The sequence below is a fragment of the Anomaloglossus baeobatrachus genome, chromosome 9 (assembly GCF_048569485.1).
Source record: "Anomaloglossus baeobatrachus isolate aAnoBae1 chromosome 9, aAnoBae1.hap1, whole genome shotgun sequence".
Classification (NCBI taxonomy): domain Eukaryota; kingdom Metazoa; phylum Chordata; class Amphibia; order Anura; family Aromobatidae; genus Anomaloglossus; species Anomaloglossus baeobatrachus.
Window position 1 is genome coordinate 6,489,241 of NC_134361.1, and position 72,089 is coordinate 6,561,329.

Consider the following 72,089-nt stretch of genomic DNA (forward strand, 5'->3'; position numbering starts at 1 on the left):
CATCCCTACGCACGGGTCATGTGACGGGTCATGTGACAGGTCATGTGACGGGTCCATCATCATACACCTGAAACATAATTTCTGAAAAATAGTTGTTGAAACTAGAACCTAAAAAACATCCACTAATCTAATAAATATTCCCTTCAGATTTAAAAAAAAACATACTAAGGCCTAGTAAGGAACAGTCCAACTGTAAACAAGACTATGCCAAAAAAAAAATGAAAAAAACTGAGCAAAAACATCCTTTGTGAACATAGTGTAACAAATACTAAAGTAAAATACTCAAATTCTCAGCGTGTGCACGAGGCCTTACATATACTGAGGTAAAAACTCACCAATACTGACCATGTGCACGAGGCCTTACACATACTGAGGTAATAACTCACCAATACTGACCATGTGCACGAGACCTTACACATACTGAGGTAATAACTCCCCAATACTGACCATGTGCACGAGGCCTTACACATACTGAGGTAATAACTCACCAATACTGACCATGTGCACGAGACCTTACACATACTGAGGTAAAACCTCACCAATACTGAACATGTGCACGAGGCCTTACATATACTGAGGTAATAACTCCCCAATACTGACCGTGTGCACGAGGCCTTACATATACTGAGGTAATAACTCACCAATACTGACCGTGTACACGAGGCCTTACACATACTGAGGTAATAACTCACCAATACTGATCATGTGCACGAGACCTTACATATACTGAGGTAAAAACTCACCAAATACTGACCATGTGCACGAGGCCTTACATATACTGAGGTAATAACTCACCAAATACTGACCATGGGCACGAGGCCTTACACATACTGAGGTAAATACTCACCAATACTGATCATGTGCACGAGGCCTTACATATACTGAGGTAAAAACTCACCAAATACTGATCATGTGCACGAGGCCTTACATATACTGAGGTAAAAACTCACCAAATACTGACCATGTGCACGAGGCCTTACATATACTGAGGTAAAAACTCACCAAATACTGACCATGTGCACGAGGCCTTACACATACTGAGGTAATAACTCACCAATACTGACCATGTGCACGAGGCCTTACACATACTGAGGTAATAACTCACCAATACTGATCATGTGCACGAGACCTTACATATACTGAGGTAAAAACTCACCAAATACTGACCATGTGCACGAGGCCTTACATATACTGAGGTAATAACTCACCAAATACTGACCATGGGCACGAGGCCTTACACATACTGAGGTAAATACTCACCAATACTGACCATGTGCACGAGACCTTACACATACTGAGGTAATAACTCCCCAATACTGACCATGTGCACGAGGCCTTACACATACTGAGGTAAAAACTCACCAATACTGACCATGTGCACGAGGCCTTACACATACTGAGGTAATAACTCACCAATACTGATCATGTGCACGAGACCTTACACATACTGAGGTAATAACTCCCCAATACTGACCATGTGCACGAGGCCTTACACATATTGAGGTAATAACTCACCAATACTGACCATGTGCACGAGGCCTTACACATATTGAGGTAATAACTCACGAATACTGACCATGTGCACGAGGCCTTACATATACTGAGGTAATAACTCACCAATACTGACCATGTGCACGAGGCCTTACACATACTGAGGTAATAACTCACCAATACTGAACATGTGCACGAGGTCTTACACATACTGAGGTAATAACTCCCCAATACTGAACATGTGCACGAGGCCTTACACATACTGAGGTAAAAACTCACCAATACTGACCATGTGCACGAGGCCTTACACATACTGAGGTAAATACTCACCAATACTGACCATGTGCACGAGGCCTTACACATACTGAGGTAAACACTCACCAATACTGACCATGTGCACGAGGCCTTACACATACTGAGGTAAATACTCACCAATACTGACCATGTGCACGAGGCCTTACACATACTGAGGTAAATACTCACCAATACTGATCATGTGCACGAGGCCTTACACATACTGAGGTAAATACTCACCAATACTGATCATGTGCACGAGGCCTTACACATACTGAGGTAATAACTCCCCAATACTGACCATGTGCACGAGACCTTACACATACTGAGGTAAAAACTCACCAATACTGACCATGTGCACGAGGCCTTACATATACTGAGGTAATAACTCACCAAATACTGAACATGTGCACGAGGCCTTACACATACTGAGGTAAAAACTCACCAATACTGACCATGTGCACGAGGCCTTACACATACTGAGGTAAATACTCACCAATACTGACCATGTGCACGAGGCCTTACACATACTGAGGTAATAACTCCCCAATACTGACCATGTGCACGAGGCCTTACACATATTGAGGTAATAACTCACCAATACTGACCATGTGCACGAGGCCTTACATATACTGAGGTAAAAACTCACCAATACTGACCATGTGCACGAGGCCTTACACATATTGACGTAATAACTCCCCAATACTGACCATGTGCACGAGGCCTTACACATATTGAGGTAATAACTCACCAAATACTGACCATGTGCACGAGGCCTTACACATACTGAGGTAATAACTCACCAAATACTGACCATGTGCACGAGGCCTTACATATACTGAGGTAATAACTCACCAAATACTGAACATGTGCACGAGGCCTTACACATACTGAGGTAAATACTCACCAATACTGACCATGTGCACGAGGCCTTACACATATTGAGGTAATAACTCACCAATACTGACCATGGGCACGAGGCCTTACACATACTGAGGTAAAAACTCACCAAATACTGACCATGTGCACGAGGCCTTACACATACTGAGGTAATAACTCCCCAATACTGACCATGTGCACGAGGCCTTACACATACTGAGGTAAATACTCACCAAATACTGACCATGTGCACGAGGCCTTACACATACTGAGGTAAATACTCACCAATACTGACCATGTGCACGAGGCCTTACACATACTGAGGTAAATACTCACCAATACTGACCATGTGTACGAGGCCTTACACATACTGAGGTAAAAACTCACCAAATACTGACCATGTGCACGAGGCCTTACACATACTGAGGTAAAAACTCACCAAATACTGACCATGTGCACGAGGCCTTACACATACTGAGGTAAATACTCACCAATACTGACCGTGTGCACGAGGCCTTACACATACTGAGGTAAAAACTCACCAAATACTGACCATGTGTACGAGGCCTTACACATACTGAGGTAAATACTCACCAATACTGACCATGTGCACGAGGCCTTACACATACTGAGGTAAAACCTCACCAATACTGACCATGTGCACGAGGCCTTACACATACTGAGGTAAAACCTCACCAATACTGACCATGTGCACGAGGCCTTACACATACTGAGGTAAAAACTCACCAAATACTGAACATGTGCACGAGGCCTTACACATACTGAGGTAAAAACTCACCAAATACTGAACATGTATGTGGCGCCACTGGGGCTCTGGTACTGCACCTCAATTAAGGTGAGATATCTATCTCAGGTAAGGGGGGTTAATCACCGGTGTTCCACATTTACACACTACATACAGCTTAGAGCCTTCACACAGGGTGGGATGACTCGGGGTAGGCAGGGGGTGGCCATCACGATCATGGAACTCCCCCGGTCACAGAAGTCAGCCACCTGGGGGTAGAAACAAGCGCAACACATTCACATCAAAAACAGATCCGTTTGGACGATAGTTCTGGCAAGACATCTCTAGAAAACTTGGACTTTAGTAGGCCCAGGGCATGGAGCGGGAGCTCAGCCAGAATACCTAACTATTGAGGGGGACACCCTAGAAATAGGACGCTCTCTCTCTTTCTTTCTTCTATCACCGGTGGTGGCCCCTTTACTTGCCTGGGATTGACAGGAGCCCATCACGGCAGTGACCAGTACTACTGGGCTGGAGTAAACTACCCCTTGAACCCGCAGAGACTGTGTTGGCTTGTCCTTACCGGCGTTGTCGGCCAGCGCTTAGGCACCAACTGCCATAACCTCCCCTCTTCGTCCACCCGGGGCCCGCTCCGCCTGTGGGGAGCGACACCATCCCAGCTGCCTTAACACCTACCCCGGTGAGGAATTTTGCAGCGGTGGCTACTCCTTGGCCACACACCACAGATGGTGTCACAACAAACTTTCCCAAATGCCCCGCTTCCCTCCACCATTTACAGTGCTGGCCAAAAGTATTGGCACCCCTGCAATTCTGTCAGAGAATACTCAGTTTCTTCCTGAAAATGATTGCAATCACAAATTCTTTGGTATTATCTTCATTTAATTTGTCTTCAATGAAAAACAATTTTAAAAAATGTCAAAAAGCCAAATTGGATATAATTCCACACCAAACATAAAAAAGGGGGTGGACAAAAGTATTGGCACTGTTTGAAAAATCATGTGATGCTTCTGTAATTTGTGTAATAACAGCGCCTGTAACTTACCTGTGGCACCTAACAGGTGCTGGCAATAATAAATCACACTTGCAGCAGGTGACATGGATTAAAGTTGACTCAACCTCTGTCCTGTGTCCTTGTGTGCACCACATTGTGCATGGAGAAAAGAAAGAAGACCAAAGAACTGTCTGAGGACTTGAGACTCCAAATTGTGAGGAAGCATGAGCAATCTCAAGGCTACAAGTCCATCTCCAAAGACCTGAAAGCTCCTGTGTCTATGGTGCGCAGTGTCATCAAGAAGTGTAAAGCCCATGGCACTGTGGTAACCTCCCTAGATGTGGAAGGAAAAGAAAAATTGACGAGAGATTTCAACGCAAGATTGCGCGGATGGTGGATAAAGAACCTCGACTAACATCCAAACAAGCTCAAGCTGCCCTGCAGTCCGAGGGTACAACAGTGTCCACCCGTACTATCCGTCTGCATCTGAATGAAAAGGGACTGTATGGTAGGATACCCAGGAAGACCCCACTTCTTACCCCAAGACATAAAAAAGCCAGGCTGGAGTTTGCCAAAACTTACCTGAGAAAGCCTAAAACGTTTTGGAAGAATGTTCTCTGGTCAGATGAGACAAAAGTAGAGCTTTTTGGGAAAAGCCATCAACATAGAGTTTACAGGGAAAAAAAGAGGCATTCAAAGAAAAGAACACGGTCCTTACAGTCAAACATGGTGGAGGTTCCCTGATGTTTTGGGATTGCTTTGCTGCCTCTGGCACTGGACTGCTTGACCGTGTGCATGGCATTATGAAGTCTGAAGACTACCAACAAATTTTGCAGCATAATGTAGGGCCCAGTGTGAGAAAGCTGGGTCTCCCTCAGAGGTCATGGGTCTTCCAGCAGGACAATGACCCAAAACACACTTCAAAAAGCACTAGAAAATGGTTTGAGGGAAAGCACTGCAGACTACTAAAGTGACCAGCAATGAGTCCAGACCTGAACCCCATAGCAGACCTGTGGAGAGATCTCAAAATGGCAGTTTGGAGAAGGCCCCTTCACATCTCAGGGACCTTGAGCAGTTTGCCAAAGAAGAATGGTCTAAAATTCCAGCAGAGCATTGTAAGAAACTCATTGATGGTTACCGGAAGTGGTTGTTCGCAGTTATTTTGGCTAAAGGTTGTGCAACCAAGTATTAGGCTATGGGTGCCAATACTTTTGTCTGACCCATTTTTGGAGTTTTGTGTGAAATGATCAATGATTTGATTTTTGTTTCATTCTCTTTTGTGTTTTTTCATTGCAAGCAAAATAAATGAAGATAATAATAACAAAGAATTTGTGATTGCAATCATTTTCCAGAAGAAACTGAAAAATTATCTGAGAGAATTGCAGGGGTGCCAATACTTTTGGCCAGCACTGTACTGTATGCCTCGGGGCAACAGAACCGGCCAAGACCACCCATGACATCGCCTGACCCGACCCGAAACGGCCCGGCAACGAGTAGGTTAACCAGCTGCCGCATGGGGCGCTACATGTACACAAGGCCTTACAAATACTGAGGTAAAAACTCATCAAATACTGAACGTGTACATTTAGTCTATTGAGCCTTCAGTTTTCGTAGGGCAACAATCAAAAAACTCGCCTCCCATGATGTCATCCTACTTTTTATGAGTGCTCTCCGTGTAAGGTATACAGTTTCAGGATTTCTTAACATATTGACATTTCCATATGTTTTTCCAGATTTGCCTCGTTCTTACATTATGAAGGGCATAATTTTTGTTATGTATGCGGAGAAGTCACTTTTGCATCACAAAGGTGAAACAACCTGCATTTTGGCAGCAGAATAAGAGATCAGAAGCAAAGTTGGCTCCGCACATCCGCTGCGATAGACGCGTCACAACATCACATCTTCCCCCGTGGTTACATGGGAAGAGGCAATCTATGGCTACAGTCCCAGTGATCTGGAGAGAGACGACCAGCAAAAAAGAGACAAGCAAAAAAAAGAAAACAGCAGAAAAGAGAGCAGCAAAAAAGAGAGCAGCAAAAAAGAGAGCAGCAAAAAAAGAGACCAGCAAAAAAAGAGATGAGCAAAAAAGAGACCAGCAAAAAAGAGACCAGCAAAAAAAGAGACCAGTAAAAAATGAGACCAGCAAAAAAAGAGACTAGCAAAAAAGAGATCAATGAAAAATTGATCAAGCAGAAAAGAGACCAGCAAAAGAGAGATCAATGAAAAAGAGACTAGCAAAAAAGAGACCAGTAAAAAAAAGAGACCAGCAAAAAAAGAGACTAGCAAAAAAGAGACTAGCAAAAAGGAAACCAGCAAAAAAAAAAAAAAAAGATCAACGAAAAAGAGACCAGCAAACAAAGAGACTAACAAAAAAAGAGATCAGCCAAAAAAGAGCAGTCACTGAATGAGGAGCCGTTCTGTGGAGCCATTGCTGTCTGGTTTATTATTCGCAGCGCTGATTATACAGGTTTTAGTTATGTGAATTGTTTCTAAGTTATCTCTAAATAAATAGAAAATTGGCAGAAAAATATTCTGCAGCTTTATATTATCAAAACTAATAATGTATCAAAGTACAGAAACTTTTATACATTAATTATATGTAACAGAAAAGGGAAACCTCTGACATCAGAGACGACGAAGGATGGAATCAGGAAATCATGAAGAAGCGGCGGATTCCATCCCCGACCCCGAGAGCGCCTGAGAATACGATGAACAGGGACATGAGATGTTTAAAGTGAACCTGTCAGGTGCAATATGCAGGACCACGAGCAGTTCTCTGCATATCTATAATCCCTGCCTAACCGTCCCTGTATACACCAGCATAAAGAAATCTGTATATAAAGAGTTTCTAAAGATCCTTTATGATATGCTAATGAGCGAGGGGACTAGTCACAAGGTTCCTGTGCTCTTCCTGCCGTCTTAGCCCACAGGGGCGTGCTAACATGCTATTCAATGCCAGTGTCATCAGCGGTGATGCGCGTACCTGTGTCCGTCTTTCCCGGGTATTTGGAGGATTTGCCATACTGGAGATTTGCAGAGAATCAATTTGCTACAAAATTAAGTTTGGGAGAAAATGACACAAAACTGGAGAATTTAATTTCCCAAGATTTGCTCTGTAGCATCAATCGAAGGCTTTGCCCCGGAGACCCCTGGACTGGAGGTCCGGCGCGATCACATGGCACTGTCCTGGCGCTAGTGACCTCCACTGATCTTCCTTCCAATCATTGCATATACCATCTCTTCTGGACTCGCAGACATCATCGGTGTATTAGGAGACGGAGCGCGGATCTCTGCTTCACTGTAACGACTTATAAGATCATTTCCATTAAGAACAACGCAGAGGAGAATATTCCGCAGATTGTCCCGCGGGAAAAGACTATTCTGCTAGAAAATGATGTAGAAATGGATAATAAGATGGCAGCTGCGCGGTGTCCTGGGCTCTGCACCGCCACGTTCATTGCTCGGAGCTGCAGGTGAGCGTCGCACCCGCGTACAGATATATTCCTGGTGACAGCTCCATAAGTGGCGCAAATAGCAGCGTCCATAAAATAGAAGCGCATTGTAGCAGCCGGCACGGAGGAAATCATGGGAGGCAACAGGTGCTGCATCATAAGATCGGCTCAATGTCAATCGATTCCCACACAACATGCAATTTACTTTCCGGGACAAGCCGGGTGTTTTATAGTCTGTCAGGCAGGATTTAATTGTATGGATATTGTACGGCCGGAGAAGTAAATGGCTTACAAGCCAGAAGAGAAGGCGCGGTAATAGCCAGCTGCATTTAATTAATTTTATTTCTAATTGAGCGGCTGAACTCCGGACCTCGCTGGATCCATTTTACCAAGTTTAAGACAGGAAAGAAAAAGGTTTTGTAATTGCTGGCGATCCTTCCTGGAACGTGAGGCCGGGTGTAAATCATGTGTAAAGTGGAGGGTGATGCAGCAACGCTGGGCTCCGCACCCCCCCCCTGCACAGTGCACAGGGAGAAGGGCGCTCGCCTGCACGGAGACGTAGGGCACTCGCCTGCACGGGGACAAGGGGTGCTCGCCTGCACGGGGTGGGGGGCGCTCGCCTAAACGGTAATGGGGGGTGCTTGCCTAAACGAGGATGGGGGGCGCTCGCCTAAACGGGGATGGGGGCAATTGCCTGCACGAAGAAAGGGGGCGCTTGCCTGCATGGGGATGGGGGGCGCTTGCCTGCACGGGGATGGGGGGCGCAAGCCTAAACGGGGATGGGGGGGCGCTTGCCTGCACAGGGACAGGGGGCGCTTGTGTGACGCCCTGAACTAGCCAGGTAGTCACATACATAACACCACCCCCACCCCCTAGACAGTTACATTAGTCAGACAAAAACCCTTGTTGACTCCCTCCAGGGTCTGATGTCCACACCAGGTGGGGCGGAGCCAGGCAGTTGGCCCCACCCACCGAGGAGTTCAAAGGCCTGGAGGCGGGAAAGCAGACAGTTGAGTCTAGGAGGTGAAAGTGACAGGAGTAAACACTTGAGGTGTCTGGGTCGGAGCCCAGGCACTGACAGCAAGGTTGGCCGACGGTGGTGGCCGTCTGCAGGAGTTGATGGAACTCCGCAGAGCCGTAAGGACCGGGGTCGGGCGTTGGCCCGCCGGTACCGGACCGAGGAACGGAGTGAAGCTAAGCACACAGGCAGGGCCATCGGACCCCGACCAGGCTTGGAGCCGCCGACAATAGTCAAATCCGAGTGTGACAGGAACCCCAGGGGTTTCCCAACTACCCAAGTCCCGTCAGAAGGCAACTGTCCGCACCGTGAGGATATACAGCCACCGCCACAGGCTAGAGATCCAAGGGCCAGCGCCTGTGGGCAAACAGGCTCCTATGGCACCTATACGCCGGGGAGCGGACTACCGTTGGGAAGCCATCGGAGTCAACACAGAGTACACAAAGGTGCAGGGAAAGAGAGCCGCCTTCACCTGTCCGGGGAGAGACACTGCAGCCGGCTGCGGGACCCGTCCATCCAGCCGTTTGGTTTACCGGAGCCTTTGTGCATCTGTTGCTGAGTGAGTACACCAGTGCCATTCGGCACCGTGCCGCGCTGTCCCTGCACCTCACCAACCCTGCCTCCCCGTCACACCACCGGGCCCCGGGACCACCAACCCCTACCCACGGAGGGGTAAAACAACATCCCAGCTGCTCCCTACCATCGCTCCCGGGATCCCCGTCACCAGCAGCGGTGGTGCCCATCTTCACCACAACCCGTGGGTGGCGTCACGGACTAAATCCCCAAACAAACCGCCCCTTTCACTCACGGGCGAGGAGCGCCGCTCGAGTCCCCGGATCCGGCCCACCGCTCGAGCCAAAGAGCAGCAGCAGCAGCAGCGCCGGATCCGAGCGTGGTGAGCGCAGCGGCCCGCCGCCTGCGACACTTGCCTGCACGGGGATGGGGGGCGCTTGCCTGCACGGGGACAGGGGGCACTTGCCTAAATGGGGATGGGGGCGCTCGCCTGCTCGGGGACTTGGGGTGCTCACCTGCATGGGCTGAGGGGTGCTCATGTGCATAGGGACTAGGGGTGCTATCCTGCACAGGGATGGGGGGGGCACTCTCCTGTCTCCTGCACAGGGACTGGAGGTGCTCGCCTGTATTGGGTGGGGGGCACTCTAGTGCACGGGGAGAGACAGGGGCGCTATCCTGCATGGGGACAAGGAGCCGCTTGCCTGCACAGGGATGGGGGGTGCTCGCTTACACGGGGATAGGGGGTGCTCGCCTACACGGGGACGAGGGCGCTCTCCTGCCTCACACGGTCAGGACATTTCACTCCATTATTAGAGGTTACGGGTCATTACATTGTTACAGAAAAGTATCATTTACATAGAAGGCTCTGGAGCCTCGTCAAAGACTTGAATTCTTTATTTCTCCATTGTGAATAATATTAATTGACATTTTAGTTGATTTTCATTATGTGCAACCTGTGAACAATTCCTACACAGATTCTCTGCCGGGATTAGGCAGCAGTTTGGCAGAGGCGGCTGCGGTGTAAAGAAATAATAATCTGATTATTTATCTAAGTCTCTGCGTCTCCAGCGCCACCTTCATGCTTCGCCCCTATGGATTACAGTGATGTCATCCACCACATCACGTGACCATTCCAGCCAATCCTTCACCGCAGCTAGCATGTGCCTCAATGCTGAGGACAGTGATTGGTTGGAGGAGTCATGTGTGATGCTGCGGTTGCGGCTCAATAATCTTGAATATATCCTTTCTCCATTGTGGCCACTGGTGAGATCTCTTCATGGCCCGAGCTCGGCTGTATACTTCATGGATATAGGTGGCTGAGAATTATCTGGGTTGGGTTCATCTCCGGCACAGAGCGCAGATTAGTGACCAGAAAATACGCTGAAGTTCACATTCCCCGGATCACTCAGTTATGTTTTGAAGGAAATTTAGTTTAGATCAAAGTAATTTGAAGCAAAAAGAAATGTTCCCCGATATTCTGACTCCAGAGCATAAAAATGTAGGGTGAAAAATAAAATATTTTTCTGGAGGCTGCATCCTGGCCCCCACACATCCCATGCACAGCCTCCTCTGGCCCCCATCCATCTGGCATGCAGCCTCCTCTGGCCTCCACCTGTATCTCCCGAGCAGCCTCCTCTAACACCGCACCCACCCATCCCCTGCGCAGCCTCCTCTTTCCCTGTCCTCAACCATCCCCCGAATAACCTTCTGCAGCCCCCACCCATCCCTCGTGCAGCCTCCTCCAGCCCCCACCCATCCCTCGTGCAGCCTCCTCCAGCCCCCACCCATCTCTTAAGCAGCCTTCTCCAGCCCCCACCCATCCCCGTGCAGCCTCCTCCATCACCACACCCGCGATGGCATCTTCAGCTCATCTGGTGCCAAGAAGGCTTTTGGCAGAACAATGAGTGTCACCCGAGGCCTTGTAGGCTCCATGTACAAGTCATGGTGTCAGAAGCCAGAAGAGCCAAAAAGTACAATGTGTGGGGGCAGAGAAGCTGACGGGGGCTACGGACACCATTTTACTAAATTTGCTTAAAGAAAATCTTAAGACTTTGGTTCTCTTGGGTCCTCAGATGATCGGGTGCAGCCATATTACCACTGCACCTAATGCAGATCGGTAACAGTTGGTCTGGTACCAATGTGATCTGTATTGGGCCACGGAACAGAGATTGCTGCAGATCCCAGTGCAATTAGTAGAATCTGCCTCCTTGGATACACTGCGGTGATATAAGGAGGTAAATTTGCAGATGAATGTTCCTCCGTCAGCCTGGCATTATGGGGGAGGAATGCGATAAACCTGTCATCGGGATGCAGTGATGTCACCTCTGTGCGGAGCAGCATTCCTGCACCCCCTCTTCATACAGGAGGAGCGCTAATTTGACAGCTCAGCTGTTCCCAATCTGATCTGTCAGAACGATTCAAGCCTCGTCCCGGCCATCTTCATCTTCTTCTTCATTATGTCCTCACTTCATATGGAGGAAGGCGTCCTGCCGAGATCTTAGACACAGGATAAATTGCTCTCGGAGTCATTGTTTGCTTTCTAGATAGTGAATTGCGACTTATGAGAAAGGTAATTTCCTATAAAAAGTCGTCCTGAAATTTGCAGGATATGGACCCGTTCAGGACAATGTTTAGTTTTTTCTTAGTTGCATAAATTATTGGCTAAATATCAATTTTACAGTTGGGTTTAATTGGACATTTTGCTTTCTACATCCCGTGAACGCTCCTCCTGACGGCAGAGTTTATATCTTATATCGTCCGTCTTCTGAGCTGATCTACCTGAGAAGTCGCACAGTTTGGCGCCCCCTAACGCTGACCCTGACTGGAACTAGGGCTAATTTTTGGAGTAGGGCTTATATTTCAAGCATACTCAAACTCCTGTACAAGGGCTTATTTTCAGGGTAGGGCTTATTTTTTGAAACATATGGTAATACCACGGGAAAGTACAGTTAAACTTTGATGTGGTCATAAATCTGCTGAGATGAGCAAACCATTCATTAGCCTAAAAATGAGAGGCCTGATTAAACTTTACCAAAACTCATCTAAAGAAGCCGCCGAGTACTGGAAAAGCCGCAGATGACGGAGGAGACTATGATCAAGCTGTACTACAATAATGGATGAAGAAAGTCTGGAAGAGGCTTGGAGCGGCTCCGGAGCACAGCACGTCCCCTGTAACGCACGGCTTTCAGGTGTATTGAAAGTAATTTTCCACTCGTCGCCCTACTGAGCACATGTGAGGTTGTATGCTTCACTCAAGTCATGTTTAGAAAACCATTTAGCTCCAGCCAGTTAATTAAACAGGTCAGGTATAAGGGGTGAAGGATAGCAATTACGGATTGTGATCTTTTTTATTTCCCTAAAATTTAAGCATGGACACAACCCTCCTTTTTTTTGACTACAAAGCATCCTACGGCGACTGGGGAAATGGAAGGTCGTATATGACCCTTTGTTAAGTGTACTCTTTTAAAACCTTCTCAGGAAAGGAGAGGTGAATCCAGGTATGAATTCAACAGCGCAATCTCATGTCCTATGCGGTGGAAGAATATCACACTCAGTCTTCGAAAAACCATCATCGAAGTCCTGAATGAATTCTGAAAGGTGAAACCTCGCAGAAGCCAAAGATCCTGATAGACATCCAGAAAAACATGAGCCACCCCAGGACCTAATCTCATGGATCTCCCAATTAATGGTAGGATTGTGATTACCTAACCAGGGTATACCCAACACTACTTCAGCAGGAAAAGGAGAAACCATTAATGAAATAGATTCCGAGGGTAATGTCATGCATACATTCTCAACCTTAGAAGTAACAGGACTTTGTGAAAGGGGAGAAATATAAATTGCTAAAACTTGAATGTGAAGACGGAGAGTAGAGACATTGTATCCACAGTCTATAGCGGAGTCACCATCAATAAGATCCAAGGCGGAGCCTGAACCTACAAATGCAGAAGTATCAATAAAACCAGGCGTAGTCCCCAGGGACACCTGTAAAAAAAAAAACAGATGTGTGTATGAGACGCAATCTCCAACTATTAGAACATGCATCCTTACACCTAAGGCGGGCTTTGCACGTTGCGACATCGCAAGCCGATGCTGCGATGTCGCACGCGATAGTCCCCGCCCCCGTCGCAGGTACGATATCGTGTGATAGCTGGCGTAGCGAAAATTATCGCTACGCCAGCTTCACATGCACTCACCTGCCCTGCGACTGTCGCTCTGGCCGGCGACCCGCCTCCTTCCTAAGGGGGCAGGTCGTGCGACGTCACACGGCAGGCGGCCAATAGCGGCGGAGGGGCGGAGATGAGTAGGATGTAAACATCCCGCCCACCTCCTTCCTTCCGCATTGTGGCCGGCGGCAGGTAAGATGTTCCTCGCTCCTGCAGCTTCACACACAGCGATGTGTGCTGCCGCAGGAGCGAGGAACAACATCGTACCTGTCGCGGCACTGGCATTATGGAAATGTCGGAGGCTGTAACGATGATACGATAACGGCGCTTTTGCGCTCGTTCATCGTATCATCTAGAATTTACACACTACGACATCGCAAGTGACGCCGGATGTGCGTCACTTTCGATTTGACCCCACCGACATCGCACCTGCGATGTCGTAGTGTGCAAAGCCGCCCTTAGAGTCTCTTTTTTTTTATTCTTAAGAAATTCCTTATATTTGAAATATTGAACCATGACGCGGTCACAACGACACAAGCATAACCAAAAATGAGCAGATGCTCCGACTGCAGCTCCCGCTCTAGACTCTACTCTGCAAGCACCAATGGCTGCAAATCCTAAATGTTTTACTGGAGATTTTTGTCCAATTTCTTTAATTAAACCTGAAAGTCTCCACTATTACATCTCAGTTGTTTCATTTTAAATAAAAAATAGGGACCTGCGGAGCTGAAATCATGATTCTGTTACTTTGAATCCTGGTGCATGGTTCCAGGAAGCAGTATAACATATGATAAGCTTAGATACACAGCTCAGCCGACAGTATCACACAGGAGAGGATTAGATACACAGCTCAGCAGACAGAATCAAACAGAATAGGATTAGATACACTGCTCAGCAGACAGTATCACACAGGATAGGTTTAGATACAGGGGCGTAACGACCGCGGTCGCAGAGGTTGCCACTGCAACCGGGCCCGGGGTGCAGGGGGTCCGCAGGTATCAGCCACTGATTCAGATGGATTACATCGCACCACAGAAACCTGTCTGGTCCCTACACTGAGATGTGCCGGCCGCTGACTAAGGTCATGCATATTCACTATCCTGGGCATGGGAGCAGAGAATATGCTGACAGCTGCCACTGCTGTAAGTGGCCGCACATAACACTGACATCATGCACTACGCTGCTTACACCCTGGCCAGTTGCCGGAATGCCAGAATCACAGGAGGACACCGGGGAGCGCAGGGTTGGTGAGTTTATTATTATTTTTTTTTTTTACTGTGTGCAGCGAGGTGGGGAGCTGTATACCAGTATAGAGGGCTATATACCAGGATGGGGAGCTATAGAGCATGATGGGGGATTTATACCAGGATGGAGGGCTTTATACCAGGATGAGGTGGCTATATACCAGGATGAGGTGGCTATATACCAGGATAAGGGGGCTTTATTCAAGAATGGGGTGCTATATACCAGGATGAGGTGGCTATATACTAGGATGAGGTAACTGTATACCAAGAAAAGGTGACTATATACCAGAATGAGGTGGCTATATAAAAGGATGAGGTGACTATATACCAGGAAGAGGGGGCTATATTCAAGGATGGGGCGCTATGTACCAGGATGGGGGCTATACAGTTAGGTCCAGAAATATTTGGACAGTGACACAAGTTTTGTTATTTTAGCTGTTTGCAAAAACATGTTCAGAAATACAATTATCTATATAATATGGGCTGAAAGTGCACACTCCCAGCTGCAATATGAGAGTTTTTACATCCAAATTGGAGAAAGGGTTTAGGAATCATAGCTCTGTAATGCATAGCCTCCTCTTTTTCAAGGGACCAAAAGTAATTGGACAAGGGACTCTAAGGGCTGCAATTAACTCTGAAGGCGTCTCCCTCGTTAACCTGTAATCAATGAAGTAGTTAAAAGGTCTGGGGTTGATTGCAGGTGTGTGGTTTTGCATTTGGAAGTTGTTGCTGTGACCAGACAACATGCGGTCTAAGGAACTCTCAATTGAGGTGAAGCAGAACATCCTGAGGCTGAAAAAAAAGAAAAAATCCATCAGAGAGATAGCAGACATGCTTGGAGTAGCAAAATCAACAGTCGGGTACATTCTGAGAAAAAAGGAATTGACTGGTGAGCTTGGGAACTCAAAAAGGCCTGGGCGTCCACGGATGACAACAGTGGTGGATGATCGCCGCATACTTTCTTTGGTGAAGAACAACCCGTTCACAACATCAACTGAAGTCCAGAACACTCTCAGTGAAGTAGGTGTATCTGTCTCTAAGTCAACAGTAAAGAGAAGACTCCATGAAAGTAAATACAAAGGGTTCACATCTAGATGCAAACCATTCATCAATTCCAAAAATAGACAGGCCAGAGTTACATTTGCTGAAAAACACCTCATGAAGCCAGCTCAGTTCTGGAAAAGTATTCTATGGACAGATGAGACCAAGATCAACCTGTACCAGAATGATGGGAAGAAAAAAGTTTGGAGAAGAAAGGGAACGGCACATGATCCAAAGCACACCACATCCTCTGTAAAACATGGTGGAGGCAACGTGATGGCATGGGCATGCATGGCTTTCAATGGCACTGGGTCACTTGTGTTTATTGATGACATAACAGCAGACAAGAGTAGCCGGATGAATTCTGAAGTGTACCGGGATATACTTTCAGCCCAGATTCAGCCAAATGCCGCAAAGTTGATCGGACGGCGCTTCATAGTACAGATGGACAATGACCCCAAGCATACAGCCAAAGCTACCCAGGAGTTCATGAGTGCAAAAAAGTGGAACATTCTGCAATGGCCAAGTCAATCACCAGATCTTAACCCAATTGAGCATGCATTTCACTTGCTCAAATCCAGACTTAAGACGGAAAGACCCACAAACAAGCAAGACCTGAAGGCTGCAGCTGTAAAGGCCTGGCAAAGCATTAAGAAGGAGGAAACCCAGCGTTTGGTGATGTCCATGGGTTCCAGACTTAAGGCAGTGATTGCCTCCAAAGGATTCGCAACAAAATATTGAAAATAAAAATATTTTGTTTGGGTTTGGTTTATTTGTCCAATTACTTTTGACCTCCTAAAATGTGGAGTGTTTGTAAAGAAATGTGACAATTCCTACAATTTCTATCAGATATTTTTGTTCAAACCTTCAAATTAAACGTTACAATCTGCACTTGAATTCTGTTGTAGAGATTTCATTTCAAATCCAATGTGGTGGCATGCAGAGCCCAACTCGCGAAAATTGTGTCACTGTCCAAATATTTCTGGACCTAACTGTATATCAGGATGGGGACATGCTTGGTACATATACCAGGATGGGGCCATGATGGGGCTATATGAACCATGATGGGAGCATATATACCAGGATGGGGCCATGATGGGAACATATATACTAGGATGAGGCCATGATGGGGCCATATATACCAGGATGGGGCCATATATACTAGACTATATCCATGATAAGGGTTATACACCAGAATGGGGCTATATGTGGACATATACCAGGATGGGACCATATATACGAGGATACAGCCATGATGGGGTCATAAACCAGGATGGTGCCATGATGTAGACATTTTTACCATGATGGAGGACATATTTACCAGGAAGTGGCCCAGGATGGGGTACATTACTACACAATGAAGGGGGAAAGGTGGGTCAACTTGTATGTTTTTATAGGATTTAGAATGCTACAATGGCCCATACATCTGACAAACATATGGGGGGGATCCAGGCTCAAACTCTGCACCGGTGCCCATCAGATTCCAGTTACACCACTGATTAGATACACGGCTCAGCAGACAGTTTCACAGGATAGTAGCAATTCACAGAAGGAAAAACAGGGCACTGCTCCAACAAGATGACTTTCCAGCTTAAACAAAAACCACTGATCGCAATTAGCGCTCTATGCGCTTCCAATATCTGCGATTATGTGAAGACTTCCAGGGAGGACTAATTCAGGTAACAGCTACGGGGTGCTTATTCATAAAGATCATCAGACAGAACTTCAGGTAATGTGAAAAAAACTGAAACAGCACTCACCGATATTTGCTGTGTAACTCTCTGGTGTTTTATTTCAAAATCCGAGGATACATGCTGCGCCATTACAGGGAGGGAAGGAAAGCGGTCAGCACACACAGACGACGGCCGTTTCGCCCATAGGGGTGGGGCTTCGACGGACCCATCGAAGCCCCACCCCTAGGGGCGAAACGGCCGTCGTCTTTGTGTGCTGACAGCTTTCCTTCCCTCCCTGTAACGCCACAGCATGTATCCTCGGATTTTGAAATAAAACACCAGAGAGTTACACAGCAAATATCGGTGAGCGCTGTTTCAGTTTTTTTCACATTACCTGAAGTTTCACAGGATAGGATTAGATACACAGCTGAGCAGACAGTATCACACAGGAGAGGATTAGATACATCATATATCGGCTCCACTAGTGCCGTGCTACAATACTTACTGATATCCATTGTAATTGTTTTCATGTTGGAGGATAATGTACAATGTATCAGAATACAGGACACAAATATTCAGAAAACAATGAAAGAGGAAAGAGCGAGGGGGAGACTTGTCCCCGCTACATAATCCTGGAGGCAGAGTTTTTTTCTTCTCTTTGATGTATGGAACCAAAATCCAACATAAAGTGTCAGGAAATACAAGGTGGTATGGAAATAAGTTACTTTATTTATGACTCCTTCACAGAGAGAAAACTTCAAAGAATCTAATATCAATAAAGAAAAGTCTCTGCATCATATTGTCTGTGCATACTGTATGAATAGTATATACAGTATATATGCACTATAGGGAGAAAATAGGTGCCCCCCCACACGTCTCCAGGGGCTTCTCTGTCCTCTATCTACATCCATAGACATTGATATGGAAAAAATATGTGACCCCCCCCCCCCCCCCCGAACTTATCCACCTCCGGGGGCTTCTCTACCCTCTATCTACATCCATAGACATTAATATGGAGAAAAGTATGGTGATGTACGGCTCGGCATTGTGCTTGGTGATATCTTGTTGCTGCACACAGGACATCCTCCAGGGTCCAGTCGTGGCGACTTTTCACTGTTCGATCTGACTCTCGGCAATGTGCTTGGTGATGTACGGCTCAGCATTGTGCTTGGTGATGTACGGCTCAGCATTGTGCTTGGTGATGTATGGCTCGGCATTGTGCTTGGTGATGTATGGCTCAGCATTGTGCTTAGTGATGTACGGCTCGGCATTGTGCTTGGTGATGTACGGCTCGGCATTGTGCTTGGTGATGTATAGCTCAGCATTGTGCTTGGTGATGTACGGCCGGCATTGTGCTTAGTGATGTACGGCTCGGCATTGTGCTTGGTGATGTATAGCTCAGCATTGTGCTTGGTGATGTACGGCTCGGCATTATGCTTGGTGATGTAGGGCTCGGCATTGTGCTTAGTGATGTAGGGCTCGGCATTGTGCTTAGTGATGTACGGCTCGGCATTGTGCTTAGTGATGTATGGCTCGGCATTGTGCTTGGTGATGTATGGCTCGGCATTGTGCTTGGCGATGTACGGCTTGGCATTGTGCTTTGTAATGTACGGCTCGGCGTTGTGTTGTGCTCGGTGGTGTACGGCTCAGCATTGTGCTTGGTGATGTACAGCTCAGCGTTGTGCTTGGTGGTGTACGGCTCGGCGTTGTGTTGTGCTCGGTGGTGTACGGCTCGGCATTGTGCTTGGTGATGTACAGCTCGGCGTTGTGCTTGGTGGTGTACGGCTCGGCATTGTGCTTGGTGATGTATGGCTCGGCATTGTGCTTGGTGATGTACGACTCGGCATTGTGCTTGGTGATGTACGGCTCGGCATTGTGCTTGGTGATGTATGGCTCGGCATTGTGCTTGGCGATGTACGGCTCGGCGTTGTGTTGTGCTCGGTGGTGTACGGCTCAGCATTGTGCTTGGTGATGTACAGCTCGGCGTTGTGCTTGGTGGTGTACGGCTCGGCGTTGTGTTGTGCTCGGTGGTGTACGGCTCGGCATTGTGCTTGGTGATGTACAGCTCGGCGTTGTGCTTGGTGGTGTACGGCTCGGCATTGTGCTTGGTGATGTATGGCTCGGCATTGTGCTTGGTGATGTACGGCTCGGCATTGTGCTTGGTGATGTACGGCTCGGCATTGTGCTTGGTGATGTATGGCTCGGCATTGTGCTTGGCGATGTACGGCTCGGCGTTGTGTTGTGCTCGATGGTGTACGGCTCAGCATTGTGCTTGGTGATGTACAGCTCGGTGTTGTGCTTGGTGGTGTACGGCTCGGTGTTGTGTTGTGCTCGGTGGTGTACGGCTCGGCATTGTGCTTGGTGATGTACAGCTCGGCGTTGTGCTTGGTGGTGTACGGCTCGGCGTTGTGTTGTGCTCGGTGGTGTACGGCTCGGCATTGTGCTTGGTGATGTACAGCTCGGCGTTGTGCTTGGTGGTGTACGGCTCGGCGTTGTGTTGTGCTCGGTGGTGTACGGCTCGGCATTGTGCTTGGTGATGTACAGCTCGGCGTTGTGCTTGGTGGTGTACGGCTCGGCGTTGTGTTGTGCTCGGTGGTGTACGGCTCGGCATTGTGCTTGGTGATGTACAGCTCGGCGTTGTGCTTGGTGGTGTACGGCTCGGCGTTGTGTTGTGCTCGGTGGTGTACGGCTCGGCATTGTGCTTGGTGATGTACAGCTCGGTGTTGTGCTCGGTGGTGTACGGCTCGGCGTTGTGTTGTGCTCGGTGGTGTACGGCTCGGCATTGTGCTTGGTGATGTACAGCTCGGTGTTGTGCTCGGTGGTGTACGGCTCGGCATTGTGCTTGGTGATGTACAGCTCGGCGTTGTGCTTGGTGGTGTACGGCTTGGCGTTGTGTTGTGCTCGGTGGTGTACGGCTCGGCATTGTGCTTGGTGATGTACAGCTCGGTGTTGTGCTCGGTGGTGTACGGCTCGGCATTGTGCTTGGTGTTGTACAGCTCAGCATTGTGCTTGTGATGTACGGCTCGGCATTGTGCTCGGTGGTGTACGGCTGCCGCAGCTGTTCGGTGACAGGCACAGTGTTTGGGCTGATGTTTGGAGGTGAGGGGCTGGATGTTATACACTGAGGCAATATGGCTGAATGAAGAACTGGAATTCCGGGAGTAGATAGACGAGTGTAGATGAAGCCAAGAGTCAGTCCTCCTTTTCTAATATTCGTCCAGTGTTTCTTTCTTTTGTTTTATCTGTAGTATAATTTTGTTAGTAATAAAATGGCAAAATAAAATTAGTGACAATAAAGTCAGACATTTAAATACAGAAAAGTCCGGCTGCAACTGCTACAGATAGGTGCTATCGGGTAATAAATTAGTAACAAGTAATGGGGAACCCGAGCACTCAATAAGAGAGGAGAGGAAAATTTGAATGCAAGTGTTTTTATTCACAACCGACAAAAATTGCAAAATGTGAACCCTGACACAAAAGCAACAAACCAACGTTTCGGTTTATCAGACCTTTCTCAAGGTAGTTGCTTATAATAGAGACGCAGAGGTATACGGGTCACAGGGACAGCCGTCAGGGTAGAGGGTAAGTGGAGGGCGTCACATTCAGCATTAAGCGGTATCAGAATGGTGGTGATGTGAGGATTAAACACAGAGGCAGAGGAGGAGAGGAGAAGACGCCTGCTCATAGAGGACCATATAGTGCTGGAACAGCGGTGGCAGTGGTGCCATATATATTATATATATATTTATATATTATAAGCAACTACCTTGAGAAAGGTCTGATAAACCGAAACGTTGGTTTGTTGCTTTTGTGTCAGGGTTCACATTTTGCAATTTTTGTCGGTTGTGAATAAAAACACTTGCATTCAAATTTTCCTCTCCTCTCTAATAAAGTCAGACATAACCTTGTCTATAATAATAATAATAATAATAATAATAATAACATCAGTCTGGTTGTTGCTGTTCTTCAGTCTCTATTTAATGTGACAAGTTCTCCCGGTTTTCATATATTTTAATGTTTAGTTGTTCTCCCCTTTATTATAATGTTATGTGCTGCTGCCCCTGAACAGGTCCTGATCTGATACAATTGTATCCAGCGCAGTAATGACCTGGACTCAGACTGATACATTGTTGCAGACGCGTGGAGCTGTGTGCTGTGGATGCTCGGCTCTCGGAGGATTGTCTGGACACGATGATCTATGGACAGGATCCTGCCTCTGAATGTAGACAAATCTGCTCTCATATATTGTATAGATCTTCAAAATGGAAAGAAATTGAAAACTAAGGTAGAAGTGATAGAGGGCGGCTGTCTGCAATTGTGACATGGAAAATTGCTTATTTTTGCATGACATATTTGTGACTTTTTGTACTTTTTTAATAAAGTGGATGGGGTTTGGTGATGGGGGTTGAGGCCATGGATTGCCCGGTGAATTTACTATGACATTAGATACATTTTCATAAATTATAGCACGTGTTGACACCTACACTCCCTGACAGAAGTTCTGCCGCTTATCCATGTTATATAAATAAAAGCTTATAACCTGACTTTAAATTCATCCATTGGTTTCATAAATTACTCTTTTGAAAGTTGAAATCCTCCCAAATTTGGTTTAGGTTATGAAAATAAAGTTGCCTAAAAGCTGAAATATTGATCATTTAATGAACACAGAAAAGTCAGATTTTGGCAAGACAAAAGTTTTGTCGCCTTGTCATATAATGCACCAAATCCTAGTTTACATCCTCACCTGTGCTCACTAAATGATCGGTTAATTAGTGGGTGTATATACAAAGAAGCCCAGCACCCCAGACCTTCACTTGAACTTCAACTTGACCTCTGCCAACATGCCAAAAATCCACCCTGTGACCAAAGCCTTGATTATCAAGAGGCTGAAGACCAGATCCACTGCAGAGGTGGCTGCACCTTTAATGTGTCTCAGTGTCAAGTACAAAGAATTAAATAAAGATTTGAAGAGACTGAAGATGTTTTTGACAAGCCCAGGTCCGACAGTCCCCGCAAGACAACTGCTCAGGAGGAACATTTCAAAGCCAGCCCCTCTTCCACTGCAGCAGAGCTCCAAAAGGCCTGGTCACCTCAAGTCCCTGTGTCAACTAGAACAGTTTGTAGGATTCTGTCTCGAAATGGCCTTCATGGTTGAATCAGCGCCCAGAAGCCAGCACTAAACAAAAGGCAATTAAAAAAACGTGTAGCATTTGCCAAGTCCCACAGCCTGCTAAACAGATGGACGCTGGAAAAGTGGAAGAAGGTGGATTTTTCTGATGAATCTTCAGTTGAATTACACCACAGCCGCTGAAAATCCTGCAGGAGACCTACTGGAGTCCGAAAAGATCCATAAAACAGTTAAGATTGGTGGTGGAAAGATCATGCTCTGGGGTTACATTCAGTATGGGGGTGTGCAAAACATTTGGAAGGTGGAAGGCAATATCAATAGCCTAAAATATCAAGAAGTATTAGCTACTTCTTACATTACCAATCATAAAAGGGGTGAAATTTTGCAGCAGGATGGTCTCCATCTCATACATCCATCTCTACAACAAAGGTCCTCCTGGCAAAGAAGATCAAGGTGCTCAAGGACTGTCCAGCCCAGGCACCAGACATGAACATCATTGAACATGTTTGGGGTAGGATGAAAGAGGAAGCTTGGAAGACAAAACCAAAGAATCTAGATGAACTCTGGGAGGCATGTAATATGCATTCTCTGCTATTCCTGATAACTTCATCAATAAATTGTATGAATCATTGTTGAACCGCATGGATGCAGCCCTTCAAGCTCATGGAAGTCACACATAATATTACATATGGCTCTAATAGCACCACAGCTTCATTCTTCAATGTTATGTAACATATCTTTGTATTAGAAGTTAATTATTTGTTTGAATTTCACATTACTTTCTGTGGGCGACAAAACTTTTGTCTTGCGAAAATCTGAGCTTTCTGTGTTCATTAAATGATCAATATTTCAGCTTTGCAGCAATTTTATATTTATAACCTAAACCAAATTTGGGAAGGTTTCAGCTTTCAAAAGAGTAATTTATAAAACCAATGGATGAATGTAAAGTCAGGTTATAAGCTTTTATTTACATAACATGGATAAGCAACAGAACTTCTGTCAGGGAGTGTAGATATACTGTGTGCCATAGAGAAAGTACATGGATCTAGAGAGTGAAAAGAAAATGCAGCGGTGCTGATCCATACTGAAGAGCTCAAGTATACAGAGGCCCCGGTGGAGGCACCTTCACCATCTCTAGGACAGAGATCTGTGTCTCTATAAAGAGGTTGTCAATTTAAACAAACGTTTTTCCCATATTGTCAGGTACCTGTAAATACAATCAAACTAAGCCTTACCTACCCTCCCGGGGTTCAGCACTGTGCCTCTGACACTACCCTGGTACCTGTAGCGGTGACATCAATTCGACAGCGCCTCAGCCAATCACTGAGCTTAGAGGCTGGCACCATCTACAGGGTCAGAGGCAGGCTGAGGTCACATGTCCTGTAATCATCCATTAGAATGGATCCTGCAGAGATTCGTTGGCAAAATGATTTCTACTGAATCCGTTTTTTCAACATTCTATGGAGAACAAATCCGCTAATGAATCGCTCTTTATCTTCCATTTGAAAAGGATCCTGTAAGAAAAAAATGGATCCGTTACAAATGCAAGAATAATGGATGACTAAATATCAGTGAACGGATCTGTTCTCAATACACTTCAATGTAAAAAGAAACGGATCCGGAAGATCAGTTATGTAACAGCGGACAAAAAAGTTGTGTTTGTAGAACTTATTTCTAAATGAATCTCTGCAGGATCCGCTCTAACGGCTGATTACTGGACATATGACCTCTGCAGGATCCGCTCTAATGGATTATTACTAGACATATGACCTCTGCAGGATCTGCTCTAACGGATGATTACTGGATGTGTGACCTCTGCAGGATCTGCTCTAATGGATGATTACTGGACATGTGACCTCTGCAGGATCCGCTCTAACAGATGATTACTGGACATGTGACCTCTGCAGGATCCAATGAAATGGCTGATTACTGGACATGTGACCTACCTTTACAGGATCCGCTCTAACAGATGATTACTGGATATGTGACCTCTGCAGGATCCGCTCTAATGGATGATTACTGGACATTTGACCTTTGCAGGATCCGCTCTAACAGATGATTACTGGATATGTTACTGCTGCATGATCTGCTCTAATGGATGATTACTGGATATGTGACCGCTGCATGATCTGCTCTAATTGATGATTACTGGACATGTGACCTTTGCAGGATCCTCTCAAACAGATGATTACTGGACATGTGACCTCTGCAGGATCTGCTCTAATGGATGATTACTGGACATGTGACCTCTTCAGGATCCGTTCTAACACATGATTACTGGACATGTGACCTTTGCAAGATCTGTTCTAACGGATGATTACTGGACATGTGACCTCTGCAGGATCCGCTCTAACAGATGATTACTGGACATGTGACCTCTGCAGGATCCAATGAAATGGCTGATTACTGGACATGTGACCTACCTTTACAGGATCCGCTCTAACAGATGATTACTGGATATGTGACCTCTGCAGGATCCGCTCTAATGGATGATTACTGGACATTTGACCTTTGCAGGATCCGCTCTAACAGATGATTACTGGATATGTTACTGCTGCATGATCTGCTCTAATGGATGATTACTGGATATGTGACCGCTGCATGATCTGCTCTAATTGATGATTACTGGACATGTGACCTTTGCAGGATCCTCTCAAACAGATGATTACTGGACATGTGACCTCTGCAGGATCTGCTCTAATGGATGATTACTGGACATGTGACCTCTTCAGGATCCGTTCTAACACATGATTACTGGACATGTGACCTTTGCAAGATCTGTTCTAACGGATGATTACTGGACATGTGACCTCTGCAGGATCTGTTCTAACGGATGATTACTGGACATGTGACCTCTGCAGGATCCCCTCTATCGGATGATTACTGGACATGTGACCTTTGCAGGATCTGCTCTAACGGATGATTACTGGACATGTGACCTCTGCAGGATCCATTCTAACAGATGATTACTGGATATGTGACCTCTGCAGGATCCGATGTAATGGCTGATTACTGGACATGTGACCTTTGCAGGATCCACTCTAACAGATGATTACTGGATATATGCCCTCTGCAGGATCCCCTCTATCGGATGATTACTGGACATGTGACCTCAGTAATTGTCTGCAGTGCTGTCTTCACCACTGCAGACAAGCAATAGAGACCCTGGCAGTGATGAAGAGAAACACTGGAAGTGCGGAGGGAAAGTAAAGCTACATTTGTTTGTTATTTTACAATGTAACTTATGGGCAAATATTTTTGGAACAAGGACAAGATGCTATAGCAAAATAAGAGCAGGAGGACCCCGACCAAAGGTTACACCGTCCTTCTCTACTACTACAAAAGGGGGTGAAGGGGTGAGAGGAAGGACCCTGGCATGGGGAACGGCGGGTACACAGCTCTGGGAGGGGCGCAGTCTGATCGGTCATCATCGGACGCTCTTTGTCGCCGTTTGAGCTCAGTCAACAAAAGGAAAGAAAATAAGAAGATTGAGTCAATGTCTCCTAAATGGAACCGATGATTTCCTGACGAGCGCTGATCTATATTATATTATTCATCTCTTGATTTTATTATAACTCAATTACAATTAACATTCATTCTGCTCCATTCTACTAAAAAAAGAGCTGAAATTCACCCTTGGAGCCGAGATCCGCGCGACATTCAATCCATTGTGTCGTGATCTTTCTTTCAGGTCAACAAAATGCATTTGTATCATTCTTCTGAACTTAATTGTCCTTGTGACAGTCTGCCATAACCAATTACTTCCCGGCGTAAACTTGCCTGTGAAATATGTCTTTTCAGTTTTCTATCTCATAAGAGAAAAGAAAGCGAAAACTCAGCGGCGTCTCCAAGTGAGCGGAGTTTAAAATTCAATTACAGAAGCATTTCTGCACCGAGGATGACCACTGGCTACATCGCCCCGGACTCGTGCACCCGCCGCATAACCTTCCGGGCCCCGGGGGTTTCTTCTCTTCTTCTTTCCTTTATAACAGAAGATCCAATATTTTCCAAATTTGTCTGAAGTGATTGATTTCTTCTCAGTTGTACAAGATAAGATGAGCGAGGCGCGGAATTAAATTCTGCTGCACGGACTGTACAAGCGCAAACAAGGGACGAAGAACACTCAGAAGGGACAGGAGAAAAATCAGCTTCCAAACAAGAAAAATTGGATCCATTTAATAGGTTATTTATTCTTCGTGCTGCTGTCACTGAATAGAAACTTTCACAGTTTGCTCCTAATACATGAAAATTGCTTGTCCAGGTCCTGCTCAGCTGCACCGGCCCCATCACATAGAGGTTATCCAATGGAAGCAGCAATGGAAGCAGCAATTATCCAATGGAAGCTCCTGTACCATCGTCCCGCTCTGCCTCTTCTCCTGTACCATCGTCCCGCTCTGCCTCTTCTCCTGTACCATCGTCCCGCTCTGCTTCTTCTCCTGTGCCATCGTCCCGCTCTGCCTCTTCTCCTGTACCATCGTCCCGCTCTGCCTCTTCTCCTGTACCATCGTCCCGCTCTGCCTCTTCTCCTGTGCCATCGTCCCGCTCTGCCTCTTCTCCTGTACCATCGTCCCGCTCTGCCTCTTCTCCTGTACCATCGTCCCGCTCTGCTTCTTCTCCTGTGCCATCGTCCCGCTCTGCCTCTTCTCCTGTACCATCGTCCCGCTCTGCCTCTTCTCCTGTACCATCGTCCCGCTCTGCCTCTTCTCCTGTACCATCGTCCCGCTCTGCCTCTTCTCCTGTGCCATCGTCCCGCTCTGCCTCTTCTCCTGTACCATCGTCCCGCTCTGCCTCTTCTCCTGTACCATCGTCCCGCCCTGCCTCTTCTCCTGTACCATCGTCCCGCTCTGCCTCTTCTCCTGTACCATCGTCCCGCTCTGCCTCTTCTCCTGTACCATCGTCCCGCTCTGCCTCTTCTCCTGTACCATCGTCCCGCTCTGCCTCTTCTCCTGTACCATCGTCCCGCTCTGCCTCTTCTCCTGTACCATCGTCCCGCTCTGCCTCTTCTCCTGTACCATCGTCCCGCTCTGCCTCTTCTCCTGTACCATCGTCCCGCTCTGCCTATTCTCCTGTACCATCGTCCCGCTCTGCCTCTTCTCCTGTACCATCGTCCCGCTCTGCCTCTTCTCCTGTACCATCGTCCCGCTCTGCCTCTTCTCCTGTACCATCGTCCCGCTCTGCCTCTTCTCCTGTACCATCGTCCCGCTCTGCCTCTTCTCCTGTACCATCGTCCCGCTCTGCCTCTTCTCCTGTACCATCGTCCCGCTCTGCCTCTTCTCCTGTACCATCGTCCCGCTCTTCCTCTTCTCCTGTACCATCGTCCCGCTCTGCCTCTTCTCCTGTACCATCGTCCCGCTCTGCCTCTTCTCCTGTCCCATCGTCCCGCTCTGCCTCTTCTCCTGTACAAGCCGTCTTCTGTTGGATGTTACACATCTCTAGGTGCATTTCAATAAATTAGAATATCATCACAATGTTAATTTATTTCAGTAACAGTGCAAAAAGGTAAACACATGTTATATAGAGAACATCGTGTTACCCCTATACAAGTCACTGGTGCGACCGCACGTAAAATCCTGAGCCTCTGTGATAAAGAGGACAGAGCTGAACTAGAGCGGGTGCCGAGAAGACCAGCCACGGTTATTAATGGAATTGGTGGAATGCACAAGACAGGTTATTAAACTGGGGGCAATTTAGATTGGAAAAATTAAGGTTTAGGGGCGATCTTATTATAATGTACAAATATATGATGGACAGTACAGAGATCTGTATAGCCATCTGTTTATACCAAGGCCTATGATGGGGGCAACGCGGCATCCACTACATCTGGAGAAAAGAAGGTTTAATCAGAAGCACAGATGCAGATTCTTTACTGTAAGAGCAATGAGACTCTGGATTCTTTACTGTAAGAGCAGTGAGACTCTGGATTCTTTACTGTAAGAGCAATGAGACTCTGGATTCTTTACTGTAAGAGCAGTGAGACTGGATTCTTTACTGTAAGAGCAATGAGACTATGGATTCTTTACTGTAAGAGCAATGAGACTATGGATTCTTTACTGTAAGAGCAGTGAGACTCTGGATTCTTTACTGTAAGAGCAATGAGACTATGGATTCTTTACTGTAAGAGCAGTGAGACTCTGGATTCTTTACTGTAAGAGCAGTGAGACTTTGGATTCTTTACTGTAACAGCAATGAGACTTTGGATTCTTTACTGTAAGAGCAGTGAGACTATAGAACTCTCTGCCACATGATGTTGCAATGGTTTATTCACTACTTAAATTCAAGAGCGGCATCAACGCCTTGCTTGAAAAATATAACATCACAGGTTACAGGCAGTAGATTCTGTGATGGACATTGATCCAGGGAACTGGTCTGATTTCTGTTTGTGGCATCGCAAAGGAGTTTTCCCTTAATATTGAGCTTAATGTTCGATTCATGGGGTTTTTGCTTCCTCTGAATAAAAAATTTAGGGTAAAGGTTGAACTCAATGGACTTAAGTCTTCCTTCAACTTTAAAAATGTTGAAATCACTAACCATAGCCCTCTCCCTCCATGCCTGACTATAGGCAGGATACACTTGTCTTTGTGCTCCTCACTTGGAGCCGCCGCATACGCTGACACCATCTGACCCAAATCAGTTTATCTTGGTCTCATCAGACACAGGACGGTTCTAGTAATCCATGTCCTTTGTCTGCTTGTTTTCAGAAAACTGTTTACTGCTTTCTTGTGCATCATCTTTAGAAGAGGCTTCCTTCTAGGATGACAGCCATGCAGAGCAATGTGATGCAGTGTGCAATGTATGTTCTGAGCACTGACAGACGGACCCTCCACCCCTGTAACCCCTGCAGTGTGCAGTGTATGGTCTGAGCACTGACAGGCAGACCCCCACCCCTGTTACTTCTGCAGTGTGTGTGTGTATGGTCTGAACACTGACAGGCGGACCCCCCCACCCCTGTAACCTCTGCAGTGTGTGGTGTATGGTCTGAACACTGACAAGCGGACCCCCCACCCCTGTAACCTCTGCAGTGTGTGGTATATGGTCTGAGCACTGACAAGCGGACCACCCACCCCTGTAACTTCTGCAGTGTGTGTGTGAATGGTCTGAGCACTGACAAGCGGAGCCCCCCACCCCTGTAACATCTGCAGTGTGTGTGTGTATGGTCTGAGCACTGACAAGCGGACACCTCCCCCACCCCTGTAACCTCTGCAGTGTGTGTGTGTGGTCTGAGCACTGATAGGTGGACCCCTCACCAATTTAACCTCTGCAGCAATGCTGGCAGCACTCATACGTCTATTCTGAACAGATGACCTCTGCATATGACGCTCGTGCACTCAGCTTCTGTGGTCGGCCATGGCGAGGCCTGTTCTGAGTGAATCCTGTCTGGTTATACCCCTGTATGGTCTTGGCCATCGTGCTGCAGCTCAGGTTCACAGGTTCAGTGTGATGACAATCATCTTATAGCCTCGGCCATCTTTATGTAGAGCAATGATTCTTTTTTTTCAGATCCTCAGAGAATTCTTTGCCATGAGGAGCCATGCTGAGCCTCCAGTGACCAGTATGAGAGTGTGAGAGCGATAACACCGAATGTAACACACCTGCCCCTTCAGTCACACCTGAGACCTTGTAACACTGTACATTGTATACAAGCTGCACACTGACACTGTACATTGTATCACAGGGTCAGATCTGCAGTGTTGTCCCAGGGAAGATATAATAAAATCTTTACAAAAATGTGAGGGGTGTACTCACTTTTGTGATATACTGGAGATAGATAGGTAGATGATAAATAGATAGATAATAGATTGCACCTGTTCATTCACTTCCTTCTGTTTGGAGGCACAGGTTAGTCCTTGGTTCGTTGCAGCATACATTTGGAGGTGGTGACAACCTCTATATCTGACTGATATCCACCATGAGCTAATGCTGTTTTGTAATTAGTGCTGGATCCTCTCTGACATTTTTTTTTTTTGCATACCTCTGCTTAGGAGAAGCAAGTCTGATACATTTTAGGTCTTGGTCCCATTAGAGAAAGGTTGCCTTGTTGTGGCTGGTGGGCTTACATTATTATTATTTATTATTATAGCGCCATTTATTCCATGGCGCTTTACAAGTGAAAGAGGGTATACGTACAACAATCATTAACAGTACAAAACAGCCTGGTATAGGAGGAGAGAGGACCCTGCCCACGAGGGCTCACAGTCTACAGGAGGAGAGAGGACCCTGCCCACGAGGGCTCACAGTCTACAGGAGGAGAGAGGACCCTGCCCGCGAAGGCTCACAGTCTACAGGAGGAGAGCGTTCCCTGTCCACAAGGGCTTACAGTCTAAAGGAGGAGAGAGGACCCAGCCCACAAGGGCTCACAGTCTACAGGAGAAGAGAGGACCCTGCCCACAAGGGCTCACAGTCTACAGGAGGAGAGAGGACCCTACCCACAAGGGCTCACAGTGTACAGGAGGAGAGAGAACCCTGCCCACGAGGGCTCACAGTCTACAGGAGGAGAGAGGACCCTGCCCACAAGGGCTCAGAGTCTACAGGAGGAGAGAGGACCCTGCCCACAAGGGCTCACAGTCTACAGGAGGAGAGAGGACCCTACCCACAAGGGCTCACAGTGTACAGGAGGAGAGAGAACCCTGCCCACGAGGGCTCACAGTCTACAGGAGGAGAGAGGACCCTGCCCACAAGGGCTCAGAGTCTACAGGAGGAGAGAGGACCCTGCCCACAAGGGCTCACAGTCTACAGGAGGAGAAAGGACCCTGCCCACAAGGGCTCACAGTCTACAGGAGGAGAGAGAACCCTGCCCGCGAGGGCTCACAGTCTACAGGAGGAGAGAGAACCCTGCCCACAAGGGCTCACAGTCTACAGGAGGAGAGAGAACCCTGCCCACGAGGGCTTACAGTCTACAGGAGGAGAGAGGACCCTGCCCACGAAGGCTCACAGTCTACAGGAGGAATGAGGACCCTGCCCACGAGGGCTCACAGTCTACAGGAGGAGAGAGAACTTTGCCCACAAGGGCTCACAGTCTACAGGAGGTGAGAGGACCCTGCCCACGAGGGTCACAGTCTACAGAAGGAGAGAGGACCCTGCCCACGAGGGCTCACAGTCTACAGGAGGAATGAGGACCCTGCCCACGAGGGCTCACAGTCTACAGGAGGAGAGAGAACCCTGCCCACAAGGGCTCACAGTCTACAGGAGGAGAGAGGACCCTGCCCAGAAGGGCTCACAGTCTACTGGAGGAGAGAGGACCCTGCCCACAAGGGCTCACAGTATACAGGAGGAGAGAGGACCCTGCCCACAAGGGCTCACAGTCTACAGGAGGAGAGAGAACCCTGCCCACAAGGGCTCATAGTCTACAGGAGGAGAGAGGACCCTGCCCGCGAGGGCTTATAGTCTACAGGAGGAGAGAGGACCCTGCCCGCGAGGGCTCACAGTCTACAGGAGGAGAGAGGACCCTGCCCGTGAGGGCTCACAGTCTACAGGAGGAGAGAGGACCCTGCCCGCGAGGGCTCACAGTCTACAGGAGGAGAGAGGACCCTGCCCGCAAGGGCTCACAGTCTACAGGAGGAGAGAGAACCCTGTCCACGAGGGCTCACAGTCTACAGGAGGAGAGAGAACCCTGCCCGCAAGGTCTCACAGTCTACAGGAGAGAGGACCCTGCTCGCAAGGGCTCACAGTCTACAGGAGGAGAGAGAACCCTGCCCACCCACAAGGGCTCACAGTATACAGGAGGAGAGAAGACCCTGCCCACAAGGGCTCACAGTCTACAGGAGAGAGGACAGGAGAGAGAACCCTGCCCACGAGGGCTCACAGTCTACAGGAGGAGAGAGAACCCTGCCCACGAGGGCTCACAGTCTACAGGAGGAGAGAGGACCCTGCCCACAAGGGCTCACAGTCTACAGGAGGAGAGAGGACCCTGCCCACAAGGGCTCACAGTCTACAGGAGGAGAGAGGACCCTGCCCACCCACAAGGGCTCACAGTATACAGGAGGAGAGAAGACCCTGCCCACAAGGGCTCACAGTCTACAGGAGGAGAGAGAACCCTGCCCACGAGGGCTCACAGTCTACAGGAGGAGAGAGGACCCTGCCCACAAGGGCTCAGAGTCTACAGGAGGAGAGAGGACCCTGCCCACAAGGGCTCACAGTCTACAGGAGGAGAAAGGACCCTGCCCACAAGGGCTCACAGTCTACAGGAGGAGAGAGAACCCTGCCCGCGAGGGCTCACAGTCTACAGGAGGAGAGAGAACCCTGCCCACAAGGGCTCACAGTCTACAGGAGGAGAGAGAACCCTGCCCACGAGGGCTTACAGTCTACAGGAGGAGAGAGGACCCTGCCCACGAAGGCTCACAGTCTACAGGAGGAATGAGGACCCTGCCCACGAGGGCTCACAGTCTACAGGAGGAGAGAGAACTTTGCCCACAAGGGCTCACAGTCTACAGGAGGTGAGAGGACCCTGCCCACGAGGGTCACAGTCTACAGAAGGAGAGAGGACCCTGCCCACGAGGGCTCACAGTCTACAGGAGGAATGAGGACCCTGCCCACGAGGGCTCACAGTCTACAGGAGGAGAGAGAACCCTGCCCACAAGGGCTCACAGTCTACAGGAGGAGAGAGGACCCTGCCCAGAAGGGCTCACAGTCTACTGGAGGAGAGAGGACCCTGCCCACAAGGGCTCACAGTATACAGGAGGAGAGAGGACCCTGCCCACAAGGGCTCACAGTCTACAGGAGGAGAGAGAACCCTGCCCACAAGGGCTCATAGTCTACAGGAGGAGAGAGGACCCTGCCCGCGAGGGCTTATAGTCTACAGGAGGAGAGAGGACCCTGCCCGCGAGGGCTCACAGTCTACAGGAGGAGAGAGGACCCTGCCCGTGAGGGCTCACAGTCTACAGGAGGAGAGAGGACCCTGCCCGCGAGGGCTCACAGTCTACAGGAGGAGAGAGGACCCTGCCCGCAAGGGCTCACAGTCTACAGGAGGAGAGAGAACCCTGTCCACGAGGGCTCACAGTCTACAGGAGGAGAGAGAACCCTGCCCGCAAGGTCTCACAGTCTACAGGAGAGAGGACCCTGCTCGCAAGGGCTCACAGTCTACAGGAGGAGAGAGAACCCTGCCCACCCACAAGGGCTCACAGTATACAGGAGGAGAGAAGACCCTGCCCACAAGGGCTCACAGTCTACAGGAGAGAGGACAGGAGAGAGAACCCTGCCCACGAGGGCTCACAGTCTACAGGAGGAGAGAGAACCCTGCCCACGAGGGCTCACAGTCTACAGGAGGAGAGAGGACCCTGCCCACAAGGGCTCACAGTCTACAGGAGGAGAGAGGACCCTGCCCACAAGGGCTCACAGTCTACAGGAGGAGAGAGGACCCTGCCCACCCACAAGGGCTCACAGTATACAGGAGGAGAGAAGACCCTGCCCACAAGGGCTCACAGTCTACAGGAGGAGAGAGAACCCTGCCCAAAAGGGCTCACAGTCTACAGGAGGAGAGAGGACCCTGCCCGCGAGGGCTTATAGTCTACAGGAGGAGAGAGGACCCTGCCCGCGAGGGCTCACAGTCTACAGGAGGAGAGAGGACCCTGCCCGCGAGGGCTCACAGTTTACAGGAGGAGGGAGGACCCTGCCCGCAAGGGCTCACAGTCTACAGGAGGAGAGAGAACCCTGCCCACAAGGGCTCACAGTCTACAGGAAGAGAGAGAACCCTGACCGCAAGGGCTCACAGTCTACAGGAGAGAGGACCCTGCTCGCAAGGGCTCACAGTCTACAGGAGGAGAGAGAACCCTGCCCACGAGGGCTCACAGTCTACAGGAGGAGAGAGGACCCTGCCCACAAGGGCTCACAGTCTACAGGAGAGAGGACAGGAGAGAGAACCCTGCCCACGAGGGCTCACAGTCTACAGGAGGAGAGAGGACCCTGCCCGCAAGGGCTCACAGTCTACAGGAGGAGAGAGAACCCTGCCCACGAGAGCTCACAGTCTACAGGAGGAGAGAGGACCCTGCCCACGAAGGCTCACAGTCTACAGGAGGAATGAGGAACCCTGCCCACGAGGGCTCACAGTCTACAGGAAGAGAGAGAACCCTGCCCGCGAGGGCTCACAGTCTACAGGAGGAGAGAGAACCCTGCCCACAAGGGCTCACAGTCTACAGGAGGAGAGAGGACCCTGCCCACGAGGGTCACAGTCTACAGGAGGAGAGAGGACCCTGCCCACGAGGGCTCACAGTCTACAGGAGGAGAGAGAACCCTGCCCGCGAGGGCTCACAGTCTACAGGAGAGAGGACAGGAGAGAGAACCCTGCCCACGAGGGCTCACAGTCTACAGGAGGAGAGAGAACCCTGCCCACAAGGGCTCACAGTCTACAGGAGGAGAAAGAACCCTGCCCACGAGGGCTTATAGTCTACAGGAGGAGAGAGGACCCTGCCCGCGAGGGCTCACAGTCTACAGGAGGAGAGAGGACCCTGCCCGCGAGGGCTCACAGTCTACAGGAGGAGAGAGGACCCTGCCCGCAAGGGCTCAGAGTCTACAGGAAGAGAGAGAACCCTGCCCACGAGGGCTCACAGTCTACAGGAGGAGAGAGAACCCTGCTCGCAAGGGCTCACAGTCTACAGGAGAGAGGACCCTGCTCGCAAGGGCTCACAGTCTACAGGAGGAGAGAGAACCCTGCCCACGAGGGCTCACAGTCTACAGGAGGAGAGAGGACCCTGCCCACAAGGGCTCACAGTCTACAGGAGAGAGGACAGGAGAGAGAACCCTGCCCACGAGGGCTCACAGTCTACAGGAGGAGAGAGAACCCTGCCCGCAAGGGCTCACAGTCTACAGGAGAGAGGACAGGAGAGAGAACCCTGCCCACGAGGGCTCACAGTCTACAGGAGGAGAGAGAACCCTGCCCACAAGGGCTCACAGTCTACAGGAGGAGAGAGGACCCTGCCCACAAGGGCTCACAGTCTACAGGAGGAGAGAGGACCCTGCCCACAAGGGCTCACAGTCTACAGGAGGAGAGAGGAACCTGCCCACAAGGGCTCACAGTCTACAGGAGGAGAGAGGACCCTGCCCACAAGGGCTCACAGTCTACAGGAGGAGAGAGGAACCTGCCCACAAGGGCTCACAGTCTACAGGAGGAGAGAGGACCCTGCCCGCGAGGGCTCACAGTCTACAGGAGGAGAGAGGACCCTGCCCGCGAGGGCTCACAGTCTACAGGAGGAGAGAGGACCCTGCCCGCGAGCGCTCACAGTCTTACATGTCATTTTTCATCTGAACAATACAGAGTAGAGATGTTTGCAGATAAATCTGCTCATTTTGGAGCTGATCCATCCCTCAATAAGCGCTGTGAAGTCTACCGAACCAGTGTCCAGCTCTTCTGGGTCGCGCCCCGGTTCTGTAGGGTTGGTGCTGCCTGGACTCGGGCGCTCCATGATGCGGCTTCTCACTTCCCACCAGATCCAGTTCTCCGATAAGTTCAAGCTTTACTCTCTCCGGCAGAGTGCAGGGAAACAAAGAGCCTGTAAAATCCAAACTGATAATAAAACCCAACTACAAAAAAGATTTATATAACACAAAAGACATGAATATGAATAAAGTAAATTAAAAAATCAATTGTCTTTACAGGGTTCATATCCTTTATCAATATATTCTAAATACATTTTAAAGCATCCCCCATTGTGCTCTCCCATAGATCCGTTTGCCTAAATCCATCCTCCGCCAGTCCCTTTTATTCCTAGTTAACCCTTTCCTCTCCATGACTGCCCATATCCGCCATACCTCGGTATCGCGGCTTTTATGATTTCTCTCCTTGAAGAAGTGTCTTTGTGATGTTGACTTTATATTAAAATGCCGTCTATTGACTCCCAGATCCGGAGGGACGTATTATCCTTCATTTAGAGCCACAAAAGGTTATACAGTAATTAAGATTGATTGACACTATGGGCGAGCGTTGGGTAACCGGTGGATCCATCCGTCTGCAGCAAATCAACTCGACACGGCGACTGGTAAAATCAATCCTGTCCTCCATGTCTTATCTATCACTGAAATTTACTTTGATGCTTTTACATTTCTCCCTGATCGGCGCGAGGTTTGGACTTAACTCTTAATAGACAGAACCATAACCCTTCATCAGTCATTGAGAGTGCAGGGATTTCACTTTCTCCATTGGTCCTATCCTCATATTCACCAGTGAAGAGACAATGTGCAGCAATGACACCTCAGACGCCATAACCAAGGGCACCCTACTGGATACTGTGAAGCCTGTGGAGCTCCGGTCACCCCATCTCCCCCCTATGACAGCTGTGGCTACAGTTCTTTATTTAGTGGGGTACAGCCGGGTCACCCCATCTCCCCCCTATGACAGCTGTGGCTGCAGTTCTTTATTTAGTGGGGTACAGCCGGGTCACCCCATCTCCCCCCTATGACAGCTGTGGCTGCAGTTCTTTATTTAGTGGGGTACAGCCGGGTCACCCCATCTCCACCCTATGACAGCTGTGGCTACAGTTCTCTATTTAGTGGGGTACAGCCAGGTCACCCCATCTCCCCCCTATGACAGCTGTGGCTGCAGTTCTTTATTTAGTGGGGTACAGCCGGGTCACCCCATCTCCACCCTATGACAGCTGTGGCTACAGTTCTCTATTTAGTGGGGTACAGCCAGGTCACCCCATCTCCCCCCTATGACAGCTGTGGCTGCAGTTCTTTATTTAGTGGGGTACAGCCGGGTCACCCCATCTCCCCCCTATGACAGCTGTGGCTGCAGTTCTTTATTTAGTGGGGTACAGCCAGGTCACCCCATCTCCCCCCTATGACAGCTGTGGCTGCAGTTCTTTATTTTGTGGGGTACAGCCAGGTCACCCCATCTCCCCCCTATGACAGCTGTGGCTGCAGTTCTTTATTTTGTGGGGTACAGCCAGGTCACCCCATCTCCCCCCTATGACAGCTGTGGCTGCAGTTCTTTATTTAGTGGGGTACAGCCGGGTCACCCCATCTCCACCCTATGACAGCTGTGGCTACAGTTCTCTATTTAGTGGGGTACAGCCGGGTCACCCCATCTCCCCCCTATGACAGCTGTGGCTGCAGTTCTTTATTTAGTGGGGTACAGCCGGGTCACCCCATCTCCCCCCTATGACAGCTGTGGCTGCAGTTCTTTATTTAGTGGGGTACAGCCGGGTCACCCCATCTCCCCCCTATGACAGCTGTGGCTGCAGTTCTTTATTTAGTGGGGTACAGCCAGGTCACCCCATGTCCTCCCTATGACAGCAGTTCTTTATTTATTTAGTAGGGTACAGCCAGGGGTCATGACCCCTTCTATCCCATAAATGACAGGAGGCCAGTTTCTGAGCCATGGCAGTGGAGCCTCACCCTGTGGGCATGTAATGCAGACAGATGAGCAGGTCAAGAGCCCACAAGATCAGCACCAGGAGCCGGGGCCCTAATGAACTAAGAACTGTAGCATAACCCTTTAGATGTCACAATCGATGATGATCATGGCACCTAAGGGGGTATATATAGGAGAAAACTTCCTCTGTTAGGCATAACCTCGCCCCCCACCTCCTGGCCATCAAGGCATGGTGGGGGTGTTAGGTGATGAGCAGGGGCCTGATGATGCCTGGCATCAGAATTGTAAGGTATCATTAGGACACAATGATACATAACAGAAGAAGCCCCGTATCTGTCCATCATCATCATCATAGATTGCTTCCGTCCATACGGGATTGCACTTTTTATGAAAACATGTAACATTCACAAACAAGATCTTATGAAACTCTTTCGTTTTCTTTGAAGTTGCAGAAACTGTGAAATGCTCCAATGTAACAGAAGTTGATGCGTGAACGTTTCATATTGAGATAAAGCAGCGCAATAATAATGCTAAGCATGGATCTGCGGCCATCGCTGCCCAGAACCTCGCCCTAATGAGTCCGGATCCCTCCAATATCTCTCTGATACAGAAATTAGAAACGTACGAGGGATCATCCACTAACGCAACCAGGGTTGACCATTAAGTCATGTCGCCCGGCAGGAAGGCGAGGGTCACTTTATGAGGTTATTGTTCAGAACTCTATGACCTACATACAATGTGAGGCCAATTACCGGCTGCATCCGAGGTGCGGGATATTATCAGCCTCCAGCGACTGCACCTATATAAAGAAGCATTGTTATAGTACAAAGACAGCAGCTCCGGGTTCATAAACGCTTCTTCTCAGATCTTCCAGATGCTCCGCGAAGCCCTAAAACCCGGCTTTATTACAGGAACATGCGGAGTAACCTGCATCCACCGGGAAAAATAACACAGGGCGATGAAAGCAGTTTATCAGATCGCCGCACCCCTCCCCCGCCGCTAAACATGGAAGGGAGCACAAACAGGTAATTGGAAAATGAATCAAAACTGTTGTACAAGGAAGCAATTTATATGATGCCTGAGCTAAAATATCGCTGGAGACGGCGGAGATGAAGTGTGGCATCAAAGGCAGAGATCGCAGCACAGGACAAACATTACCGGACGACGCAAGGAGAGACCGCTGCAACAAACTGCATAGCATATATTGTCTGCATTTACTACAAGGGCTGACAACGAGTGACCGGCAGCTGGATCACCAAATCAAATCCAACATGAAAGTCCCCCAAAATTATGTGATGCCCCTGGACTATCAGGTCTCACAGGGTATTGCATAATCTGCCCTCCCGTGCAATATCCACCTACTCCTTGGTTACGGGTCCCCAACTACATGGTGTCCCCTACATCAGCTAATCAAAATCCTAGGTACACTCTGCACCACACCCACCAGACACACCAGTGGACGGCCTGAGTGGAATAGGGTCGCTTGGGCGGTTGGTTAGGGGAGGTCAGTAGTGTCAGGAGTAGAGGGTGTTGTGTTGGAAGTGAAGGAGAGAGGAGGTTGGGAGCGGGGACTCCCATAAGGAAACTGTCTAGGTGGCAGACGGTGGTCTGGGCCTAGAGGAGCTGAACCCACGGTTGCAGGGAATCGTAGCAAGGGGCACAGAACTGTCGAGGAGGACAGCCGGTGGCCTTGCACCATCACCGTGCTGGGACCAGGTCACGTCGGGGTACGTGGACCCTAGATCAGAGAGTAGCTTCAGGCAACCTGACAATTTACCCAACGAGAACGGAGCCTTCAAGATCCGCTCTCCACCCGCTCCAAAATCAGGGTACTAGCGCAACGAGGGGGATAGAACTTTCCACTCAAATGGTCCAGAAAATCCCAAGCGTGAACCCTGAGAGCAAGCTCCCACAGTTAGCCATAGTGGGGAGCGGGACCCGGCAAGTTCCATACTACCGGGACCAATAGAGAAGTAAACTTAGTGCCAGGTGGAAAGGTCACGGATCACCGGGCAACACCATCGGGGACGGGACCCGAACTAGCTCCCCTCAGTGGCAGCCGTGTCCAGAACTTTGGTTTATCCGGTTGTCGGTGTCAGCTTAATGGACTGAGTGAGTATGCAAATGACCCCCTTCGCACCCAACGGCACATCACCATCACCGAATCCCGGGGTATTCCCCCTACCCGTGGTGGGTTCTACCACCTGGCTGCCCCATTCCATCACCCCCGGGTACTCCCAACTGCAGCGGTGGTACTCCACCTTACCACATACCACGGGTCACAAACTTTACAATCCCCTGTAAATATCCCCTTCATTTGAGTGGCCGCACGATCCCTGGGTCCAGAGACCCCTCGAGTCACCGCGGATCCGGATCCGAGCAGCCCGGCTGCTGGCACGGGGGTGGCACAATTACACTCAGTAGAATCCAAATTTTCTGAGATTTGATTTGTGCTAATTCAGCCGACTTGCAGCCAACCTGCACGATTATCTTAGGTTCTGCATACAAAGGGTTAAAGTAATATTCAAAAATAATGCATACCCCTTATCCTGTCTTCAGACCCCTCATCTGTCCTCAGTCCGTCACCTGTCCTCAGACCCCCACCTGTTCTCAGATTCTTCATCTATCCTCAGATTCTTCACCTGTCCTCAGTCCCTCATCTGTCCTCAGTCCCTCATCTGTCCTCAGACCCCTCACCTGTCCTCAGTCCCTCATCTGTCCTCAGTCCCTCATCTGTCCTCAGTCCCTCATCTGTCCTCAGATTCTTCACCTGTCCTCAGTCCCTCATCTGTTCTCAGATTTTTCACCTGTCCTCAGGCCCCTCATCTGTCCTCAGTCCCTCATCTGTTCTCAGACCATTCACCTATCCATAGACCCCTCACCTGTCCTCAGACCCCTCACCTGTCCTCAGACCATTCACCTATCCACGGACCCCTCACCTGTCCTCAGACCCCTCACTTATCCTCAAGCCCCTCACCTGTCTACAGACCCCCTCACCTGTCCTCAGACCCCTCACCTGTCCTCAGACCCCTCACCTGTCCTCAGTCACCCTCACCTGTCCTCAGTCACCCTCACCTGTCCTCAGTCACCCTCACCTGTCCTCAGACCCCTCACTTGTCCTCAGACCCCTCACCTGTCCTCAGACCCCTCACCTGTTCTCAGCCACCCTCACCTGTCATCAGACCCCTCACCTATCCTCGGCCCCCCCTCACCTGTCATCAGACCCCTCACCCATCCTCGGCCACCGTCATCTGTCCTCTGTCCTTCTCACCTGTCCTCACACCACTCAGCTCTCCAAAAACAATGCATCATGGAGTAAATAATGTAACAAACCCTGTCCGGTAGCAGCGCCCCCTCCAGTATTATCTCCCAGTGATGCTGATGTCCAGCATCCAAGCAGTGCAGATTTATGACCCAGGGTCGGATACAAGAACATCTTGGGGAAGATGAATCTCGTCCTGAATCACAAGTAACATCTAAATCCTGCATTTAATGTGGCTCCTTCATAGCAAATCTCTGCTGCGGTCAGTGGAAAAGCATTCGCCATCTAGTGGGCAGAGCGTGAAATGCGCAGTGTGGCTGCAGCTCATGATACATTGTAGCAGAGATCTATTACACTGCAGTAAATAATCCCACAATACAATTATATAAACAAACACATGATATTATTATCCGGGTAATCACAGGGAAGGCAGATATTACATCCAGGGGGAGAAATAACAATAATTACTATTTTTATCATTATTACTTTCTCTAAGGGATCCTTACATTATTATTATTATTATTATTATTATTATTATTATTTATTATTATTTATTATTATAGCGCTATTTATTCCATGGCGCTTTACAAGTGAAAGAGGGTATACATACAACAATCATTAACAGTACAACACAGACTGGTACAGGAGGAGAGAGACCCTGCCCGCGAGGGCTCACAGTCTACAGGAGGAGAGAGGTCCCTGCCCGCGAGGGCTCACAGTCTACAGGAGGAGAGAGGACCCTGCCCGCGAGGGCTCAGTCTACAGGAGGAGAGAGGACCCTGCCCGCGAGGGCTCACAGGCTACAGGAGGAGAGAGGACCCTGCCCGCGAGGGCTCACAGTCTACAGGAGGAGAGAGGTCCCTGCCCGCGAGGGCTCAGTCTACAGGAGGAGAGAGGACCCTGCCCGCGAGGGCTCACAGTCTACAGGAGGAGAGAGGACCCTGCCCGCGAGGGCTCAGTCTACAGGAGGAGAGAGGACCCTGCCCGCGAGGGCTCACAGTCTACAGGAGGAGAGAGGACCCTGCCCGCGAGGGCTCACAGTCTACAGGAGGAGAGAGGACCCTGCCCGCGAGGGCTCACAGTCTACAGGAGGAGAGAGGACCCTGCCCGCGAGGGCTCACAGTCTACAGGAGGAGAGAGACCCTGCCCGCGAGGGCTCACAGTCTACAGGAGGAGAGAGGACCCTGCCCGCGAGGGCTCACAGTCTACAGGGAATGGGTGATGGTACAATAGGTGAGGACAGAGCTGGTTGTGCAGTGGTCTATTATTATATTATGTATATAATATATAATATAATATATTATATATAATATATAATGTATATTACATTAGATAGAAGCTGAATTAGAGATAAGGTAGCGCATTGGTCAGTGACTAGAATCTCTCTGCAGAATTGTATGGATCACTGTATGGATCACTGTATGGATCACTGTGGATCACTGTATGGATCACTGTATGGATCACTGTGTGGATCACTGTGTGGATCACTGTGTGGATTACTGTGTGGATCACTGTATGGATCACTGTATGGATCCTCGCGCCTCTTGGGAGCAGGAACCGCCAATCTATAGCCAGGATCTGACATACGTAACACCGGGCGCAAACCAAACCACAGAAATATCGCATTACATTACACTAAAAAGAACAGAAGCCTCTCCAGTCATTGCTCAAAAGTGTCTAAAACTGCACCGGATTTAATATTATCTGGAGTAAATTAAGAACCTTGATTATCAGCTGATCTAACAAGATGATCAATGCCCCCCCTCCCACCCGCACACAAAGAAGCAAAACACCGAACGAGAGCGAACTTAAAAATCATTGTATTGGTACCACGTTACAATAACAATTGTCTACTCAGGACAGTATGTGCCCACGTATCTGTGTAATCAGTACACGATGTGCCCACGTATCTGTGTAATCAGGACACTATGTGCCCACGTATCTGTGTAATCAGACACTATGTGACCACGTATCTGTGTAATCAGACACTATGTGACCACGTATCTGTGTAATCAGGACACTATGTGCCCACGTATCTGTGTAATCAGACACTATGTGACCACGTATCCATGTAATCAGGACACGATGTGCCCACGTATCTGTGTAATCAGACACTATGTGCCCACGTATCTGTGTAATCAGGACACGATGTGCCCATGTATCTGTGTAATCAGACACTATGTGACCACGTATCTGTGTAATCAAGACACGATGTGCCCACGTATCTGTGTAATCAGGACACTATGTGACCACGTATCTGTGTAATCAGCACACGATGTGCCCACGTATCTGTGTAATCAGGACACTATGTGACCACCAATCTGTGAAATCAGACACTTTGGGATCACCGATCTGTGTAATCAGGACACTATGTGACCACCGATCTGTGTAATCAGGACACTATGTGACCACCGATCTGTGTAATCAGGACACTATGGGACCACCGATCTGTGTAATCAGGACACTATGGGACCACCGATCTGTGTAATCAGGACAGTATGTGATCACCGATCTGTGTAATCAAGACAGTATGTGATCACCGATCTGTGTAATCAAGACAGTATGTGACCACCGATCTGTGTAATCAGGACACTATGTGACCACCGATCTATGTAATCAGGACAGTATGTGATCACCGATCTGTGTAATCAGGAGACTATGTGACCACCGATCTGTGTAATCAGGACACTATGGGACCACCGATCTGTGTAATCAGGACACTATGTGACCACCGATCTGTGTAATCAGGACACTATGGGACCACCGATCTGTGTAATCAGGACACGATGTGACCACCGATCTGTGTAATCAGGACAGTATGTGACCACCGATCTGTGTAATCAGGACAGTATGTGATCACCGATCTGTGTAATCAGGACAGTATGGGACCACCGATCTGTGTAATCAGGACACTATGTGACCACCGATCTGTGTAATCAGGACACTATGTGATCACCGATCTGTGTAATCAGGACAGTATGTGATCACCGATCTGTGTAATCAGGACACTATGTGACCAACCGATCTGTGTAATCAGGACACTATGTGACCACCGATCTGTGTAATCAGGACACTATGTGACCACCGATCTGTGTAATCAGGACACTATGGGACCACCGATCTGTGTAATCAGGACACTATGGGACCACCGATCTGTGTAATCAGGACACTATGGGACCACCGATCTGTGTAATCAGGACAGTATGTGATCACCGATCTGTGTAATCAGGACAGTATGTGACCACCGATCTGTGTAATCAGGACACTATGGGACCACCGATCTGTGTAATCAGGACACTATGTGACCACCGATCTGTGTAATCAGGACACTATGGGACCACCGATCTGTGTAATCAGGACACTATGGGACCACCGATCTGTGTAATCAGGACACTATGGGACCACCGATCTGTGTAATCAGGACACTATGGGACCACCAATCTATGTAATCAGGACACTATGGGACCACCGATCTGTGTAATCAGGACACTATGTGACCACATAGGATTCGTGTATCAAGATAAAAACAACCCAGAATTAAATTATATGTTTAATCGTCTTAAGGTCACACTAGATTACACAATATATACACAGGAAATTTACAGATATTATGGTCAGAAATGCAGATACAAGTAAGATATAGGAGCAAGCAGATATACATATCAATCACTTACCTGCTCCTTGTGACTAGGCCTGGTGTTTGCTCGGCACAGGGGAGGCACTGTGGGGCCAATGGTTTCCTTGGGACTCCCCACACATTTACTGGATGTGACCTCTCTGAGAAGAACCACCTCCAAAATGTCTGCATTGGTTTTTAATAACACATGTACCTCCCACATACCGCCCACCTGGTGACCTCTGACAGGGCTGGACATGAGATGTGCCTTCAGGTTCCAAAGAATTATAAATGGCAGCATTCCTCATATCTTCGCCACTGAACGTCCCATCATGTTTCCTATTAAGATTTTATCTATTCATATCTAGGAAACATGATGTGTCTATTGTCTTCCAGTGGCTAGTTATTTACTATCAGCTGATACACATGTCCCACAATTAAGACAAAATATGTGCTACATGCATCCCGCAGTCCTAAGGCTGGAAATATGCTTACCACATTTTTGGAAGCTACGTACACGTCAATTTTACACTTTTTACTCGGGAGCCAGTCTGCCTCCAGGTCCCCTTTCAAGTTCCTCTGAAACTAACAATTGCTCACCCACTTCCCTAGCTGAATTACTTTTGTCACCGGGGGTCTTCCTTTAGTCAGGGGCTTCCACCTTACTATAAATTTTACCTCTCACCATTTTTTGCAGATTGCAGGTATTGGAAATCTATCCTGAATACGGTGAGCTCTAAATGCAGGTCAGGAGGTGTGGAAATTGTATGATTGGCAGGTGACTGGCCTGTATAGATGTGCCATATTCTTCACAAGGATACTATGTGGTCACCGTTCTGTGTAATCAGGAGACACCACCGATCTGTGTAACCAGGAGACACCACCGATCTGTGTAATCAGGAGACACCACCGATCTGTGTAATCATGACACTATGTAACCCCCGATTGGCTTCCATATAGAAATAATAACATAACCCTTTCCTGGCTGCACAACTGAACTGTTCTGTGCTGTTTGGGTCGATATTCTGAATTTTCAAGTTAAAGTTTTTGTTATTTGCCTGAAGAAGGAGCCTTTGTGCTCTGAAAGCTGCTAATATAATGTTTCTGGTTAGCCTATAAAGGTATCACTCCTAAAATACTTTGGTCATTCTTGGGACATAGTGTTTCAAGTAAAGTTAAACTAGAAAATCTTACGTTTTGGGTTTTTCTTAAATTAAAGAACCTGGATCTTTCTGAGGTCTCCTAACCTCTAAAGGTCTCTGTCTTTAATATTTGATGGGTGCGACCCCATTGGGGAGAGACTGCAGAGATGGCGCCTCTGATCAGGCGCTATCCATGTTATATCTGACTGTTATCTGAACCCAGGCCCATCTCCAGCACAGTGACCCCTAGTGGCCGAGAAGCATTATGCATTTTGTAGCACGAGGGCTGCATATAGGTGATATCCCTTTAAATCACATGTAACCTTGCTCATACACTGCAGTGAGGATTTTGTGCCTCCTGCACTTGAGCTGCATCTGTGTGAATACGGTGCTATTCTGCCTCATTATCTGTCCCAATGTCTGCTCAAAGGGTCCGCAGATCTGGGTATAGACCCTTGTCCATTACATGGGAGTTCTAGCACCAAAGCCCCCAGCAATGACTTTCCGTGACAATGTGGCCCCCGTGGAGCCCAGACATGTGATATTATTGATGGCTTCCCCTCCCTGCCGCGGCCCGTACCGGAGCACAGCGATCAGGTTATGCCGGGTGCTCTGATGGCAGACATATTAGTAATGCCGTTATCGGGGCGGTGTCGGTGCGCCACATTTATTAAAATTACTGCTAATATTACTTCATGCAATCACGGCCCGGATCCCGATGCCGAGCGCCCGGTGATAATAACACTGGAATAAAGCTAATTTATATTATTTGGGATCCTGTAATTTGGGCTCATTCATTCTTGTTGCTTTGCTACAATCGCGCTATGTGCCCTGGATGAAAGTCTGGCTCCGCAGTCACACGGCCCATTCCAACCGCACAATAGCAATAACACCTTTGTGGAAATAAATGAGACTAATTGTACGGTATTTAACACTATAGCACAATCCTATGCGGCGTGTAATTATAGCAGCGGGATGGAAAATGCATTAAAATTGTGCATGTGTGTTGCTGTGTGGGAGGATGGAAGATTCCGGAGTAGAAAGTGAATGTTAAACTGGTTATTAATATCAGCTGGAGAGATGAAAAAGATGATGAGGATGACAATGGAATGATGATGATGACGATAATGAAGATAATGATAATGATGACAATGATGATGATGATGACTATAACCCTAAGACGGATTACAAGATGTGGGAGCAGGTCTCTGACTCTCAGAAAGGGACAGGCAAGTTATTGGACAATGGCAGAAGAAATGCATGCTGGGATATGAGGGAAAGGATGTTCCAGCCTCTATAGTGCTGGCACAATGCAGATAAAATGGAAAACCCCATAAATTCCTATATTTTCAATGGAAAATAACTATGGGGCAATTTTTGCAGTCACTGATCCCATTAACACCATAAAAGCAAAATCTTCCCTGCTCATATATGCAAAATGTCCCGATTATTAAGAAGCTTTAACAGCTCCAGAACGGACAATTCAACCGGAGTACCTCACTAACAGTGTCACCAGCAAGAGACCTCAAATCCAGGTCAGCCACCTCCTACAGAAATAGCAGGCCAAGGAGTGCGGCCAGGAGTGCAGCCAGGAGTGCGGCCAGGAGTGATGCCAGGAGTGCGGCCAGGAGTGATGCCAGGAGTGCGGCCAGGAGTGCGGCCAGAAGTGATGCCAGGAGTGCGGCCAGGAGTGCGGCCAGGAGTGATGCCAGGAGTGCGGCCAGGAGTGCGGCCAGAAGTGATGCCAGGAGTGCGGCCAGAAGTGATGCCAGGAGTGCGGCCAGGAGTGCGGCCAGGAGTGCGGCCAGGAAGTGATGCCAGGAGTGCGGCCAGGAGTGCAGCCAGGGAGTTATGCCAGGAGTGCGGCCAGGAAGTGCAGCCAGGGAGTTATGCCAGGAGTGCGGCCAGGGAATGCGGCCAGGAAGTGATGCCAGGAGTGCGGCCAGGAGTGCGGCCAGGATTGCGGCCAGGAGTGATGCCAGGAGTGCGGCCAGGAGTGCGGCCAGAAGTGATGCCAGGAGTGCGGCCAGGAGTGCGGCCAGGAGTGCGGCCAGGAAGTGATGCCAGGAGTGTGGCCAGAAGTGCAGCCAGGGAGTTATGCCAGGAGTGCGGCCAGGAAGTGCAGCCAGGGAGTGATGCCAGGAGTGCGGCTAGGAGTGCGGCCAGGGAATGCAGCCAGGAAGTGATGCCAGGAGTGCGGCCAGGAGTGCGGCCAGGAGTGCGGCCAGAAGTGCGGCCAGGATTGCGGCCAGGAGTGCGGCCAGGAGTGCGGCCAGGAAGTGATGCCAGGAGTGTGGCCAGAAGTGCAGCCAGGGAGTTATGCCAGGAGTGCGGCCAGGAAGTGCAGCCAGGGAGTGATGCCAGGAGTGCGGCTAGGAGTGCGGCCAGGAAGTGATGCCAGGAGTGCGGCCAGGAGTGTGGCCAGGAGTGCGGCCAGAAGTGCAGCCAGGGAGTTATGCCAGGAGTGCAGCCAGGAAGTGATGCCAGGAGTGCGGCTAGGAGTGCGGCCAGGGAATGCGGCCAGGAAGTGATGCCAGGAGTGCGGCCAGGAGTGCGGCCAGGATTGCGGCCAGGAGTGCGGCCAGGAGTGATGCCAGGAGTGCGGCCAGAAGTGATGCCAGGAGTGCGGCCAGGAGTGCGGCCAGAAGTGATGCCAGGAGTGCGGCCAGGAGTGCGGCCAGGAAGTGATGCCAGGAGTGTGGCCAGAAGTGCAGCCAGGGAGTTATGCCAGGAGTGCGGCCAGGAAGTGCAGCCAGGGAGTGATGCCAGGAGTGCGGCTAGGAGTGCGGCCAGGGAATGCAGCCAGGAAGTGATGCCAGGAGTGCGGCCAGGAGTGCGGCCAGGAGTGCGGCCAGAAGTGCGGCCAGGATTGCGGCCAGGAGTGCGGCCAGGAGTGCGGCCAGAAGTGATGCCAGGAGTGCGGCCAGGATTGCAGCCAGGAGTGCGGCCAGGAGTGCGGCCAGGATTGCGGCCAGGAGTGCGGCCAGAAGTGCAGCCAGGGAGTGATGCCAGGAGTGCGGCTAGGAGTGCGGCCAGGAGTGCGGCCAGAAGTGCAGCCAGGATTGCGGCCAGGAGTGCGGCCAGGAGTGCGGCCAGGAGTGCGGCCAGGATTGCGGCCAGGAGTGCGGCCAGAAGTGCAGCCAGGATTGTGGGCAGGAGTGCGGCCAGGAGTGCGGCCAGAAGTGCAGCCAGGATTGCGGCCAGGAGTGCGGCCAGGAGTGCGGCCAGGAGTGATGCCAGGAGTGCGGCCAGAAGTGATGCCAGGAGTGCGGCCAGAAGTGATGCCAGGAGTGCGGCCAGGAGTGCGGCCAGGAGTGCGGCCAGGAAGTGATGCCAGGAGTGCGGCCAGGAGTGCAGCCAGGGAGTTATGCCAGGAGTGCGGCCAGGAAGTGCAGCCAGGGAGTGATGCCAGGAGTGCGGCCAGGAGTGCGGCCAGGATTGCGGCCAGAAGTGATGCCAGGAGTGCGGCCAGGATTGCAGCCAGGAGTGCGGCCAGGAGTGCGGCCAGAAGTGATGCCAGGAGTGCGGCCAGAAGTGATGCCAGGAGTGCGGCCAGGAGTGCGGCCAGGAGTGCGGCCAGGAAGTGATGCCAGGACTGTCACTGATCCCATTAACACCATAAAAGCAAAATCTTCCCTGCTCATATATGCAAAATGTCCCGATTATTAAGAAGCTTTAACAGCTCCAGAACGGACAATTCAACCGGAGTACCTCACTAACAGTGTCACCAGCAAGAGACCTCAAATCCAGGTCAGCCACCTCCTACAGAAATAGCAGGCCAAGGAGTGCGGCCAGGAGTGCAGCCAGGAGTGCGGCCAGGAGTGATGCCAGGAGTGCGGCCAGGAGTGATGCCAGGAGTGCGGCCAGGAGTGCGGCCAGAAGTGATGCCAGGAGTGTGGCCAGGAGTGCGGCCAGGAGTGATGCCAAGAGTGCGGCCAGAAGTGATGCCAGGAGTGCGGCCAGGAGTGCGGCCAGGAGTGCAGCCAGGAGTGCGGCCAGGAGTGATGCCAGGAGTGTGGCCAGGAGTGCGGCCAGAAGTGATGCCAGGAGTGCGGCCAGGAGTGCGGCCAGGAGTGATGCCAGGAGTGTGGCCAGGAGTGCGGCCAGAAGTGCAGCCAGGGAGTTATGCCAGGAGTGCAGCCAGGAAGTGATGCCAGGAGTGCGGCTAGGAGTGCGGCCAGGGAATGCGGCCAGGAAGTGATGCCAGGAGTGCGGCCAGGAGTGCGGCCAGGATTGCGGCCAGGAGTGCGGCCAGGAGTGATGCCAGGAGTGCGGCCAGAAGTGATGCCAGGAGTGCGGCCAGGAGTGCGGCCAGAAGTGATGCCAGGAGTGCGGCCAGGAGTGCGGCCAGGAAGTGATGCCAGGAGTGCGGCCAGGAGTGCGGCCAGGAGTGCGGCCAGGAGTGCGGCCAGGAGTGCGGCCAGGAGTGCGGCCAGGATTGCGGCCAGAAGTGCGGCCAAGATTGCGGCCAGGAGTGCGGCCAGGAGTGCGGCCAGGAGTGATGCCAGGAGTGCGGCCAGGAGTGCGGCCAGAAGTGATGCCAGGAGTGCGGCCAGAAGTGATGCCAGGAGTGCGGCCAGGAGTGCGGCCAGGAGTGCGGCCAGGAAGTGATGCCAGGAGTGCGGCCAGGAGTGCAGCCAGAAGTGCAGCCAGGGAGTGATGCCAGGAGTGCGGCTAGGAGTGCGGCCAGGAAATGCGGCCAGGAAGTGATGCCAGGAGTGCGGCCAGGAGTGCGGCCAGGAGTGCGGCCAGGAGTGCGGCCAGGATTGCGGCCAGGAGTGCGGCCAGAAGTGCAGCCAGGATTGTGGGCAGGAGTGCGGCCAGGAAATGCGGCCAGGAAGTGATGCCAGGAGTGCGGCCAGGAGTGCGGCCAGGAGTGCGGCCAGGATTGCGGCCAGGAGTGCGGCCAGAAGTGCAGCCAGGATTGTGGGCAGGAGTGCGGCCAGGAGTGCGGCCAGAAGTGCAGCCAGGATTGCGGCCAGGAGTGCGGCCAGGAGTGCGGCCAGGAGTGATGCCAGGAGTGCGGCCAGGAGTGCGGCCAGAAGTGATGCCAGGAGTGCGGCCAGAAGTGATGCCAGGAGTGCGGCCAGGAGTGCGGCCAGGAGTGCGGCCAGGAAGTGATGCCAGGAGTGCGGCCAGGAGTGCAGCCAGGGAGTTATGCCAGGAGTGCGGCCAGGAAGTGCAGCCAGGGAGTGATGCCAGGAGTGCGGCTAGGAGTGCGGCCAGGGAATGCGGCCAGGAAGTGATGCCAGGAGTGCGGCCAGGAGTACGACCAGGATTGCGGCCAGGAGTGCGGCCAGGATTGCGGCCAGGAGTGCGGCCAGAAGTGCAGCCAGGATTGCGGCCAGGAGTGCGGCCAGGAGTGCAGCCAGGGAGTTATGCCAGGAGTGCGGCCAGGAAGTGCAGCCAGGGAGTTACGCCAGGAGTGCGGCTAGGGAATGCGGCCAGGAAGTGATGCCAGGAGTGCGGCCAGGGAGTGATGCCAGGAGTGCGGCCAGGGAGTCATGCCAGGAGTTCGGCTAGGAGTGCGGCCAGGGAGTGATGCCAGGAGTGCGGCTAGGAGTGCGGCCAGGGAATGCGGCCAGGAAGGGATGCCAGGAGTGCGGCCAGGGAGTGATGCCAGGAGTGCGGCCAGGGAGTGATGCCAGGAGTGCGGCCAGGGAGTGATGCCAGGAGTGCGGCCAGGGAGTGCGGCTGACGCACCCCAGGGCTTTGGGGTACCCGGTCCTGGGCGGTATATTTACTGGGACAGTTCACTGGGTGGCCGTTGCCCGGTTCCGTGACCCTGGCGGTCGCTTGAAAGGGGTTATGTACTTGGGAATGATAAAGTTTTGTCATGACGCCACTTGCGGGTTGCGGCTACTTAGATGGAGCCGCGGCTGCACAGTCTCTCGCTGCTGGGGCTGGTGTTAATGGCAGCCTGGATGTTGTGGCTCTCCACAAGTAGGGCCAGGCCCCAGGGGATAGATGATGGTGTTTGCAGCTGGGGTCTGCTGATAGTAGTGGGAGCGGAAAGAAGGTAGGCCACACAAGGGATTGCAGTGTAACTGGTTCTTTACCCACAGAGTTGTTGCTTGCAACCTGATGGGGGCTGGTCCTCACCACTGGTCCCCTTAATCCCAGTGCCGGTGTGGTGACCTGAAGGCTTTCTTCCCCTGCACCTGTCTCTGGTTGGTGGGTCCCCGTGGCTTGGAGCGTTTGGGGGTCCCCTCCTGGTAGTCTATCAGTCTTTAGTCCGTACGGCAGGCAGTTTGAACCCTGTTGAGTCAGTTCTCTGATCCCGGTCCCAGGTTCTCCCATCACTACTGGTGCCCCTGGACTTTACGGTCAGTGAGGTCCTGGATGGTCCCCTCACCGTGCAGATTTTATCAGGTCTGCCTGGAGCATTTTCCTGACCTAGGGCTCTGCACCCCGTCGGTGCTATGGTTCCAATAGTACTCCACCGTACTCCCTCGGCAACCACACGCCTGAGCCTGACAGGTCACTACTACACTCTCCCATCAGTACCGTTATGTCCGTCTGTTGCGGACGGGGGACAGACCACGGCAGGGGCTGGTCGGGATGCTCGGATCCGGGATCGCTGCTGTGGCTCGAGTGGCAGCCGGACCCGGCCTCGTGCAGCCATCTGTCCTCACAACTGAATAAGGTTATTTACAGGGGAGAGTTTGTCAGTGACGCCACCCGTGGGTTGCGGTGATGGTTGATGACACCGCCGCTGCCTTGGTATGGGACACCAGGGGCTGGTGGAGAGGGGTAGCAGGATGTTATCCCCTCCACGGGTAGGGGAGGTGTTGTCCCGGGGCCCGGGTGTACAGTCATGGCCAAAAGTTTTGAGAATGCTACAAATATTAATTTTTACAAAGTCTACTGCTTAAGTTTTTCTAATGGCAATTTGCATATACTCCAGAATGTCATAAAGAGTGATCAGCTTAACAGCAATTACTTGCAAAGTCAATATTGGCTAAGAAAATGAACTTTAACCCCCAAAACACATTTCAACATCATTGCATTCCTGCCTTAAAAGGAGCAGCTAACATTGTTTTAGTGATTGTTCCATTAACACAGGTGTGGGTGTTGATGAGGACAGGGCTGGCGGTCAATCAGTCATGATTACGTAAGAATGACACCACTGGACACTTTAAAAGGAGGCTGGTGCTTGGCATCATTGTTTCTCTTCAGTTAACCATGGTTATCTCTAAAGAAACACGTGCAGCCATCATTGCTCTGCACAAAAATGGCCTAACAGGGAAGAGTATCGCAGCTACAAAGATTGCACCTCAGTCAACAATCTATCGCATCATCAAGAACTTCAAGGAGAGAGCTTCCATTGTTGCCAAAAAGGCTCCAGGGCGCCCAAGAAGGACCAGCAAACGCCAGGACCGTATCTTAAAACTGTTTCAGCTGCGGGATGGGACTACCAGCAGTGCCGAGCTAGCTCAGCAATGGCAGCAGGCTGGTGTGAGTACTTCTGCACGCACTGTGAGGCGGAGACTGCTTGAGCAAGGCCTGGTTTTAAGGAGGGCAGCAAAGAAGCCACTTCTCTCCAGAAAAAACATCAGGGACCAACTGATATTCTGCAGAAGGTACAGGGACTGCTGAGGACTGGGGTAAAGTCATTTTCTCAGATGAATCCCCTTTTCGATTGTTTGGGACATCTGGAAAACAGCTTATTAGGAGAAGAAGAGGTGAGAGCTACCACCAGTCTTGTCTCATGCCAACTGTTAAGCATCCGGAAACCATTCATGTGTGGGGTTGCTTCTCAGCCCAGGGAATCGCACCACTCACAGTCTTGCCTAAAAACACAGCCATGAATGAAGAATGGCACCAGAATGTCCTCCAAGAGCAACTTCTCCCAACTGTCCAAGAGCAGTTTGGCGCCAACAATGCCTTTTCCAGCATGATGGAGCACCTTGCCATAAAGCAAAGGTGATCACTAAATGGCTCATGGAAAAAAACAGAGATTTTGGGTCCATGGCCTGGAAACTCCCCAGATCTTAATCCCATTGAGAACTTGTGGGAAATCATCAAGAGACGGGTGGACAAACAAAAACCAACAAATTCTGGCAAAATGCAAGCATTGCTTATGCAAGAATGGACAGCGATCAGTCAGGATTTGGTCCAGAAGTTGATTGAGCGCATGCCCGGGAGAATTGCAGAGGTCCTGAAGAAGAAGGGTCAACACTGCAAATATTGACTTGCTGCATTAACTCATTCTAACTGTCAATAGAAGCTTCTGGTCTCATAATATGATTGCAATTATATTTCTGTATGTGATGGAAACATCAGACAAACACAATTAAACACCAGAGGGCAACAGATCATGTGAAAATGTAATTTTGGTGTCATTCTCAAAACTTTTGGCCATGACTGTAGGTGGAGTGGAATGCTGGGACACAGTCTGCAGGCTGGACCGGATGATACCACTGTTTTTGAATAAATCACACAGAGTCCAGATAGTAACCAACTGCCGGATACCAGTAGCCTCCGGAGGGATGTGCTCGGGTCCCGCACACCGGTAGACAGGAGAGGGACCCTTCCTCCTGCACTTCTATGTTGTCTCGTGTGTTGACTAGTCCGCATGAAACGGAGTAAGTCCACTCCTTGTGTCTTTGCTGTGGGAGCTGTGGCCCGCGAGATCTGACCCTTGGGATTTTTGCAGGCACTTGCAGACGCCCTATCCCCCGCGTTGGGATTCCGTCTCGCTCTATCTGAGCTGCTGTCGGGACAGGACGTGGAATCTTGTCCCCGCTGGTCAATTGGAAAGGTGCGTGAAGAGGTCCTTGCCCTAGGGTCCAGGTACCCCGACTGTGCGCGGCCTCTGGACCAAATCCCCGCTGTCGGCACCGGCGGGCTACAACCCTGCCCCGGTCCAGTTTTAGGTCTCCCGCGACCAGATCTCCATCGCCTGTGGCCCTGGCTGCCGTCTGCCACCTAGTCTGTTTGTCAGTAGTCCGGTAGTCCTGGAGCTCCAACTCCTGACTACCCTGTCACTTCACACTCTCTACTTCACTGTCCCAACTCTGACTTCTACTGTGTCTCTCCAGACTCAACTCTCACTCAACCCCTCTATCCCCTCCCATCACACCTCAGAACCCCAAGGTGGGCGTCACCATCCACTTGGCTCCGCCCACTGGTGTGTCCCTATTGTCATGGGTGGGCGACTAGGATTTGTATGGCTGATGTTATGTACCTAGATGGGGATTGTGATGGAGGACCAAAGAGGAGGGAATCCTGCACCTAGAAGAGGGGTGCAGTAATCTGTGACAACCTGATTTTGGCAGGGCATCATAGTTCTACCCCTAGGTGGTCATCCATTGGGTCCAACCCTAGCCCATCACCAGTTCTGAGGAAGAAAACAGGGATTGTATGAATGTTTTGGTGTTACCGGCACTGGTCTTCTGTGTCCCTGGGGGTAGGCCCTGCATCTTTGACAGGATGTGTGGCGCCCCAGGACCTGGTCGCCACAACAGCATTGCCCTCCCAAAGGGTTAATGCTGAGCCTGGAGGTAATGGGGAGGTCCATTGGCCAGCAAGTTTAACATCCAACGCAGTTCTCCCTCCGGCCAGCAGGGGGAGCTCTGAACCTGGGATTCCAGGGAGCATTCCTTAAGTCTGACCTGAGGGAGGAAGTAGTGTTCAGTCTGTAGAGAGGAGTGAAAAGTGAACAGACGCAGAGTGTGCTGACTGTGGATCTGGGGCCTAGAGCTAGAGTAGCTTGGCCCAGGGAAGCAGGAGTAGCAGAGAGGCAGCGAAGAGACTCGGACATCGGAGTCTGTGGCCACCAGGGCTTAAAATACTCCCTGGTAGCCGAATCCGAAGGGCAGGAGAGCTGCAAGCACCTGGCCCATAAACATCCCGAAGGTACAGCTGCAGCATCAGGGCCCGGTGTGGACAGCAGAGAAGTACCAGAGAGGGCCTGCGCAGCCTACTACAGAGGGAAAGGGACGTACCATCGGTCCCAGCAGCAAAGAGGGCCATTGCTGGATTCAGAGAAGCAGGGTCCTATCATAACAAAGAAAAGCACAGGAGTAGGCCTCATACTCAGCTGGCCAGAAAGATCAACCCAAGTACTTCCAGGCCGACCGGATCCCCATCACCACCTGTAACGGTCTCCCAGGACTGGACTGTTTCCCAAGTAAAAGAGGAAAAGGTAAAGAGACTGTTGTTTGTGCCTGGTTCTTTCATTGCCTGTCGGCCCTGCACCGTGTTAGCCGCACAACCTCATAGACTTCCACGAGCACTAACAGTGTCCCCGGGGCTCCACTCCACCTGTGGGGAGCAGTACCACCATTTCTGCTATATCATCACCCCGGAGGCCTCACACAGCAGCGGCGGCTTAATAGCCGCAGACCACAGGTGGCGTCACGAACACAAACTTTATTCATCAAGCCACATATTCTACTGACACCCACCAGTGCCACGGAGCCGGGCCCAGCCACCACTGACTACCACCGGACTAGTCCGGCCCGGCACCGGGTGTCCCATAGCCCTGGGGTGGGCGAGTCAACCTTGGCGTCACGAACAGGATTTCGTGCCCGGTCCCACCGGGTACTGTGCGCCTGCAGAAACTGTGCTTAAAAGGCTGTGTTACTGTTTGCAAACTGCCGCCGCCATTAGCCTCGCCGAGCGCAGGAAGAAGGGGGGCGTGCCTGACAAAGAGCGCGCCATCAGAGCAGAGCGCTGTTAACCCCGTGCGACCCAGAAGGGAATTTGAAAAAGTGAACGGAGCCTGGTAAGGTTCACTAAGGGGGAGGAAGATGTCCGACTCGGAGGGGGGGCAGGTGGCTGCCATAGCCCGAGACGCCGCGGCACCAGCCGAAGCAATCCCAGTCGCCGTCGCCCCAGTCCCCGCTGTAGCGCCGGTAATGCCAATCACAATGCCGTACATCCCGGGAGCAGAATGGCTGCCGCAGTACTCCGGGGAGTCACATACCCTCAGTGACTTCAGAGAAAGTCTGCACAGCTTGTTCCGGGTGTATCCGCTGACTGAGAGCCATAATGTGGGCATATTAATGGGGCAGCTAGCCGGCGCAGCCCAGCGTGAAGTGAAGTCCTGGCCTGATACAGATAAAGGGACAGTAACCCAGATACTGGCCAAGCTAAAGAGTACTTTTGACACCCGCACCGCAGCAGAAATAAAGATCATAGTATCATCATAGTTTTTTAAGGTTGAAGGGAGACTCTAAGTCCATCTAGTTCACCCCGTAGCCTAACATGTTGATCCAGAGGCAGGCAAAATAAACCCCAATGGGGCAAACAAGTTCCAATGGGGAAAAAATGTCCTTCCTTCGTCCACATCCGGCAATCAGACTAGTTCCCTGGATCAATACCCTGTCATAAAATCTAATAGACATAACTGGTAATATTACATTTTTCAGGAAAGGCATCCAGGCTCTGCTTAATGTTAGTAGTGAATCACTCATTACAACATCATGCGGCAGAGAGTTCCATAGTCTCACTGCTCGTACAGTAAAGAATCCTCGTCTGTGATTATGATTAAACCTTCTTTCCTCAAGACGTAGCGGATGCCCCCGTGTTCCAGTCGCAGGCCTAGGTGTAAAAAGATCTTTGGAAAGGTCTCTGTACTGTCCCCTCATATATTTATACATTGTGATTAGATCCCCCTAAGCCTTCGTTTTTCCTGTCTTGGTATTGCAGCCCCCCCATTCCTCTAATAATCTTGGTGGTCTTCTCTGCACCCTCTCCAGTTCAGCTATGTCCTTCTTATATATCGGTGAGCAGAATTGTACACAGTATATAAGTGCGGTCGCACTAGTGACTTGTACAGAGGTAGAAGTATATTTTTTTCATGAACACTTATACCTCTTTGAATACATCCCATTATTTTATTAGCCCTGGCAGCAGCTGCCTGACACTGGCCACTAAAGTGAAGTTTACCATCCCCCCATACACCCAAGTCTTTTTCTGTGTCTGTTTTACCCAGTGTTCTACAATTAAGTACATAATTATAAATGTTATTTCCTCTACCCAAGTGCATGACCTTACATTTATCTACATTAAACTTCAATTGCCACTTCTCAGCCCAATCCTCCAATTTACATAAATCTCCCTGTAATATAAAATTATCCTCCTCTGTATTGATTACCCTGCAGAGTTTAGTATCATCTGCAAATATTGAAATTCTACTCCGCATGCCCCCAACAAGGTCATATATAAATATGTTGAAAAGAAGCGGGCCCAATACTGACCCCTGTGGTACCCCACTATGAACTGAGACCCAGTCCGAGTACGTACCATTAATAACCACCCTTTGTTTCCTATCACTGAGCCAGTTTTTAACCCAGTTACACATATTTTCCCCTATCCCCATTATTCTCATTTTATGTACCAACCTTTTGTGTGGCACCGTATCAAAAGCTTTTGAAAAGTCCATATACACAACATCCACTGCATTTCCCTGGTCCAGGCTTGAACTTACCTCTTCATAGAAGCTGATCAAATTAGTTTGACAGGATCGATCCCTCATAAACCCATGTTGATACTCTGGCATAAGGTTATTTTTCTTGAGATACTCCAGTATAGCATCTCTCAAGAACCCCTCAAGGATTTTACCACCCGTAGAGGTTAAACTTACCGGCCTATAATTTCCCGGCTCAGTTTTTGTCCCCTTTTTGAATATTGGCACCACATTTGCTATGCGCCAGTCCTGCGGTACCGACCCTGTTATTAAGGAATCTGAGAAGATTAAAAATAATGGTCTATCTATCACAGAACTCAATTCCTGTAGTACTCTGGGGTGTAGCCATCCGGGCCCGGAGATTTGTCAACCTTAGTGATTTCGAGGCGGCGGCGTACTTCCTGCTGGGTTAAGCAGGTAATATTCAAGGGTGAATTTATGGCATCACTGGTCATGTCATCTGCCATGGCATTTTCTTGTATAAAAACCGTAGAAAAAAAGTCATTCAGCAGGTTGGCTTTACCCTCATCCCCTTCCACCATTTCACCAAGACTATTTTTAAGGGGGCCAACACTATCGCTTTTCAGTTTTTTACTGTTTATGTAGTTAAAGAATATTTTAGGATTATTTTTACTTTCTCTCGCAATGAGTCTCTCTGTCTCAAACTTAGCTAACGTAATTTGCTTTTTACATATTTTATTTAATTTTCTATAATTATATAATGCCTCATCACTACCTACCCTCTTTAATTCTTTTAAGGCTTTCTGTTTTTCTTTTATTGCTTCCCTTATAGCTCTATTTAGCCATAGGGGTTTCCTCCTATTTCTAGCATGTTTGTTCCCATAGGGTATATTTTCTGCACAAGCCCTATTCAGGATGCTCATAAAAGTCTCCCATTTGCTTTGTGTACTTTTATTACTTAGTACATCATCCCAGTTTATTGCACTAAGATCATCTCTCAACCGTTTAAAATTTGCTTTCCTGAAGTTTAGTGTCCTTGTAGCCCTTCTACTAGATATCTTACTAAAGAATACATGAAAACTTATTATTTTGTGATCACTATTCCCCAAGTAACCCCCAACTTGTATATTTGATATGCGGTCTGGCCTATTGGTTAGTACAAGGTCTAGTAGTGCTCCCCCTCTTGTGGGGTCCTGTACCATTTGTGAAAGGTAATTATCTTTCATTGTTATCAGAAATCTATTTCCTTTGCTGGAACTGCAAGTTTCTGTTCCCCAATTTATATCAGGATAGTTAAAGTCCCCCATAATAATTACCTCTCCGAGACTCGCTGCTTTATCAATTTGCTTTATGAGGAGATTCTCTACCTCTTCCATAATATTCGGCGTCTTATAACACACCCCTGTCAGTATTTTATTATTCATTCTCCCCCCCCTTATCTCCACCCATAGGGACTCTACATTCTCAGCACCCTCACATATGTGGTCACGCAGGATGGGTTTTAAGGATGATTTTACATATAGACACACACCTCCCCCTCGCTTATTTGTACGGTCATTCCTGAATAGGCTATAACCCTGGAAATTAACAGCCCAGTCATAGCTCTCATCCAGCCATGTCTCTGATATCCCCACTATATCATCATTTTCTTCCAACAATATTAATTCTAATTCCTCCACCTTATTTGTGAGGCTTCGGGCATTAGTGTACATGCACGTTACGTATGACTCTGTACCTGTATTCCTGCTTACTGTATTAACTGTCCTAACCCTTCCCCCCGTACCACACCCAATTTCATTGCTTGTGCCCTGGTCACTATCTGCACTACAAAAAAATGGGGTAACTCCGGCACACTACTAATTTCCCATAAGAATCAAGGAGACATAGTAAATTGAAAAAATCTTTTTTCTTTTATTTTGCTTGTGAGATAGTGAAGAAAGTGCTGTACATGAGTCCGCCGACGTTTCGGCCAATAGGCCTTCCTCAGGTCGGACAAAACTGGAGAGCAGCAGGAGATGAAGCAGTAGAAGTAAAAGTAGATATACTAGACCGTATGTTTGAACAGCGGGGTGAACGCTGTTATACACAGGAAAATCTATGTAGTTCTAATGAGAGTAGTGGGTCACTCATGTCAGTGGGTACTCATGTACAGCACTTTCTTCACTATCTCAAATAAAAGAAAAAAGATTTTTTCAATTTACTATGTCTCCTTGATTCTTATGGGAAATTAGTAGTGTGCCGGAGTTACCCCCATTTTTTACTGACTGTTTTTCTCCAGAGCACCTACACAAGGTGAGGCGAGGTCTTTTTCTTACAAATTCTGGACTATCTGCACTACATTCCCCTTCTATAAAGTGAATAGCCTCGCCCCCCATTCCTAGTTTAAACACTCCTCCAACCTTCTAGCCATTTTCTGCCCCAGCAGAGCTGCACCCTCCCCATTAAGATGCAGCCCATCCCTAGCATAGACTCTGTAGCCAACTGAAAAGTCGGCCCAATTCTCCAGGAACCCAAAACCCTCTTTCCTACACCAATTCCTGAGCCACCTGTTAACCTCCCTGATCTCCCTTTGCCTCTCTGGTGTGGCTCGTGGCACAGGTAGTATTTCTGAAAATACCACCTTTGAGGTCCATGCTTTAAGCTTACAACCTAATTCCCTGAAATCATCTTTAAGGACCTTCCACCTACCTCTAACTTTGTCATTTGTGCCAATGTGTACAATGACCGCTGGGTCCTCCCCAGCCCCTCCCAGTAATCTGTCAACCCGATCAGCGATGTGCCGAACTCGAGCGCCAGGAAGACAACACACTGTTCGGCGATCCCTGTCTTTGTGACAGATTGCCCTATCTGTCCCCCTAATAATTGAGTCCCCCACTACCAGTACCTGTCTTGCCTGCCCTGCACTCCTATTCCCCCCCTTACTGGAGCAGACACTCCTCTGGCGTTCAGAGGTCATGCCTTGCTGCAGCAATGCTACCCCTGTAATGACATCCCCCTCATCTGCCAAGTTTGCAAACCTATTGGGGTGTGTCAGTTCAGGACTAGCCTTCCTAGCACTTTTCCCTTTACCCCCCTTTCTAACTGTCACCCAGCTACCTACCTCACCGTCCTGCCGCTCCCTACTACGATCCTCCCCCACATCTGACCCAGCAAGCTGCTGCTCAGTGAGCAGCAAACTCCTTTCCATATTGCTAATGCATCTCAGAGTTGCCAGCTGCTCATTTAGATCCAGTATCTGGGCTTCCAAATGTGCAACTTGCGCACATCTCGAACAACAGTATGCACCCTCGAACGGCTTTTCAAGGACTGCATACATGAGACAAGATGTACACTGGATCGCATTAGCAATATTGGAGCACATTTTCTAATGGGAATAGCACTAAACAAATATTAAGTAATTAAACAACTAAATACAAACAATTCTACTCACACTTACTTTTGCTCACACTTTGCACCCAAAGATGAGATTCTTTGGGTGCAAACAACGGGCCACAGACAGCATACGGGACTATGCCTTAAACTTGCAGGAGGCACTGATAGCAGTTAAACAGGTGGACCCAGAGAGTGTACGTGAAGAAGACAAACTCCTAACTGAGCAGTTCATAGAGGGGCTCCTGTCAGACGCCCACAGGACCCAGCTGCGTATCATGGTCCTACAGAACCCTGCTCTGGACTTTGCAAAGTTTAAGGACCAGGCCATCCGGGTACTGAAAGAATCTACACCGAATAACCCAGTACCCCTCCGGCCTCTTGCTATCACGTACCCCGGGGTGGTGCCTGCAACACGAGCCGCTGCAGGGGCTGAGGCGCAGTCCCTGGATAAGGATCCCGCTGCAGAGCTCAGACAGCAGGTCCAGGAGCTGACCAAGACTGTAGCTGCCCTTGCCAAGACCGTGCAGTCTCTACAAGTGACCCCATCGCCTGCAAGACTCGAGTTGGCCTCCAGCCCAGATGACGTCCCATGGATGCGACAGAGGAGGAGTCCGCCGACCCGAGGCAGAGACACAGACCGGTATGATTCAACGGGACAACCGTTCTGCCGCCGCTGCAGCCAGGCGGGCCACATTGCACGACGCTGTCCTTTAAATGGGCCGAGCCTGGGGCCAGGAGCCAACCCCCAGGTGTAAGGAAGCCCGGCTCAACCCCCAGCCGCAACAAGTATGTGGGAGGACGCCCGGTCCTTCCTATTGTGCTGGATGGGATCCCTTTGAATGCCCTCCTGGATACGGGGTCCCAGGTAACAACCATCCCTTATAAACTGTACAAAAGATATTGGGCTGATTCAGACATTGACCATGGCCCAGATGATGATTTAACAATTGTGGCCAGTAATGGCCAGCCCTTGCCTCAAATTGGGTATAAAGAAGTAACCATTAAAGTGGGGCAGGTAGAATTGCCATGTCAGGGGATGATAATTGTAGATATTGATCGCAAAGAATCTGACCCACTGCTAACCATTGGTACAAATGTGATAGAAAATTGTATTGCCGAAGTGATAATTTTGTTGCAACAGGCGTCTGAAACTGCCAGCTCCGGGCAGCAGCGTGCCCTACAGAGGGAGATCAGAGCCCTGGTGAGGAGGCAGCAGGTAGAGCTGGCCGGAGGAGAAATTGGCAGTGTGAGGGTAAGTGACCCCCTCCCCATTGCAATACCCCCAAGAAGTGAAATGTTGATATGGTGTCGGGCAGCAATAGGCCTCAAGGGTCAGGACTACCATGCCTTGGTAGAACCGGTGTATTCAGACAGTAGGCCTGGAGTCCTGATAGCCAGAGGGGTAGCAGACGTTCGCAAGGGGAGAGTGCCCGTCCATGTCCTGAATTGTGGGGAGGAGGAAGCCAAATTGCCCCGGTACGCCACTGTAGCAAAACTGTACACTGTCAGCAACAATACCATCAAAGCAGTGGAACCCTTGATCCCGTCCGACCAGGCAGAAGACAATGGCTCCAAGGGGCAGCTGGAGGACTGGTGCCAAAAATTACATGTGGGCACCGACTCCACCCCCTCACACCAAAAGCATGGGGTTTACCGGGTGGAACAGGAGTACGAACGGGTCTTCAGCAAACACCCCCTAGATTTTGGGCAGGTAAAAGGGGTTAAACATCAAATCCCCACGGGTGATCATCATCCCATTAAAGAGAGATACCGCCCTGTAACCCCCGCACAGTATCAGCGTGCCAAAGAAATGTTACGGGAAATGAAGGAGGCTGGGGTTATCAGAGATAGTTGTAGCCCCTGGGCAGCTCCACTAGTGCTCGTAAAGAAAAAAGATGGCACAATGAGAATGTGCGTAGATTACAGGCAAATTAACCGCATTACACATAAAGATGCTTATCCACTGCCCAGAATAGAGGAGTCACTAACAGCCTTAAAGTCAGCTAACTATTTCTCCACCTTGGATCTCACCAGTGGGTATTGGCAGGTTCCCGTGGCAGAGGCGGACAAAGAGAAGACTGCATTCACGACACCAATGGGCCTCTGTGAGTTCAACTGTATGCCATTCGGGCTCTGCAATGCCCCAGGGACATTCCAAAGGTTGATGGAGTGCTGCTTGGGCCACCACAACTTTGAAACCGTGCTGTTGTACCTGGATGACGTCATAGTCTACTCCAAGACTTATGAAGACCACCTGAGGCACTTAGCAGAAGTGTTTGAGTCCTTGTCAAAATATGGCCTGAAGATAAAGCCGTCCAAATGTCACCTCTTGAAGCCAAAGGTACAGTACCTGGGTCATGTGGTCAGCGCAGAAGGTGTGGCACCTGATCCGGAGAAAGTCACCGTAATCAAGGACTGGCCAAGACCCACCACGGTAAAGGAGGTGCGGCAGTTCCTTGGGCTAGTGGGCTACTACCGAAGGTTCATTGATGGTTTCACAAAGATAGCAGCGCCCCTTCAAGATCTCCTGGTGGGCCAGCCAAAGCAGGCTAAGAAGCAGAGCCCTCCATTTGAATGGAGCAGCCAACTAGAATCATCCTTTGCCCGGCTGAAAGGGGCTCTCACGGGAGAAGAAATTCTGGCCTACCCTGACTACAGCCAGCCGTTTGTACTGTATACAGACGCCAGCAACGTGGGACTGGGAGCAGTTCTGTCCCAGGTGCAGGGAGGCAGAGAGAGGGTGATAGCTTACACCAGTAGGAAGCTTCGGCCCACAGAAAGTGATCCAGAAAACTACAGTTCCTTCAAGCTGGAGTTCCTCGCTATTGTTTGGGCAGTGACTGAACGCTTCAAGCACTATCTGGCATCGGCCAAGTTCACCATCTTCACGGACAACAATCCGTTGACACATCTGGCAACAGCCAAGTTAGGTGCGTTGGAACAGCGATGGATGGCTCGGCTGTCTAACTTTGACTTTACCATCAAGTACCGGGCGGGCAAGAAGAATAACAATGCTGATGCGCTGTCCAGAATGCCTCACTTACCCGAGTCTGGAGAAGACCTGGATGAACTCGAAGAGATAGAGTTACCGGCTTTCCATCACCAAGGTGTTTCCCAGTGTGAGCATGCTGTAGGAGTGAAGCGCTCGAGCCAGCACGAGGTCTCGGTCAACCCATTACTCCACCATAATTGGGAAGAGACACAGAACGGTGACCCGGCCGTGCGATTGGTCAAAGAAAAGCTAGCACAAGCTGAGACCCATCTTGGCCCAGATGCTCCAGAAGAAGCCCAGCAGCTGTGGAAGGAGAGGGGACGACTGTTCACATACCAAGGCAAGCTCTGCAAGAGATATGTCAACTGGCGAACGAATGAACTCGTCTGGCAGATAGTGGTCCCACAGAGGGATGCTCCAATGGTCCTAGCAGCTTATCATGATAACGCAGGACACTTCGGGTGGAAGAAGTTGGAGACCCTACTCCGTGATCGGTTCTACTGGGTGCACATGAGAAAGACAGTCGAGAAGTGGTGCCGAGACTGTGGTCCATGTAACCTGAGGCGGAAAGATGATGCCAGCCAGAGGTCTCCCCTACAGCCAATTGTCACGAAGCAGCCCCTGGAGTTGGTGGCCCTGGACCACGTGAAGTTAACACCAAGCCGGTCAGGCTATGTGTACGCCCTCACCATTGTGGACCATTACTCTCGTTTCCTGGTAGTAGTGCCCGTGAAGGACCAGACAGCCAGAACAGCAGCTAGAGCATTTCAGGCATACTTTTGTCGACCTCACGGTTACCCTGAAAGGGTACTGACTGATCAAGCCCCAGCATTCGAGGCAGAAGTGTTCCAAGAGTTCTGTAACATGTACGGTTGTAAGAAAATCAGAACAACACCGTACCACCCCCAAACCAATGGGTTGTGCGAGAAGATGAACCATGTGGTTATTGATATGCTCAAGACTCTACCTCTGGAAGAAAGAAACCAATGGCCAGAGAAGTTACCGGATCTGGTAGACCTGTACAACCATATCCCGGTAAATTCGACCAACTGCAGCCCTGCTTACCTGATGCGAGCAAGACCTGGCAAGTTACCTGTAGACTTTGAGATGGGGACTGTGTCACCTGAAGCGGTTCAGGAGATAGAAGATTGGGATACAGGGCGACAACAGCAGTACCGCAGAGTTCAGGAATGCGTAGAAAAGAGCCTGTCCCAAGCAAGAACGAGACAAGAGCAGAACTACAATCAAATAGCTCCAGCAACTCCCTTAGCACCTGGAGAACAGGTCCTCAAGAAAAAGCGGAGGGCGCATAAATTAGATGATCAGTGGGAGAATGAACCCTACACCATTATCCCCTCCAACTTTGACAATAGTAAGGTATGCCTCATAAGCAAAGATGAAGGCAAGACCTATCAAGCAGTTTCTCGAGACCGCCTGAAAGCATGCCCCGAACGGTGCAGAATCCAAAAAGAAGTAGAAGAAGTACAAGAAAGTCCCCAAAGTCCAGAAAAAGAGGAAGAGATGATCCAAACAATCCTTGGAAAATTCCCCAAAACTTGGACCCGAATAAACAATGCCATAGTGGTACCAGTGTTGACGTTCCCGCAGTTGGTCGAGCCAGAAACAGAAGAGGTTCCAGATCCAACTAAAGAACTGTCCGTTCCAACACGAGATGAAACGCCAGCAGTGGAACAGGAGAATCAACCCCCTGTCAGTGGTGAACCTGTCATACCCTTGGCGACTCTTAGGCCACATAGGCAATCATCACGCTTACCTATCAGGGTTAGGCCTACCTGTAGTGCTGAGGTAGAAGACACACCAAGTAGTCAGGGACAGACACCAGAGCTACGCAGGTCCCAACACAGCACTCGGGGACAGCCCCCTCCAAGGTATAGAGAGTAAAAAGAAAGAGTACTTATTAGAATGTAAATAGTTATGTGAAATGTCTGTAATGTTGTGTATAAAATGTTTTTTTTTTTGGTTAAGAAAATGGACAATTGGGCCACTGGACTATGGGTGGCCAACACCTAGCTGTACATAGTTAGCACCAGTGTGCTCAGCACCCCTGAAGAAAAACCCGTCCGGCGTGCATAGAGTGGGGTCATTAATGCTCTGACGCACGCCCAGAGCCTACGTTGGGGGTTTTATCGCGGTGGGTCCCCCATGGAGCAGTGTAATGGACACCCGGCAGGGAGCCACACTGGACTCTTATAGTTGTTTAAGGTTGTAACATGTATGTCTTGTTTTGTTTTCTACAGTCCGGGAGTACTGAATTTAACTAAGGGGGAGTGTGGCGCCCCAGGACCTGGTCGCCACAACAGCATTGCCCTCCCAAAGGGTTAATGCTGAGCCTGGAGGTAATGGGGAGGTCCATTGGCCAGCAAGTTTAACATCCAACGCAGTTCTCCCTCCGGCCAACAGGGGGAGCTCTGAACCTGGGATTCCAGGGAGCATTCCTTAAGTCTGACCTGAGGGAGGAAGTAGTGTTCAGTCTGCAGAGAGAAGTGACAGTGAGCAGACGCAGAGTGTGCTGTCTGTGGATCTGGGGCCTAGAGCTAGAGTAGCTTGGCCCAGGGAAGCAGGAGTAGCAGAGAGGCAGAGAAGAGACTCGGACATCGGAGTCTGTGGCCACCAGGGCTTAAAATACTTCCTGGTAGCCGAATCCGAAGGGCAGGAGAGCTGCAAGCACCTGGCCCATAAACATCCTGAAGGTACAGCTGCAGCATCAGGGCCCGGTGTGGACTCCAGCAGAGAAGCACCAGAGATGGCCTGCGCAGCCTGCTACAGAGGGAAAGGGACGTACCATCGGTCCCAGCAGCAAAGAGGGCCATTGCTGGATTCAGAGAAGCAGGGTCCCATCATAACAAAGAAAAGCACAGGAGTAGGCCTCATACTCAGCTGGCCAGAAAGATCACCCCGAGTACTTCCAGGCCGACCGGATCCCCATCACCACCTGTAACGGTCTCCCAGGACTGGACTGTTCCCAAAGTAAAAGAGGAAAAGGTAAAGAGACTGTTGTTTGTGCCTGGTTCTTTCATTGCCTGTTGGCCCTGCACCGTGTTAGCCACACCACCCCATAGACTTTCACGAGCACTAACAGTGTCTCCGGGGCACCGCTTCACCTGTGGGGAGCAGTACCACCATTGCTGCTATATCATCACCCCGGAGGCCTCACACAGCAGCGGCGGCTTAGTAGCCGCAGACCACAGGTGGCGTCACGAACACAAACTTTATTCATCAAGCCACATATTCTACTGACACTCACCAGGGCCACGGAGCCGGGCCCAGCCACCACTGACTACCACCGGACTAGTCCGGCCCGGTACCGGGTGTCCCATAGCCCTGGGGTGGGCGAGTCAGATGCAGTTCCCTGTAGCTCCTGATGGCTCATGGGTGCTACACGGCCAGGGAGTAGCACCCATGGAGTGAAGCCAGAGAGTGCAGCCATGGAGTGATGCCAGGTAGTGAAGCCAGGGAGTGCAGGCTGAGAGAGCAGGCCTGGGAGTGATGTCAGGGAATGTGGCCAGAGAGTGTGACCAGGAGTGATACCAGGGAGTGCATCAGTAGTGTGGCCAGGGAGTGCACCAAGAGTGCAGTCAGGGAGGGCGGCCAGGGAATGCAGGCCAGGGAGTGGACCAGGAATGCGCCAGGAGTGCGGACAGGGAGTGCAGGCGACAGAGTGCAGGCCTGGAGTGATGCCAGGGAGTGCAGGCAAGGAGTGATGCCAGGGAGTGCAGCGAAGGAGTGGTGCCAGGGAGTGCGGCCAGGGAGTGATGCCAGGGAGTGCGGCCAGGGAGTGATGCCAGTGACGCGCCCACGGGGTCCCAAGGGTTACTCGTCACCGGGCTGTTGTCGATTCGGGTTGTCGCGGTGGTCAGGCCCAGTTCAGTGACTCCGGCGGTGTCAATAAATGGGGATGGGGGTAGTAGTTATTCGTGATGCTACTGTGACGCCCTGGCAAAACCACGTTGTCACAGAGCCTGCACAAGTACACCAAAATGCAGGCCATTCTCCTCTTTGGCACCAACACAGTCCCCACACAGGTATACACCAGTCAATCAGGCCCTAGCCACCACCCCCCCTAGGACAAGGGGAGGGATCGAGGAGAGGAGTTCAGGAAGTGACAGAGAGGAGTGGAGTGGCAGTTTGAGCTGTAGTCAGTGGAGAGCTGACAGGAGGGAGTTGGAGCTCTCTGGAGAGGGTGGTAGTCGGGGTTGGAGCCCCGGACCACCGGACGACTGGACTATCTACGCTGACTAGGTGGCAGTGAGGGCCACAGGTGAAGGAGATCCGGTCGCGGGGAACCTGCGGTAGACCGGGGCAGGGTTGTAGCCCGCCGGTGCTGAGAGAGGGGATCCGGTCCGTAGGCCGTTTCAAGCGGACTAGTCCAGACACGAGAGACAGACAGTGCAGAAGGAGGGGCCCCTGGCTATATATCTGTGTGTAGGACTCGAATACACCCGATGGAGGCTACTGGTCACTGGCAATTTGGTTTACCACTGGACTTTGTATGCAATCCTTTGGAACTGGAGTACACCATTCTGGTCCGGTCCAACCTTGCACGACACTCTGCAGCATACTTCTCCTGCATACCTGAGCGCCGGGACAACACCTCCCCTACCCGTGGAGGGGATACCATCTGCTGCCCAACCCATCAGCCCCGGGCGTCCCATATACAGGCAGCAGCGGTGCTACCAACTCTCACCGCAACCCACGGGTGGCGTCACTGACAAACTTTTCCCCCTATAAATACCCCCTTTCATTGAGTTGTGAGGACGAATGGCTGCACGAGCCCGGGTCCGGCTGCCACTCGAGCCACAGTGACGATCCCGGATCTGAGTTTCCCGAGCAGCCCCTGTCGTGGTTTGTCCCCTGTCCGCAACAACCCAAAACTTGGCGTCAGGATTCTTACCCCATCCACTAATCTGGGTGAAGTGCGCCTTTCCTGGACTGTTAACCCCTGAAACGCTGACATTTTCGGACCACCGCCATCTTGCCCTCTTGCCCTCCATTTTGGACGACCTTGCCATCTTCTTCCCCGAAAAGAGCGCAAGTCTCAAGCCCCGCCCCCTAGGAACACCCGCAGAGCAGGAAGTTGAAAAAGAGTCTCACGAGATTGCTATCGAAAACCAAGAGGGAAGGTGAAGGAGCGGCATGTAACCAGAACTGTAAAGCGCAGGGACGCTAGGACTCTACAGAAACCTGTTCCTGGACACCAACGCGACAGGATGTGTCGGAGGATCCAGGCCCAAGCACACTTCATGCTGGCGAAGTGGACGTCGGAGATGAAAGGCCTGGCTACAGTTGTCCGGGCGTGCAAAGTGGAGATGACCTCGTAGGAGCGGGTAAGCAGTGACCCACGCCCCTATGTTCCTCAGGAATCTGTGAGTTCTTCCCTGCGCTGTGGTGTGTGAGTCCCTGCGGCTTAAAGCTATGCTGGGACCTGAGTCCTTTGGATTGGCTCTGTTACTGTCCGTAGGCAGCTCGAGTCCGTAGTTGGTGCCGCTATTGTGTCACGGCTCCTGGCTCTATATGCTGCTGTGCTCGGGCACTTGATGTGGGCCAGAAGACTTGAAATCCTCTGCCCGGCAGATTCTGCTGGCGGGACTTGCAGTGCCCACCACTGTTCTCTGTGTGCCCCGCCCTGAGGGAGCTATCAGCTCTCCCCTCCGTGTCCTCCCGCGTCTCACTTGTTCCCGGTCAGTCACTTCCTGACGACTGACTAAATGGCTGTGTGTGTGTCGCCTTACTCCCCCGTGTCTAGCTCCTCCCCCCCGGGTTCCTGAACTAGTGAGCAGAGGGTCCACTACATTAGTGATGGCCACCCCCCAAATCTCTACCCTAGCCCAGTCCCAGTGAGAGGGCATCTAACTGTATGTTGTGGTAGTTTGTGGTGGTTTTACCAGTGATGACCTCCTCCATATCCGAGATGAATACTGCGCTCCGGATGAGGTGCAGTTGTAGCACCCTGGGGTCGAGGGGGTTTTACTCGACTCGTCGCCGGACCGGGATTTGCAGATCCTCTACATCATTACGGACTGGCCTGGCCCGGTTTCATGACCCCGAGGTGTACAGAAGGGAGGAAAGGTGGTGTACGGGAGGAAGGATGGAGGATGGGGGCGGTAGTGATGGTGAGGAAAGTCTTTTTAGATCATGACGCCACCTGTGGTCCGTGGCCAGAGATGGGCCGCCGCTGCGGGTGCTGCTCTCCAGGGCTGATGGTGAAGGTCGCAAGATGGTGTCGCTCCCCTCTGGCGGAGCGGTGTTACTACGGGAAGGATGATGGAGGTACGGGGGTGGTGGTCGTCCCCATTGGCACTGTAGCGCTGGGCGATGGCACCGGCAAAGGAGAGGCAGACACAGGGGCTGCGGTTCCAGGTCTTTTACTCACTGGTAGTTCAGGCGCTGCCCCAGAATACCGGTCTCTGCCACGATGGGCTCCAGACAATCCCGAATCCGTGGAAGGTCAGGTCTGGTGTTTCAGCCTATGGGCCCTTCCTTTTTTGATGCGCTAAGTATTGGATCCCCGTGGCGTGAAGCACTTGGGGATCTCAGTGTCAGTAAAATGTCCCGTCCTGTATGCTGATAGCGTGGTTCCGCCGTGGGGCCGGTCGAAGAGCTCAGATCCTATAAGCTATTTGGCTCCAGGAATAGTGGGACAGGTCCAGTGACTTTTCTAGCCTGTTCCCGTGACCTTTGCAGAGCTGGTAGAGAACGTGAAGTATGCCTGCCCTAGGGTTCTGTATCCCGACAGCGCCGATCCTGTGGAAGCAGCCTCTTGCTTCTCCCCAGCGACCGTATTGTAACGCCTTGGCCCACAGAGCTGCATCGCGGCACATCGCTCTGCTCAGCGTCTCTAGCTGTTCTCTTCCTGAAGTTGTGTTGTGTGTTGGAAGCTGTTGCCCCAAGCCACTGCTACCGGCTGGTTCACTGCTCTCACTAGGTCAACCTCTCTTCCCATTGTGTGCTCCTGACTCCCCCTGGTGGTTGCTTCTCCCTGACCCTGAGTCCTGGTTCCAGTGGATCAGGAGCCCCTAAGTGCGGTGGTGTCCTGTAAAACCACCTTCTGTGGTGACCCCCTTCTGTCACCTGACCCTGGCCCGATCTTCATTGAGGAGGGCAACCCACTGTAGAACTGCATGCGTGTGTTGGTGAAGCCGGTACGAACCTTCCTTAGACCCGGGATAAGCGCTACACCTTAATGGAGGTGCACTACCCTGTGGCGACTGAAGCCCCAGGGGCTCCACACAGTACCCTGTGACGCCTGAAACCGCACGGGGCACCACACCAGGGAGTGCCCTTGGGCACTGTAGTATGTTTCTAATGAACCCTGCAGGAAATGCTATGTGGGGGGTCAGCATTGGCAAATGAT